At 42.7% G+C, this 72,089-nt stretch overlaps 2 protein-coding genes across 2 annotated transcripts in view; one reads left to right on the top strand and one right to left on the bottom strand.

Moving 5' to 3' along the window:
• Window positions 1-16,377: 16,377 nt before the first annotated feature.
• RAB15 (RAB15, member RAS oncogene family) lies at window positions 16,378-63,652 on the bottom strand. Its single transcript, XM_075282846.1, has 7 exons — window positions 63,264-63,652; window positions 51,585-51,645; window positions 46,407-46,467; window positions 37,885-37,962; window positions 36,467-36,556; window positions 25,329-25,394; window positions 16,378-23,184 (listed from the first exon to the last, which is right to left on the bottom strand). Exons 1-7 carry the CDS (start codon window positions 63,385-63,387, stop codon window positions 23,029-23,031), a joined length of 636 nt encoding a protein of 211 aa, XP_075138947.1. The 5' UTR covers window positions 63,388-63,652; the 3' UTR covers window positions 16,378-23,028.
• A 7,958-nt stretch (window positions 63,653-71,610) lies between these two features.
• FNTB (farnesyltransferase, CAAX box, subunit beta) overlaps window positions 71,611-72,089 on the top strand; it is an 18,136-nt gene continuing 17,657 nt past the window's right edge. The window contains exon 1 of the mRNA XM_075280888.1: window positions 71,611-71,748. Within this exon, the coding sequence (XP_075136989.1) occupies window positions 71,647-71,748 (102 nt within the window). The 5' untranslated portion in view covers window positions 71,611-71,646. The remainder of the gene's footprint in view (window positions 71,749-72,089) is intronic.

Raw genomic sequence — 72,089 nt, 5'->3', positions numbered from 1 at the left:
CCTCTAAAAACCCCAGTTTGGACCAATTCATGGTGGAGGGAGCCTCTAACCAGCCCAGTTTGGACCAATTAATGGTGGAGGGAGCCTCTAAACAGCCAAGTTTTGGGAAATTCATGGTGGAGGGAGCCTCTAACCAGCCCAGTTTGGACCAATTCATGGTGGAGGGAGCCTCTAACCAGCCCAGTTTGGACCAATTCATGGTGGAGGGAGCCTCTAAACAGCCCAGTTTGGGCAAATTCATGGTGGAGGGAGCCTCTAAAAAACCCAGTTTGGACCAATTCATGGTGGAGGGAGCCTCTAATTAGCCCAGTTTGGACCAATTAATGGTGGAGGGAGCCTCTAACCAGCCCAGTTTGGACCAATTAATGGTGGAGGGAGCCTCTAACCACCCCAGTTTGGGCAAATTCATGGTGGAGGGAGCCTCTAACCAGCCCAGTTTGGACCAATTAATGGTGGAGGGAGCCTCTAAACAGCCAAGTTTTGGGAAATTCATGGTGGAGGGAGCCTCTAACCAGCCCAGTTTGGACCAATTCATGGTGGAGGGAGCCTCTAAACAGCCCAGTTTGGGCAAATTCATGGTGGAGGGAGCCTCTAAACAGCCCAGTTTGGGCAAATTCATGGTGGAGGGAGCCTCTAACCAGCCCAGTTTGGACCAATTAATGGTGGAGGGAGCCTCTAAACAGCCAAGTTTTGGGAAATTCAAGGTGGAGGGAGCCTCTAACCAGCCCAGTTTGGACCAATTAATGGTGGAGGGAGCCTCTAACCACCCCAGTTTGGACCAATTCATGGTGGAGGGAGCCTCTAACCACCCCAGTTTGGACCAATTCATGGTGGAGGGAGCCTCTAAACAGCCCAGTTTGGGCAAATTCATGGTGGAGGGAGCCTCTAACCAGCCCAGTTTGGACCAATTAATGGTGGAGGGAGCCTCTAAACAGCCCAGTTTGGGCAAATTCATGGTGGAGGGAGCCTCTAACCAGCCCAGTTTGGACCAATTAATGGTGGAGGGAGCCTCTAAACAGCCAAGTTTTGGGAAATTCATGGTGGAGGGAGCCTCTAACCAGCCCAGTTTGGACCAATTAATGGTGGAGGGAGCCTCTAACCACCCCAGTTTGGGCAAATTCATGGTGGAGGGAGCCTCTAACCAGCCCAGTTTGGACCAATTAATGGTGGAGGGAGCCTCTAAACAGCCCAGTTTGGGCAAATTCATGGTGGAGGGAGCCTCTAAACAGCCAAGTTTTGGGAAATTCATGGTGGAGGGAGCCTCTAACCAGCCCAGTTTGGACCAATTCATGGTGGAGGGAGCCTCTAAACAGCCCAGTTTGGGCAAATTCATGGTGGAGGGAGCCTCTAAAAAACCCAGTTTGGACCAATTCATGGTGGAGGGAGCCTCTAATTAGCCCAGTTTGGACCAATTAATTGTGGAGGGAGCCTCTAACCAGCCCAGTTTGGACCAATTAATGGTGGAGGGAGCCTCTAACCACCCCAGTTTGGGCAAATTCATGGTGGAGGGAGCCTCTAACCAGCCCAGTTTGGACCAATTAATGGTGGAGGGAGCCTCTAACCAGCCCAGTTTGGACCAATTAATGGTGGAGGGAGCCTCTAACCACCCCAGTTTGGACCAATTCATGGTGGAGGGAGCCTCTAACCAGCCCAGTTTGGACCAATTCATGGTGGAGGGAGCCTCTAAACAGCCCAGTTTGGGCAAATTCATGGTGGAGGGAGCCTCTAAAAAACCCAGTTTGGACCAATTCATGGTGGAGGGAGCCTCTAATTAGCCCAGTTTGGACCAATTAATTGTGGAGGGAGCCTCTAACCAGCCCAGTTTGGACCAATTAATGGTGGAGGGAGCCTCTAAAAAACCCAGTTTGGACCAATTCATGGTGGAGGGAGCCTCTAAACAGCCCAGTTTGGGCAAATTCATGGTGGAGGGAGCCTCTAACCAGCCCAGTTTGGACCAATTAATGGTGGAGGGAGCCTCTAAACAGCCAAGTTTTGGGAAATTCATGGTGGAGGGAGCCTCTAACCAGCCCAGTTTGGACCAATTAATGGTGGAGGGAGCCTCTAACCAGCCCAGTTTGGACCAATTAATGGTGGAGGGAGCCTCTAACCAGCCCAGTTTGGACCAATTAATGGTGGAGGGAGCCTCTAAACAGCCAAGTTTTGGGAAATTCATGGTGGAGGGAGCCTCTAACCAGCCCAGTTTGGACCAATTCATGGTGGAGGGAGCCTCTAAACAGCCCAGTTTGGGCAAATTCATGGTGGAGGGAGCCTCTAAAAAACCCAGTTTGGACCAATTCATGGTGGAGGGAGCCTCTAATTAGCCCAGTTTGGACCAATTAATTGTGGAGGGAGCCTCTAACCAGCCCAGTTTGGACCAATTAATGGTGGAGGGAGCCTCTAACCACCCCAGTTTGGGCAAATTCATGGTGGAGGGAGCCTCTAACCAGCCCAGTTTGGACCAATTCATGGTGGAGGGAGCCTCTAACCAGCCCAGTTTGGACCAATTCATGGTGGAGGGAGCCTCTAAACAGCCCAGTTTGGGCAAATTCATGGTGGAGGGAGCCTCTAAAAAACCCAGTTTGGACCAATTCATGGTGGAGGGAGCCTCTAATTAGCCCAGTTTGGACCAATTAATTGTGGAGGGAGCCTCTAACCAGCCCAGTTTGGACCAATTAATGGTGGAGGGAGCCTCTAACCACCCCAGTTTGGGCAAATTCATGGTGGAGGGAGCCTCTAACCAGCCCAGTTTGGACCAATTAATGGTGGAGGGAGCCTCTAACCAGCCCAGTTTGGACCAATTAATGGTGGAGGGAGCCTCTAACCACCCCAGTTTGGACCAATTCATGGTGGAGGGAGCCTCTAACCACCCCAGTTTGGACCAATTCATGGTGGAGGGAGCCTCTAAACAGCCCAGTTTGGGCAAATTCATGGTGGAGGGAGCCTCTAACCAGCCCAGTTTGGACCAATTAATGGTGGAGGGAGCCTCTAAACAGCCCAGTTTGGGCAAATTCATGGTGGAGGGAGCCTCTAACCAGCCCAGTTTGGACCAATTAATGGTGGAGGGAGCCTCTAACCACCCCAGTTTGGACCAATTCATGGTGGAGGGAGCCTCTAACCACCCCAGTTTGGACCAATTCATGGTGGAGGGAGCCTCTAAACAGCCCAGTTTGGGCAAATTCATGGTGGAGGGAGCCTCTAACCAGCCCAGTTTGGACCAATTAATGGTGGAGGGAGCCTCTAAACAGCCCAGTTTGGGCAAATTCATGGTGGAGGGAGCCTCTAACCAGCCCAGTTTGGACCAATTAATGGTGGAGGGAGCCTCTAAACAGCCAAGTTTTGGGAAATTCATGGTGGAGGGAGCCTCTAACCAGCCCAGTTTGGACCAATTAATGGTGGAGGGAGCCTCTAACCACCCCAGTTTGGGCAAATTCATGGTGGAGGGAGCCTCTAACCAGCCCAGTTTGGACCAATTAATGGTGGAGGGAGCCTCTAAACAGCCCAGTTTGGGCAAATTCATGGTGGAGGGAGCCTCTAAACAGCCAAGTTTTGGGAAATTCATGGTGGAGGGAGCCTCTAACCAGCCCAGTTTGGACCAATTCATGGTGGAGGGAGCCTCTAAACAGCCCAGTTTGGGCAAATTCATGGTGGAGGGAGCCTCTAAAAAACCCAGTTTGGACCAATTCATGGTGGAGGGAGCCTCTAAACAGCCCAGTTTGGGCAAATTCATGGTGGAGGGAGCCTCTAACCAGCAGAGTTGGGGGAAATCAGGGTGGAGGGAGCCTAGTATTAGCAGAATTGTGCAACGCTTATGGTGGATGAGTATGAGGATGCGGAGGAATTGGAGAGGTTGAGTACAGACATGGAGTTTCATGTTGGGGTGCTTTACACAGGTGGGCACAAAAATGACGGCTCTACCCAGTGGTGGTTCATTTTTATCAAAGTGAGCCGGTCGGCACTCTCAGCTGACAGACGGGTGCGCTTGTCAGTGATGATGCCACCGGCTGCACTGAACACCCTCTCAGATAGGACGCTGGCGGCAGGACAGGACAGCACCTCCAAGGCATATAGGGCAAGTTCAAGCCACAGGTCCAACTTCGACACCCAATACGTGTAGGGCGCAGAGGGGTCGGAGAGGACAGGGCTGTGGTCGGAAAGGTATTCCCGCAACATGCGCCTATACTTCTCACGCCTGGTGACACTAGGACCCTCCGTGGCGGCACTTTGGCGAGGGGGTGCCATCAAGGTGTCCCAGACCTTAGACAGTGTGCCCCTCGTTTGTGTGGACCGGTGAGAACTTGGTTGCCTACTGGAGGAACTGCCCTCCCTGCCGCCAACGTCACATGCTGGAAACATCTCCATCATATTCTGCACCAATTGCCTGTGGCAAGCATTGATGCGATTGGCCCTCCCCTCTACCGGAATAAAAGACGAGATGTTGTTTTTATACCGGGGGTCAAGGATAGCAAAGATCCAGTACTGGTTGTCCTCCATGATTTTGACAATACGCTTGTCGGTTGTAAAGCACCCCAACATGAACTCAGCCATGTCTGCCACAGTGTTAGTTGGCATGACTCCTCTGGCCCCACCGGAAAGTTCAATCTCCATTTCCTCCTCATCCTCCATGTCTACCCATCCGCGCTGCAACAATGGGACGATTCGAAGTTGCCCGGAAGCCTCCTGTATCACCATCACATCATCGGACAACTCTTCTTCCTCCTCCTCCTCCTCCTCCTCCTCCATTAAACGCAGTGAAGCGGACAGATGTGTGGACCTACTCTCCAGCTGTGACGGATCGGATGCTATCCCTAACTCCTCTGTGTGATCTGAGTTATCCCTGATGTCAATCAGGGATTCTCTCAGAACACACAAGAGCGGGATTGTAAGGCTCACCATCGCATCCTCAGAGCTCACCCTCCTTGTGGACTCCTCAAAGACCCGTAGGATGTCACAAAGGTCTCTCATCCATGGCCACTCATGGATGTGAAACTGAGGCAGCTGACTTTGTGGCACCCTAGGGTTTTGTAGCTGGTATTCCATCAAAGGTCTCTGCTGCTCAACCACTCTATTCAACATCTGAAACGTTGAGTTCCAGCGTGTGGGGACGTCGCACAAAAGCCGGTGTTGTGGCACATGCAGGCGTTGCTGGAGAGATTTTAAGCTAGCAGCGGCTACTGTCGACTTGCGAAAGTGGGCGCACATGCGCCGCACTTTCACCAGTAGCTCTGGAACATTGGGGTAGCTCTTTAGGAAACGTTGCACCACTAGGTTGAAGACGTGGGCCAGGCATGGAACATGTTGGAGTCCGGCAAGCTCCAGAGCTGCTACCAGGTTCCGGCCGTTATCACAAACGACCATGCCTGGGCCCAGGTGCAGCGGCTCAAACCATATTGCCGTCTCATCGAGGAGGGCATCCCTCACCTCGGAGGCAGTGTGCTGTCTGTCCCCCAAGCTGATCAGCTTCAGCACAGCCTGCTGACGTCTACCAACGCCAGTGCTGCAACGTTTCCAACTCGTAGCTGGGGTCAATCTAACAGCGGAGGAGGAGGCGGTGGCGGAGGAGGAGGCGGTGGCGGAGGAGGAGGCGGTAGAGGAGGAGGAGGAGGAGGGGGGTGTTCTTCTCGTGTCCCTGCCAGGAATGTTAGGCGGGGAGACGAGGTACACCGGGCCAGTTTGGGAAGCAGTCCCAGCCTCAACTACATTCACCCAGTGTGCCGTCAGTGAAATGTAGCGTCCCTGTCCGCATGCACTTGTCCACGCGTCGGTGGTCAAGTGGACCTTTGTGCAAAGCGCGGAACTAAGGGCCCGCCTGATGTTGAGTGACACGTGCTGGTGCAAGGCGGGGACGGCACACCGGGAGAAGTAGTGACGGCTAGGGACGGCATAGCGAGGTGCCGCAGTTGCCATCAGGTCCAGGAAGGCGGGAGTTTCAACAAGCCGGAACGCCAACATCTCCTGGGCCAGCAGTTTAGCGATGTTGGCGTTCAAGGCTTGCGCGTGTGGGTGGTTAGCAGTGTATTTCTGCCGCCGCTCCAATGTCTGAGAGATGGTGGGTTGTTGTAAAGAAACGCCTGATGGTGCCTTTGATGGTGCAGGAGAAGGAGATAAGACAGGACCAGGGGAGGATGAGGTAGAAGTCAACAAAGTGGCGGAGGCAGATGAAGTGGTGTCCTGGCTCGTCCTCTGGAGTGCATCGCCAGCACAGTCAGCAGTGGCAGTGGCAGAGGCAGAGGCAGAGGCAGTGGCAGTGGCGTGAACGGCAGTCGGCCTTTGTCCTGCCGTTGCTGCCTGCCACTGATTCCAGTGCTTGGATTCCAAATGACGGCGCATTGAAGTGGTGGACAGGTTGCTCTTCTCAGAGCCCCTAATCAATTTCGAGAGGCAAATTGTGCAGACAACACTATATCTGTCCTCGGCGCATTCCTTGAAAAAACTCCACACCTTCGAGAAACGTGCCCTCGAGGTGGGAGTTTTTCGGGGCTGGGTACGAACTGGAACATCTTGGGAGATTCCGGGTGTGGCCTGGCTTCGCCTAAGCTGCTGACCTCTGCCTCTGCCTCTAGCTACCCTTTTTGGTGCTGCACCTGCCTCAACATCCACACTACTTTCCCCGCTTGACATCCCCCCTGTCCAGGTCGGGTCAGTGTCCTCATCATCCACCACTTCCTCTTCCAACTCCTGTCTCATCTCCTCCTCCCGCACAATGCGCCGGTCAACTGGATGCCCTGACGGCAACTGCGTCACATCATCGTCGATGAGGGTGGGTTGCTGGTCATCCACCACCAAATCGAACGGAGATGGAGGAGACTCTAGTGTTTGAGCATCTGGATACAGATGCTCCTCTGTTAGGTTCGTGGAATCGTGACGTGGAGAGGCAGGTTGAGGGACAATGAAAGGAGCGGAGAACAGCTCTGGGGAGCAGGGACAGTTTGGGTTATTGTTCTGTAAAGCTTCGGAATTTTGGGAGGAAGGAAGACAAGACTGTTGGGTAATAGGAGGAGAGGAGGCAGAGTCTGACTGGCTGCTGGACAATGTGCTGTAAGCGTTCTCTGACAGCCATTGCAAGACCTGTTCCTGGTTCTCGGGCCTACTAAGGTTTGTACCCTGCAGTTTAGTTAATGTGGCAAGCAACCCTGGCACTGTGGAGTGGCGCAATGCTTGCTGCCCCACAGGAGTAGGCACGGGACGCCCTGTGGCTTCACTGCTACCTTGCTCCCCAGAACCATTCCCCCGACCTCGCCCACGGCCTCGTCCACGTCCCTTTCCGGGAGCCTTGCGCATTTTGAATTCCTAGTTAGAAATTGGCACTGTATACCAGTAGTAAAAATTGTGGGTGCACGTAACCCCAATATATTCTTTGAATTCCCAGTCAGACACTGGCACTATATGGCAGTAGCAAGAAATGAGGGTATTTGTATTCCCAATATACTCTTTGAATTCCCAGTCAGACAATGGCACTGTATACCAGTAGTAAAAATTGTGGGTGCACGTAACCCCAATATATTCTTTGAATTCCCAGTCAGAAACTGGCACTATATGGCAGTAGCAAGAAATGAGGGTATTTGTATTCCCAATATACTCTTTGAATTCCCAGTCAGACAATGGCACTGTATACCAGTAGTAAAAATTGTGGGTGCACGTAACCCCAATATATTCTTTGAATTCCCAGTCAGACACTGGCACTATATGGCAGTAGCAAGAAATGAGGGTATTTGTATTCCCAATATACTCTTTGAATTCCCAGTCAGACAATGGCACTGTATACCAGTAGTAAAAATTGTGGGTGCACGTAACCCCAATATATTCTTTGAATTCCCAGTCAGAAACTGGCACTATATGGCAGTAGCAAGAAATGAGGGTATTTGTATTCCCAATATACTCTTTGAATTCCCAGTCAGACAATGGCACTGTATACCAGTAGTAAAAATTGTGGGTGCACGTAACCCCAATATATTCTTTGAATTCCCAGTCAGACACTGGCACTATATGGCAGTAGCAAGAAATGAGGGTATTTGTATTCCCAATATACTCTTTGAATTCCCAGTCAGACAATGGCACTGTATACCAGTAGTAAAAATTGTGGGTGCACGTAACCCCAATATATTCTTTGAATTCCCAGTCAGAAACTGGCACTATATGGCAGTAGCAAGAAATGAGGGTATTTGTATTCCCAATATACTCTTTGAATTCCCAGTCAGACAATGGCACTGTATACCAGTAGTAAAAATTGTGGGTGCACGTAACCCCAATATATTCTTTGAATTACCAGTCAGAAACTGGCACTATATGGCAGTAGCAAGAAATGAGGGTATTTATAACCCCAATATATTCTTTGAATTCCCAGTCAGACAATGGCACTGTATACCAGTAGTAAAAATTGTGGGTGCACGTAACCCCAATATATTCTTTGAATTACCAGTCAGAAACTGGCACTATATGGCAGTAGCAAGAAATGAGGGTATTTATAACCCCAATATATTCTTTGAATTCCCAGTCAGACAATGGCACTGTATACCAGTAGTAAAAATTGTGGGTGCACGTAACCCCAATATATTCTTTGAATTCCCAGTCAGAAACTGGCACTATATGGCAGTAGCAAGAAATGAGGGTATTTATAACCCCAATATATTCTTTGAATTCCCAGTCAGACAATGGCACTGTATACCAGTAGTAAAAATTGTGGGTGCACGTAACCCCAATATATTCTTTGAATTCCCAGTCAGAAACTGGCACTATATGGCAGTAGCAAGAAATGAGGGTATTTGTATTCCCAATATACTCTTTGAATTCCCAGTCAGACAATGGCACTGTATACCAGTAGTAAAAATTGTGGGTGCACGTAACCCCAATATATTCTTTGAATTCCCAGTCAGACACTGGCACTATATGGCAGTAGCAAGAAATGAGGGTATTTGTATTCCCAATATACTCTTTGAATTCCCAGTCAGACAATGGCACTGTATACCAGTAGTAAAAATTGTGGGTGCACGTAACCCCAATATATTCTTTGAATTCCCAGTCAGAAACTGGCACTATATGGCAGTAGCAAGAAATGAGGGTATTTGTATTCCCAATATACTCTTTGAATTCCCAGTCAGACAATGGCACTGTATACCAGTAGTAAAAATTGTGGGTGCACGTAACCCCAATATATTCTTTGAATTCCCAGTCAGACACTGGCACTATATGGCAGTAGCAAGAAATGAGGGTATTTGTATTCCCAATATACTCTTTGAATTCCCAGTCAGACAATGGCACTGTATACCAGTAGTAAAAATTGTGGGTGCACGTAACCCCAATATATTCTTTGAATTACCAGTCAGAAACTGGCACTATATGGCAGTAGCAAGAAATGAGGGTATTTATAACCCCAATATATTCTTTGAATTCCCAGTCAGACAATGGCACTGTATACCAGTAGTAAAAATTGTGGGTGCACGTAACCCCAATATATTCTTTGAATTCCCAGTCAGAAACTGGCACTATATGGCAGTAGCAAGAAATGAGGGTATTTATAACCCAAATATATTCTTTGAATTCCCAGTCAGACAATGGCACTGTATACCAGTAGTAAAAATTGTGGGTGCACGTAACCCCAATATATTCTTTGAATTCCCAGTCAGAAACTGGCACTATATGGCAGTAGCAAGAAATGAGGGTATTTGTATTCCCAATATACTCTTTGAATTCCCAGTCAGACAATGGCACTGTATACCAGTAGTAAAAATTGTGGGTGCACGTAACCCCAATATATTCTTTGAATTCCCAGTCAGACACTGGCACTATATGGCAGTAGCAAGAAATGAGGGTATTTGTATTCCCAATATACTCTTTGAATTCCCAGTCAGACAATGGCACTGTATACCAGTAGTAAAAATTGTGGGTGCACGTAACCCCAATATATTCTTTGAATTCCCAGTCAGAAACTGGCACTATATGGCAGTAGCAAGAAATGAGGGTATTTGTATTCCCAATATACTCTTTGAATTCCCAGTCAGACAATGGCACTGTATACCAGTAGTAAAAATTGTGGGTGCACGTAACCCCAATATATTCTTTGAATTCCCAGTCAGACACTGGCACTATATGGCAGTAGCAAGAAATGAGGGTATTTGTATTCCCAATATATTCTTTGAATTCCCAGTCAGACAATGGCACTGTATACCAGTAGTAAAAATTGTGGGTGCACGTAACCCCAATATATTCTTTGAATTACCAGTCAGAAACTGGCACTATATGGCAGTAGCAAGAAATGAGGGTATTTGTATTCCCAATATATTCTTTGAATTCCCAGTCAGACAATGGCACTGTATACCAGTAGTAAAAATTGTGGGTGTATATAGCCCCAATTCTATTGCTAGGGGACTTGCAGGGTATTTCTGGGGTGAAGGTGGGGGGGCACACCGTTGGAACGGGTATCGGGGTATATATCGGGTATACGGGAATACACTGACAGTGTATTCCATTCAGGATCCTGGGAAAGCTGGGTTGCGGCGATTGAGCCCGTCAGTGCCACGTTACACTGACAAGCTTCTCCCTGGAATTTAGCTCTTACAAGAGCTGTTGGTTGTCTTCTCCTTCCTATCCTAGCCTGTCCCTGCCTACCCAGAATCTAAGCCCTAGCTAGCTGGACGGAAACCTCCGTCCTCGGTGAATTGCAAGCTCAGAATGACGCGAAGCTGGGCGTCGCTGTTCTTTTAAATTAGAGGTCACATGTTTTCGGCAGCCAATGGGTTTTGCCTACTTTTTTCAACGTCACCGGTGTCGTAGTTCCTGTCCCACCTACCCAGCGCTGTTATTGGAGCAAAAAAGGCGCCAGGGAAGGTGGGAGGGGAATCGAGTAATGGCGCACTTTACCACGCGGTGTTCGATTCGATTCGAACATGCCGAACAGCCTAATATCCGATCGAACATGAGTTCGATAGAACACTGTTCGCTCATCTCTATTAGTGAGTAGACTTTACTGGAATTTTCTGTACCACTGTTAGAAAGTTTCTGAGAACTGTAGGCCATGTTGTAGGCCAGGGACCCATGGGACGGAAATGCTACAATTTGCCTGCAACTGAAACACACGGCGTTTTACTGTACAGGCAAACTGAATGGGATTCTAACAAATCCCATGCCCACTTTACGGTTTTGGAAATGGCAGCATTTCATTTATACCTACGGAAATGTTGGCAGTTTCTCCATAGGTATAATTGTAACAGAAAGTCCACAGAGGAAAACTCCGCAAACTTTCTGTTTAAAGTGCTGGCTTCGTCAGTATGGCGAAATGCGCATGGCATGTTTTCATATAGTGAGACTTATGTTATATTTCTAAGGACGGAATGGTGGTGTTTCATTATGATATTGCAACCTTGTATGGTTTATGTATCCACTTGATTGTATTATTATGAGTTCACTCTCTTTTTTGTACACGCTATGTCACTAAGGTTCTTCTAGCTATACTTGTTAGCATATAGATACATTTATACACCACCTGTGTCCTTGTATCATATTAATGTTTCTATTTCTCCATATGTGATGTATTAAGGTAACATTGGCCTCCCCCTTACATTGTTCCTTTTACTATTTGCTATTTTTGTCATGTCATTTTATTGATATCATTAATAAATTTATACCATTTTATAATTGGTGATTCTGTCTTTTGACAATGTGCTTTGTTATTACCTTAACCGTGTGAGATTCCCTATGGTTCATTATACCCACCAGTCCTAAAACATAGATTATACCCACCACTAGGGGGCTCATTACTACACTATACAAGTTTACCCTTCTTTATCCTTCCTATAATAAACCAGTTAGTTTTCCCCTCAACATTTGTGAGTTTAGGTATGGGTTTCACCAAAAGGAAGACCTTCCTACAAAACATTCTGCCTACAGAGCTCAAAGGTGTTGCACATGTCTGGTAGGATTATAGTGTGGACATGTAGGTAGCTACTTTACTTTCTGTGGGGTCATGGATTGATATTGCGGGAGGAGGAAGGTTACTGATGCAGAGAAATGATATGCGGAGAAGGGTAAATATACTTGAGGATAGAGCCAATATATATTATTCCATAGCACTTTACAGACTGTCTCAATGTCCCAAGTAGGGCTCACAATAAATTCCCTATCACTATGTTTTTGTAGAGTGAGAAGAAACCTAAGTAGCCGGAGGAAACCCACACAAACATGGGGGCATATAAATCCCATACACGTCGTCCTTGGCTGGATTCAAACTTACCATTGAGTCACCATGTTGCTATGTAGAGAGAAGGAGCAAATAATGAGAACAACTGTATGTTGGGGGACGGGTAAATAACATTGTGGAGAGAGGTGATACTGGGGAGGGGATATTTGGGACAAGGGGAGAAAGCTAATTCTGAGGCCGGCTTGTATAACACTGGATATACAGGGAGAGCAGGACCCACTCCATATACACCAGGTGCTGACAGCCACAAATGCTGAGTGTGTCAATTGCAATTGTTTAACCTCTTTGATGCCATGGTTAATAGTTGTTACTATACTTTTTTTTTGTAGACTGTGAGCCCCATATAGGGATCACAATGTACATTTTCCTTATCAGTATGTCTTTTTGGAATATGTGAGGAAATCCATGCAAACACGGCAAGAACATACAAACTCCTTGCAGATGTTGTCCTTGGCAGGATTTGAATCCAGGACTCCAGCGGTGCAAGGCTGCAGTGCTAACCACTGAGCCACCATGTTGCCCCAGTTATTACTATATCTGGAGCTGCCATACAAGTCTTCCAGGCTTGTCATTGGCTTGCCACAGGCAGGATGTAGTAGGAGTATAGCAATCTGACAATATACTATAATACAATGTGCACTTCACAATTTCATGCACTAAAAACGTCTAACTCCTTTCATATATTATACTCATATATGTTATCCAAATTATACTATCATATCGTGCCCATGTAAAACTGCCAGGTTTTTTTTTTACACACAATACTATCATTTAATACCCAAATATAACTACCATTTAGTGTCCAAGTAATATAATCATATACTGGCTAAATAGGGAGTAGTTTCATAGTAATGTCCCTGGTGGTTTGAGGCAGTGAAGGATTACATTGTCACCTCTTAAGTTGTTCATGGGGGTTCAGTCATTGGGGGAGGCGGCTGTATATATTACCAGTAGTATGGCTCAGTCTTCATCTGAGTGTTTATTGATCTTTATTCACACATATCTGGTTACATTTCAGGTATTCACGAAAGTCAATGTCTAGTGGATTTGTTGCAGAAATCTTGCACTGAGCTGATTGGGGGGGTTTAGACCTCCAACCAAATGTATGTAACTGAATTTTAGTTGTAAAATATTTGCCAGCAAATTTGTTACCCTGAGGGTCTGACAATGGAATTAACAATATTTCCTACCAACTCAATATAAAGCAGTAGTGCCTTGGAAATAATAGGTCTGGCATATTCCTGCAGTATCTTGCAGTATACTGACACCTGCTGGCATTATGTGGTTACTGTAGTGGCCATAGAGACTTAAGAAATAACATAAAAGTGGCAGCTCATGAGGAATGTTATAAGGAAGAACACAAATGCTCACTTTGATGCTATATGTATGGGATTGTCTTCTGGGGAATGAGTGGCATCTATATCTGGTGGCCACAGGCACATAATGATGGATTGCATCCCAAAACTAAAGGCATCAACATAACTAATGTCCGTGTCCAGGCTCATCTGGAGGTGACCTACCGAATCAGGGTCAGGGATTACATCAGTAAGTCTAAAATTCTGTGTGTGACTGGGATATGTTTAGGGTAAGTGAAATTTCCCCGGTATTATAATTGATGTCCTCAACAAATGTGAGTGTTTCTTGTTCAGTGTCTTCCCCAATAGTGAAGTGGTCATAAGTATGACGGAAAATAAAATGGATCTTAGACCCCTCGTGTGCGGGCAACCGGCCGTGATTGAATGGCATGGCTGTTACATGGGCGGCACCTTGTACCGTTTGTGCCTCCACAGCCCGCAGAAGCATGGTCGCAAAATCCGACAGGAATAGGAGCTATCCTGAGTTTTGTAGCCTGGACTAAAATGAATGGATCAGTGTGCTATCTGGGAAAAATCCGCATAGCACACTGACCTAGAATATGGTTGTGTGCAAGTGGCTTTAGGGTCATAATGAACATTATTTGTGATATGGGTCATGTCGAACCCTTTTTTTGTATAGTGGTTTTTAGACAATTAATAAAATAAAATGATTTGCAGGTTCTTAGGGTCACATTCTGCATTTTGAAGTTGATTTTAAGGCGTTTACCACCTCAAAATTACCCCCAAAAGCCCCAAACTTCCTCCCATTGTTTTCAGGAAAAAACAGTCATACAAGTGTTGCACTGCGCTAAACCAAATATCCTTATGAATGATCATTGGGAACAAAGATATGTTTACGTGGCAGAAATGTAAGAGAAATTTAAGACCAAGGCCCCACGGGATCATCCGCAAAGTGCTGCGGCGATAACCCGTGTCAGGAACGCATCGAGGTTCTTCCTGCAGCGTTTTAAACAGAAAGTTGAGTTTTCCTCTGCGGACTTTTTGTTACCATTATATCTATGAGGAAGCTGCCGATGTTTCTGCAGATATAATTGACATGCTGTGATTTCCAAAACCACGCTGGTTTTGGAAATCGCAGCGTGCCTGTGCTGCGGTTTTTACTGCAAAGTGCGCATGGGATTCACATGAATCCCATCCACTTTGCAAACACTGTAAAACGCTGCAATTTTTTCCCGCGGCGGTCAGCACGCAGGCAAATCACGGAATTTCCGACCCGTGGGGCTCCGGCCTTATGCAGACTTTCATCTCAAATTCCTCTCCCATTTTTGAACTTCTATCTTCCCACAGCATAAAGCTAAAGCAGAGCTTCGGTATTCTGCTATGGATTTCACTTACTGATAAACAGGGCTGATCAGCGCAGTGGCTGGTGCTGTGGGTTCGGTGGTTGAATCAGCCACAGAAGCCACAACAAGATAGAATTGGATACTTTTTTTTTTTTTAGTGACCTGCTTCGCTCTCTGCCTCGCATCCAAAACAAAGGGAAGCAGATTGAGGGTGGAATTCTGACATGTCATCATATCCTAAAACAGATACTCACGCAATATATGCTGTAAACTATTGGTGTTATACAACTTCTGTTTATAAAGCTACAAAATTCAGTCTCCCCTCTCAAAGAAAGGAACAGTCAGGCCAAGGCTGCAGATGGTTGTCTTCTTTCTATATTTTTATTTTTTTCTCATCATAATTGTTGTCTCTTCTATGTGTTTTCAAAAGCATTATATGACTTGTATGCCGTATAACGCGGCGTATACGATCCAGGCTCCCATTGAAATCAATGGGAGCTTTTACGGCGCTCAAAATCTCACATGCCGTATACGTGCCAGGTCACGCGGCACGTTACTCCGTTTGAATGGACCCTAAATCTGTGCCAGGCATAGAAATATTGGGGGGCAGGGGATGCACCCAATTTGCTTTTGCATTTACTTTTTACTATAATAGATGTATGTCCACTTCAGTGGACAGGGGGCAAGACTGAAGGAAATACCAGTCTTGATAAATTCCCCCATAGTATCCTGGTAGTGTGAGGCCTAGAGATTGATAAACTTTAGGTTTTTTTACCCCTATGTCTAATATTACATAAAAACATAATATGGGTGACTACACTCCCCTTTCATTCAAAGGCTCAGATCCAGAAAGGGCAGACTAAAAGTATGTTTTTGTACCATGTTAGCCAGTGGATATGGAATATAAAAAACAAAAAACCTTGTGAGTCTTCAGTAGTTGACACATTTTTAATGGCTAGCTAATAATGATGACAGATTACAAGCTTTCGAGGCTCTAGGCCTCTTCCTCAGGTATAGTTTTACTATACCCAAGGAAGAGGCCGAGAGCCTCGAAAGCTTGTAATCTTTCATCATTATTAGCTAGCCATTAAAAAAGGTATCAACTACTGAAGACTCAAGTTTTTTTTGTTTTTTATATACTGTATACTAAGCATACTATAACTGAAATACACTAATTCTTAATTCATGAGAGGCTAGCCATTTTACTATAGCGACCCACCTAAAAGAGGTCACTGGCAGATGGACTTATACTATTTGATCAAAATGTAAACCAAGAACCTCATTTTCATATATTTTTATATACAATGGGAATTAGCAGGAATGCTCTTGGTGCTAGCATTTGCTATTGTAACTTTTTCTGTTCAAGAAGATGTCAGTCTTGATAGATTTCCCATAAGATTTTGGTAGTGTGAGGCCTAGCGATTGATGATAAACTTTATGCTTTTTTTTCTCTCTAATTTATTCCATTCCATTTTGCTTTGTGGCATTTAAATGACAAATAAAAAGCAAAAGAGTTATTGATGTAAAATAGATATTTATTTTTAAAGAGCAGTTAGCTTTTGGTAATGTTATGTTTGACGTCAGTCTCTGGTGTTTCCGCTTCCAAACACCGTAAACATAAAAACAGTCTGTAAACATGCCGGTACACCAAAACGATTGTCTCTGTTCAAAATGACCTACGTCAACATGGTAGAAAACAATATTTAATTCAGCATCAAAGCACAGCAAGTACAAATGACGTAGTAATAAGACTAATGAAGGGAGAACATTTCTTTACAATACAGATCACAAATACCGTAATGTTTTGTAAAAGCCTTTATCAATACTGGAATTTGGCCGCGTGTGATGGAGATGACTCTTTGCCACCAGATGCTAGACTAACACTTGTAAGTACTGATAAGAGACAGGATATGTGAGAAGATTCTTCTTTTCATTTGGTAAAAAATAATAAATTTGTACCAATTACCATTGGGGAAAATCTCATTGCCATTGAGAGGAGCCAAGAAAAACCACACTGACGTGTTGTCGTAATTCTCCATTTTTATGTTTCATATATTACATGGAAATTTTATTCATCAGGGTTGATACTGGGCAGTCCCCAGTTCCTTAAAGACGTGGTCCGAATTGTAGAATATTTTTGACACGGCTCAGAACGCTTTAAAACTACATATAAAAAATAAAGACTATAAAGACATCTGACTGAGTCACCGCCGTTCCTTTCCCGTTCCATTACTTCTTGGGTCCACTAGCACTTCTTACTCCTTGCGGATCAGACAAGGAGGCCATTCGATTACCCATTAGCCTCAGTGGTGACCCAGTTGGCGATGGATACTCTACAAATAGTAGGGTAACCATTACTTAAATTTTTTTCAATGCATTGAAGCTTTTTAATTGTTATTATTTACTGACTTAGCTCCTTTCATGTAAATCATATGAGAACTTACATTAGAAGAGGTTATTGCTACCATGACTGCAATTATCCAAGTATTAGCCATCGACCTACACATTCAACCATTAAAAGAAACTTGTTGCCATGGTAAAATGTAATAAGTAGAGTGGCATGGATGACCTTTCCCTCGGAGTACAGAGCACTTCTCATAGGAGTATTCTTTATACTTATGGACAGTTCTGCAAACACTTGGCCTTAAATTATGTATTCCAAGATACCGAACAACTGCACTGGGACCTGGCTTGTCAGTGAATGTAGAGACAACAACTTACTGTCTCCAGAGTGTAAATGCACTGCCAAGACGAAGATGTTGTTCCATATAGTACATAAGTCAAGGACCTTTGCGGCTTACTGTGTGAATTTCAGTACTGGTGGTCGAGTTATGCTAGTTAGCATAGTCCATATTGCTGTAGGCTTACACAATACTGTAATTGTGGCCCCAGCAGTTTCCAATCTCTAAACTGCCATGAAAAACTGAAATGTGACAGTATTTTAGGACTAAAAACATTCACAAATTTGGATTCCATTGGGGACACAATGATCCAGATTTATTACTGTAAGGGCAACACATTTTGCTACACTATAGCATCCCATCTGTTGCACTGTCAACCATTTAAACCCTAATATAGTTTAATTTACTGTACACCAGAAAAAGCATTGAAATTCTAGCCAATGTGACCTGCAAAAAAGTGTCAAGAGTTAGAAAAACATGACTGCTGTCAGCACCATACACTGATGTAAATAGAGTTGATCTGCAGTACAACACAAAACCTGTGGACTGGTATAGTATAGAGAAGATGGGTTTGGGCCCCCGATTTATTTTGAGTCAAACAACCTCCCCTTCATTTACATCTTTTGGGTCTCCTCGCAGTGTCTGGTGCTCTGTCTCCACCTCCATGGTGATATCCAGCACTCTCCTGTGAAGTTATGCACCCGGGGTCACCGCTGAGGCCTGTGGTTGGGCCTTTGAGGTGACATGGGCACACTGAGCGTCATAACACTTGGTGAGCCTATATGACCACTGGTGGCCCAATCACAGGCATCAGCAGTTACCCCAGGTGCATGACATCACTGAAGAGTACCGTATATCACCGGGGAGGTAGAGACAGAGCACCGAACACTGTAGTGAGGCCCAAAAGAGGTAAGGATAGCAGAGTATGAATGTTTTTGATGTTTTGATTTTTTTTTTTTTTAATCTATTTTAGTTTGGTCATTTAAGTTCACCCAAACCAAAATTTTCATTCGTTCAGTTTCATGAAAAAAAACAAAATATGGAAAATTTGGGTCAAATCTGAATATAGGGCTATTTTTCAAAGAAAGCAACCATGTGTTTCTCACGCTTTTAATGGCAATGATGCAGGCTTGTGGCAGATAATGTACAGTCATAAATTTGTAGCAACATAAATTAGTCTATTGGTAACTTAGACAATGGCTAAAATGTTTCCACTTATGATACATGAGAGTCTTTTGGTATTCAGAGGTTGAAACCCCACCATGCATGGCTCATTCAGTGTATTAGTGCTCATTTTCTGAGCAGGGTATCATTCTCTAGATGTAAACAATAGGGGATTTACTAAATACAGTGGGGGGAATTTACGAAAATTTGTGTTTCCTATGCCAGTCTTAAAAGACCCCAGTTGACTCCAGGCACACCTGAATTAAGAGGCCTCTTAGTAAATCGGGAGCAGGCTCTTGCACCAGAATAAAATCTAGGAACTTTCTTATATAACTCACACCAGTTTTCTCAAGTCGGATTTAATAAATATGTCTGGCCAAGATGACCCCTCCCCAGTCCATGTTACTTTCTACCCACATTTGCAGAAAGTGCAGGAAACTGGTGTAGGTGAGTTGATAAATTCCCCCCAATGTGTTAGAATTCTGCTACAATTTGTGCCAAAGAACTTGAGTTTTAGATACTTTTGTCGCCTCATCCAACAAGAGGGCATGGCTTATTATTACCGGGGCATGGCTTAAGACTGCAAAAACATGCACCGCATTTCTGCCAAAACTTTGACTCAAAGTAAGTCACCTTACAAACATAGGTCTATAAAACTGTCAGGAATTGAAGCAAGCACTTTCTGTAAGAATAGACTCTGAAATTCCTTGAGAACCAAGCCTATCTTGGCCTTGAGGACCACATAGTTTTATTTAATTTTTTCTTCTTTGGACTGGAAGGGTCATAATATATATATATATATATATATATATATATATATATATATATATATATTTATTTTAAAAAAAAATTGCTCAATGTAGTGATACAATATGCTTGCTTTTTGTAGAAGGTTATGAACTTTATGTGTCGTTTTTGGTACATATACAATATATTAATATTTATTTTACATGTTTTTTATTTTGTCAAAGCTGCAGAAAAATAGTTGATTGGGAATACAGCTTGGCCAGTTATCATTGAAAATACCATTAAAATAAAAAATAAAAAAAGTGATATATATGAGTATTCCTGGAATTTATAATTTGTTTTATAATGTAGGTCCAACTTTGATTTAAAGAATCCACTTGGAAACAAAAAATAATAGATGTGATATGTAAAAGCCTTTCTAATATAAATTAAAAAGGGAATGTGTGAATTGTGATAGCTTGCTATTTCTAAGTCAGCTACTATATAGTGTGCAAAATGTTTCAGACATTATCATTGCCAAATGGATCACGTTATGTAAAGTGTTTCATTGCAACTTGCCCAAGTACAGATAGAAAAAGTGTTTCAAATCTATAAATAATTTTAGCTTAATATATGATTTTATATTGTCTATATATTAAAGGGGTTTTACAGGGAATAATACTTTATTGGCCAGTCCTAAAGATAGGCCATCAATGTGTGATCTGTGAAGATACGGCTCTCAGGAACTTCGCCAATGAGTAAAATGAAAGGGTTGCAGTATGGTTTGAAGCACAAGGTTCCTTTAGGTCGGGGCCCCACGGGCCAGAAATGCCACGATTTGCCTGAGGCGGAAACGCCACAGGAAAAAAATTGCAGCATTTTATAGTATCTGCAAAGTGGATGGGATTCATGTGAATCCCATGCCCACTTTGCGTTTCAAACCACAGAGCTGACACGCTGCGATTTCCAAAACCGGCGTGGTTTTGGATATTGCAGCTTGTCAATTATATGTACAGAAATGCTGGCGGCTTTCCCATAGATATAATGGTAACAGAAAGAACCACAGAGGAAAACTCTGTGAACTTTCTGTTCAAAGCATTGCGTAAACGCTGCGGTTTTTCCTGTAGATCTTTGGCGCTGCGGATCGTCCCGTGGGGCCTTAGCCTACGATGTTTATCTAAGCACAGTCATACATGTAGCTATAGCAGGTAGTAAAGATCAGCTTCATTCACTACAAACACTCCATACTGGAGACTGGTGAAAGTTCCTGGTTCAGACCTCCACTAGTCACATATTGATAGTCTATACTAGAAATTTACCAATAATTTTTTTTTCTAAGGTTATGTTCACAAAGGACTGAAGCGCTGCAGATTTTTCAAGCGGAATTCTTTGATTTTATGACATCTCAACCACACACTGGAAAAAATCTGCAGAGACTACTGTATATGCAGAACTTGTTGAGCTGCAGTGTAGATTTTGTAATGCAAAGTCTGTAGTATTTTTACAAGAAAATCTGCAAAAAATAAAAATAATTTCTAATGTGGATTTCCTGTGTGGACATACCCTTAAAGAGATTCTATCATTCAAAAAACTGTTTTTTAAAACTAAAAGCACATAGGAATAGCCTTTAGAAAGGGGATTCATCTCTAACCTTTATTTTGCATTTAATTGCGCTCAGAAAGAATAGCGTTGTCATCCATTCCAGCACCGCATCTGTCTTCTGTTCCTGACGCGTCTCCTCCTCTTCACTCCTCTTCTTACACCAGGCCACCACAAAATGGGAATGGAACATGTGCATTCGGCTATTATTAGAAGAGGAGGAGACGCGTCAGGAGCAGAAGATAGACGCGGTGCTGGAATGGATGGCAACCCTGTCTTTTCTGGGCACAATTTGAATAATGAAGAAAAATTCAAAAACAGCGGCATGGACCTTCAAAATAAAGGTAAGAGATGAATCATCTTTTTAAAGGCTATTCCTACATGCAATTAGTTTAAAAACTGTTTTTTTATTGATAGAATCCCTTTAAATAGGATTTCCACCAAAAGCATAAAAGCAGAGTAAGAAATAGGCAAAATTTTTGTAAAACTGTTACGTTTACTTACAGATATTTTGGCTTTATGATTTATGGGCACCAGTCATATCGGTTGCCACTTCAGAATGGCATTGACATGCTGATAAAATATGTTGATCGTAGGTGATAACTCCTAGATCCCAAAGTTTCCAAAAATAGTTGCCAACAAAACACAAAAAATCTTTATCTGTAAGTAAAAAAACATATTTTGACTAAAACTAGAATAATTTGACCCCTGCTTCAATGTCAGATTCACTAAGATACGGGTATGTTTATGTTTTTGGTGAAAAGCTATTAGAAATTTCCAGAATAATGTTTTTATTACATACATAGTTGCCAGCCACATCAAGTTTGACAGAGACCACTCCACCTTTTCTTTAAGCCCATCCTATATTAGCATATACGATTACAAGATTATACGCACGTATGCCAGCTGTCCCGACGTAAAAGAGCAAATCCTGCAAATTGGACATGTCCAGGTAAAATGGAACCCATAAAGAAGTGGGGTTTATGTAAGTCCCAATAAAAAGTGGGTGTTCCTGTGTAGTTCACAGGAGGTCTTAGGGCAAGACTTAATGCGCCAATTTGCTAATTGAAATGTTTGTACCTATGCAAATGTCAACAACTATGGAACTTAAACTAAGATAGGGCGGGCTCACACCTGTGCTTGTTGTCCAGTTTGTGTAATCCGGCCGGGTTTCTGTCTCCTGACCAGTTTCGCGGGGCAGAAGACGGAAACCGTCCAGATTACACAAACTGGATGACGAACACGGGTGTGAACCCGCCTATATTAGAGTTTTGTGGTAGGAGTTTTTGGTTCGCTGGACAATTGAAGGGCTTTCCTACTTTTAAGGGAGTTTGTCACCTGAACCCAACCCCACAAATAGGTTAGGGTCACCAGACTGCAAAGGAGTTTTCCCATTATGAATACATTTGTGGGTCACATGTTGCCTTTACAATCAGAGTATAAGGCGAGCCCCTAAAAAGACAGTTTTTTAAATGGCTGTCACATGGCATTTTCTATACAATGCTAATTTATGGGGCTATTTGTTTTTGGGGAGGGGGTTATAGACCATGGGAATGGACCATCAAAATAAATTATGACATATTCTGAATAGACTCAAGTCTATGCGGGGTCCTTGACCACAGATGAAAATCAGCCATTAGAAATTGAGAGTTTTATCGATCATTCACTGACCAGTTCAATGGTGGTCACCTGAATAAAGGCATATAATATATTACTGACGCATTCAGCGAATGTGTAAGACAACTCTCTCATACACCCCTATTAGGGTCTCTGTTAATCTAATGAAGGTGGTGACAACTATGCATTTATTTCCCAAACTGAGTAACATGAGATTTATATTTTCCTCATTACATTTGATTTAAAAAAAATATACCACTAGCCATATCTGGGGCCGCCATCATTAATAGTTTGACGTCTGCCACCACCCACAGCGCTTTCAGAATAGAACATTTCATTGTTCATTTTACTGTTGAGTCTTCCACTTGTATCTCTGGTTCCAGTAGGAAAACCTAGCACCAACAGGCCTTTGAATTTGCCATTCCATCAGCTTTGCGGCCGTCCTCTTCAAGCTCAGCTAGATTCAGTTCATCATTGGACGCAATACGCAAACCATCCAATTCTTTCCTATGAGCCATTAAGACTAACTCTGTCAGTCGAGTGAAGGACTAAAGACATAAAATAAAAAGAAATAAAATATTACATGGCAAAACATTGCAATAAATATAACAGTGGGGTAGATTTACAGTCACTGTGCGTAATATTATGCGTTTGCCTAGTCTCGATTTCCACTCACTAAAAATGACTCAGGATTAGTAAGTCTGTCCCATGATGACAGCCAGACAAAGGTCTTCTTAGGATCATCTATATAGCTGAATGACATATGTGCACATGTACTTTTTGTTGCATCATAAAGTTTTTGTTTTAAAGTTTTTGTTATCATTGCGCATTGACAATTGGGCCCCAGACAAATAAGATGATCTGACTACCATCAGACGCTGCAGTCTGCTCCTATTCAAGTAAAAGGAGCAATTCCCTGGTGCCACTACTATACAGTGCACAGGGCTGCAGCTCTACTTCCATTACTGGACTAGGAACAGACTGCTTCCACTCCCAGTACACAGCTTTAAAGTGATCCTATTATTAAAACACAATTTTTTATGACTAACACTTAGGAATAGCCTTAAGACAGGCTGTTCTTCTCCTACCTTTAGATGTCTTCTCTGCGCCGCCATTCAGTAGAAATCCCAGTTTTCTTTGCTATGCAAATGTGTTCTCTTGCAGCACTGGGGGTGGTCCTCAGCGCTTAAACAGCACTGGGGGCATCACCAATGCTCCAGCGACGCCTCCATCTTCTTCTGGAACAGTCTCTTCACGCAACTTCTTCTGGTGCTGGAGTGAAACTTCTACGCATGCGCAAGTCGGCTCTGCCGTCGGGCCTTGTGCAGAGCCGACTGCGCATGCCCGTCTGGTGTAAGCAGCCATTTTCTTGTGGCTGCTTATACAGTAAGCAGGGTAAGCCTCCCTGCTCTCACCTCCCCCTGTGTACACACACCACTCACTGAACTTCTGGTGCCCATGCTGGTTAATTAGCATATTAATAAAAGTGGGCTAATTCAAAAACTTCTGAGAGAATTAACAAACAAAAGGTAGGTGTGGAATAGCCTTTCTAAAGGCTATGCAAATATATGCTTAGTTAAAAATGATAGAATGATTCCCAATGATAGAATCCCTTTAACTTCCAGCAGCCGAATTAGTTGATCTGTGCGGGGTCCAGATTTTAGACCCCAGATATCTGATACTGATGACTTATCCTATGAATAGCTCTTCAATATGAAAATACATTTAGGGCCAGAAAACCCCCTAAGGGTGAATTCACACTGAGTAAACGCTAGCTTATTCTGAACGTAAAACACGTTCAGAATAAGCGGCGTCTAAAGCAGCTCCATTCATTTCTATGGGAGCGGGGATACGAGCGCTCCCCATAGAAATGAATGGGCTGCTTCTTTCACTCCGTGCAGTCCCATTGAAGTGAATGGGGAGTGCCGGCGTATACGGCAAGCTCTGCTCTTGCCGGAGCGTACACGCCGGCACTCCCCATTCACTTCAATGGGACTGCACGGAGTGAAAGAAGCAGCCCATTCATTTCTATGGGGAGCGCTCGTATCCCCGCTCCCATAGAAATGAATGGAGCTGCTTTAGACGCCGCTTATTCTGAACGTGTTTTACGTTCAGAATAAGCTAGCGTTTACTCAGTGTGAATGCACCCTATGGGTAGGGCCCCACGTGGCATAAATGTCCCGATTTGCGGCAATCTCATGCCCACTTTGTGGTGGAAACTGTGCTGCAGACACACTGCGATTTCCAAAATCAGTGTGATTATGGAAATTATAGCACGTCAATTTTACCTACAGAAACGCTGGCAGTTTCCAGATAGGTAGAAAGTCTGCAAAGGAAATCTCTGTGAACTTTCTGTCTAAAGCGCTGTGAGAAAAACCGCGATGTGTTGCTGCTGTGGTTTTTCCCACAACACATTTTTTGCTACAGGACGCCAACATAGTGTCTTAGTCTAAAGCGAAGGCCTCATGTTGCGGAAAAGCAGCAGAAAAAAAAGCTGCGGAAAAGCTGTATTTTCAAAAATGTGTTTTTGGAAATCCCAGCATGTCAGCTTTGCTGGTACGTGCCTCAGTGCTAGAGATATTGGCGCCATTAGTTTCGGCACTGATATCCCTCCAGTGTCAGCCCTATCGGCCAGCCCTTGTGACAGTCCTCTTTAAATCTAATTATACACCACCCATTCCAGATTTCTTACCTCCTTTATATTATAGTTGGTGCAGGCACTTGTTTCATAGAAGTCCATGCCATATTCTTCTGCAAGCTACAAACAAAAAATAGCTTTGTTAGCTTTCCTTTGTAAATAGGAACGGAAACAGAACACAAGCAATCAAAACATAGATTTCCCAATATTTGGAGATGATACTAAACTGTAATTTTCTACTGTCCTCTGTGTTGTACAGAGTGATTTGGGGAAGCTGGAGGCTTGGGCAGAGAAGTGGCACATGAATTTTAATGTGGATAAATGTAGAGTTATTCACCTGATCTGTGGAAAAAAGCGATACAACTATGTATTATATAATAAAACAATGGGTAAGACTGGAGCTGAAAAAGACATGGGGATATTGGCCGACGGCAAGCAAGAAAAATATCAAAAAGAGATAGATTTTTTTACTTATAATCACAGAATTGTGAACCTAAGGGTAAGTTCACACGTAGTTTTTTGGTCAGGATTTTTAGGCTGTATCCGCCTCTAAATCCTGACCAAAAAGACAGCTCCCATTGAAATCAATGGGAGCCGCTCAGGATTTTTTTCTGGGAGCCGTTTCTTCTGGCTCGTGGAAAAAAGAAGCGAGGTGTTAATTCTTCAGACCGAGTCGCCTCGCGATTCGGCCTGAAGACACACCCTCCTCCGGACTGGGCCCATTCATTGGGCCTAATCCAGAGCGGAGTACGCGGCTGGATGCTGGTGCAGTCTACTGGCTTTCAGTCGCCTCAGGTTCCGGTCCAAAAAACATGTGTGAACTTACCCTAAAACCAACAAATCACCAATAGCAGCTAACTGTTCACAATATTCTGCTCAAGTACCATTAAAAATGAAAAAAACAAAAAAAAAACAAAACTGTCTTTCATCACAGTCGCAAGAAAATAGCTAATTTCCTAATTTTACGGATTGTCCAGGGATGTACGGATGGTTGCAGCCCTGTAATATGGACAGGGGTTGAATTTTTACATGTCAGATTATAAAGGAAATAAAATCCTAGCAGCTGTTTTCTACAAGTTTACATAGCCACTGTACGAGCTGTTACAAGGCCACCGGGCTGTGTACCCAGCTGGAGCGACATATTACATGCTGATAATTCTAATATTTACCCAAGAGTGGCAATGACAAGTTTTCATACAAATACATTCTCATATGGTGTAGTAATCGATTTCTATTATACTTCTATACAGAAACACCTTGTAAAATCAATTACATTTTAGATGTTCTTCTTAAGTTTCAGGGCAAAAATAGATTCCGATCCCCTTCCCCAAAGACGACAGAAGTAATACCAAGTCAGGCAATGCTTGAGCAGCGCTTATATAAGACAAGTGTAAATGTTTGCACAATAAACAATGATTAAATATTAACCGCAAAATGTAATGTAGGGGTGGGAAGTTCCTTATCTGTCAAGGATATTAGGATTATACATAGAAAAAAAGATAAGCTGATCATTTTCATTCTTCATAGGCTTTAATTGTGTTTGTGTCTTTATACAAATCTATTTAATACACAGAAGAACTTGATACTTTAGGTGGCCGTACGGCTTCAATAGCTGACAGTGGAACTTGTTCGGCCGACAGTATCTCCTTCTGATGCCCCGTATGTCTTTGTTCTGAATGGGGAGAGTGGAGTGAGGCCTTATTCAGATGAACATTTTGGTTTTTCACTGGCCAAACGTCTATGAGAAATGGTCAGACCATTTTTCGCCCTTATTCACGTGACATTAAATAACAGCCATATAATAACTGTTTTTTGACCGGCCAACATACGGGCATTTTTTTATTGAATGGTTTTTACATAACATATAGATAGATAGATAGATAGATAGATAGATAGATAGATAGATAGATAGATAGATAGTATATCATAAGTGAATTGAAAACAGACTAAGAGAGAGGCGGAATGGCCAAGTCTCATACAAGAAACAATTCAATAGACATTCGAACAAATAAAACAAAAAAGGAACGGGAAGACGGACATACAGAAACAAGAAGGGAGAAAGGGGCCACACGGTGGCTCAGTGGTTAGCACTGCAGCCTTGCAGCGCTGGAGTCCTGGTGTTCAAATCCCGCCATGGGCAAAAAACCATCTGCAAGGAGTTTGTATGTTCTCCCCGTGTTTGCATGGATTTCCATCCCATATTCCAACAAAAGACATACTGATAGGGAAAAATGTACATTGTGAGCTCTATGTGGGGCTCACAATCTACATTTAAAAAAAAAGAAACAAGAAGGGAGGAAAGGGATGGGAAGGGAAGAGGAGGAAAATCTAGGGTCAGAGGCCACGCAAAGTACAATGCATGTCCCAGGGGAACCTAATGGAATGGAAGGCCTCCAGGGTATTGTTGAGGCTAGCAGTCAGGAATTCGAGGCTCCTCACATCCTTGATGCGGGTCAAGAGCTCAATCAAACCCATGAAAGCCTATTGGTGTATTTATTTTCATATATTTTTTGTAGCCATCAAAATAGAGAACGATAGAGCGGGTCATACTTTTTTTGCTGGACATTGGAATAGACCCATTCATGCTCATTGTTATGGGGGTTGTTTTCACTGTTGTGTGCATAATGATACTTGGTAAACTGCCCATGTGTGCAGCAGGTCCTGAGTACGATGCACTGGCTCCTATGTATACAATCGAGAATAGTCCGGGTCCTGCCGCCCACACGGAGAGGAATCTGTTGTGTGCCAAGGCCTTAAGACATCTCTGGCAATGACTTGTCTCCCCCCTACCCCATACAACACATGAAATATATGACATAGTAGGATTTAATGGACAGTAAATCTGTATTGAAATCCACATGCATAAACACATGTGGGTTTGATATGCGGACATTATACTAAAGACATCTACACTGTAAATATAACAATTAGGCAACATTCACAAAAAATGAATATAAGTTCCTTTTGATTTTCCACCGCAATATTCGATTACGGTTTAACCGCGACGGATTGCAGGACACTAGTATTCCATTGCGACTTTCCACTGCTGATTAAAGGGGTAGTCCCATGTACATAACCATTTTTAAATGTATAGATAATTAAAAGTTCAAGATTTTTGCAAATATAAGTAATTAAAAATTTTGCATATCTTGTGGTCACAGTCTGTTGTCTTGGTTGGTTGCCAGTGGATACGACCATGAATGCAGTAATTTTTAAGATCAGAAAATCAGCCACTAAAGTCGATATGTATTTTTATTACATGAGGCTCCCCTTTATCGTATGAACCCTAGTATATTATATCAATGTTTTTAGTCTAATTTAGCGGTAACTGTAAACTATAAATCTATGGGCGGGTATTAAATACTATAAGTCATGCATAATAAGATACAAAAAACTGACACTACAAAATAATACATACTTATCTGTAGTACATACATTGTCTCCTTAGTTCATGGTCCACTGAAAATGTTGTTCAATGTTTGAACACTGCCTGTAAAATAAAATACAGGGTTAATATATATCTACGCGCACCGGACACTTCTTAGTGTTCAAAATATTGAGTGGATCCTAGCAAGTAGTAGTAGGTTTGAAATGGTTTTTGCTGTCGGCACGTGTGTGGAGACACAACTGCGTCCCCAGTCATTTGTAGTTAATAACAGATTTGCACTTAGGACAATGATAAATTTCGCACCCGGACGTTGTAACAATTTCTTCTTATATTTTTACTTTGTACAGTTACTAAGTTATTTGCGATGATGATGGGGAGAAGCTGCCTTTAGATATGAGGCTCGGTTCACATCTGCGTTTGGGGAGTCCGCTTGAGAATGGAAACCTATATGTATAAAAAAGCGGTTACCTGGGAAACCCGCAGACCCCATAGGCTATAATGGGGTCCCTGTGGTTTCCACTCAGTTTCCGCACAAAACATGCTGCAATCAGCACTTTTCTCTCCGCATGTTTCGTGCAGAAACCGAGCGGAAACCACACAGACCCCATTATAGTCTATGGGGTCCATGGGTTTCCTTAGGTAAACACTTTTTTATGTGTATAGGTTTCAGTTCGGGGGATCCTTAAGCAGACTCCCTGAATGGAGACACAAATGCAGATGTGAACCAGGCCTCATACTTTAACTATATATTCAATTTACCCTGAACGCATAGTTTAATGCTCCCCAATGCAAAGACAAAAACAAAATCGCAGGAGGTGCCATTCCAACTGGTACAAACCCCACTTGATCCCCGACAGCGCCGCACCTCTCATGAGGCAACCTGAAGCGACCGCTTCAGGCGGCGCTATGCTAGGGCCCCAGGGAGCGTCACCGAGCGGTGGATTGGGGAGGCTGCTGGAGCAGCGCTGCTCCAGCGGCCTCCCCTCACGCTCAGGCAGAGAGCAGGTCCTCTCCGTGCCTGCTCTCTGCCTGCTAACGCCGCTCCGCCATGCCCCCTTCACTCCGCCCCGCCCCCCTTCGCTCCACCCCGCCCCCCCACGACGCTCCGCCTCCTCCCCCTGCATGCAGGGTTTTTCTGTCCGCTTGAGAAGTCGGACATCTTCTCTTGCGGACAGGAAAGGACAGGCACGGAGTGCAAAAGAACGCACCCGATGCCCATTAAAGTGAATGACAGGTGTCACGGACACATCTAGGGTCCGCTCCTAGTGTCCGTGACAGATTTTGAGCGGACACTAGGAGCGGACACTACATGTCGGACACCGAGTAGTGTGAACGCCCCCTAAGTTCACACGGAGTTTTTTAGTCAGGATTTTGAGGTCGTATTCACCTCAAAATCCGGATCAAAAAGACGGCTTCCATTGAAATCATTGGGAGCCATTCAGGAGTTTTTTCCAGGAGCTGGCTTGTTCCGGCTCCCGGAAAAAGAAGTGAGATGCTCATTCTTCAGGCCGTTTCGCCTCGCGATTTGGCCTGAAGACATTCCCTCCTCCTGACTAGGCCCATTCATTGGGCCTAATCTGGAGTGGAGTGCACGGCTACTCGTATTTTGGATCGGAACCTGAGGCGGCCTCCGCCTTAGGTTCCAGTCCAAAAAACCCAGTGTGAACTTACCCTCAACCACTGTGATAAATCTGTAATGTTTTCAGACTGCTAGTCTAACCTCCCATTGCCTATTAGTAAATCGTCGCCACAGCCTAGCAATGGTCTCTGCAGTAACAGTTTTTCCTCCCATAGATCAATGTATTACTATAATGTACTTGTACAGAATTGTTTTATAACACACTAATAACACTGAACATGTGTTGTATTACTATATTGCTGTTAGTGAATGCATTGTAATACAGCCTTATCAGCTTATAGACAGAACACCTACAGTCCTCCAGACATCAGTATTAGAAGAATATACAATAACCACATAGTATATGCCTATAATAATTAAAGATAAGCGGCCAACAGCATCTGCTATTCAGTAAGCACAAGCCGTATCTTTTCTGCCAATACCTATAAGACAATCAAACAGAAATGATTCACTCCCACGTCATTTTATTATAGATGTAGATAAGACTCATCTTCACATCCTGAAGGCCTCATGTACACGGCAAAACATGGAGCCTGTACAATGTCACGCGAGATATCCATTAGACTAGAGACAAGCTTATGTCATATTATAGATCTAATAGACCATACACCCGACATCTATATTTATAAGTCTCCACCGGGCCGGTATGCATTGACATATACCTGGTTTTCAACTGTATAGGAACGTGCTGCATGTTACATCTTTCTAAAGAGTGGGTCAAAAAAATTAAAAAATAATAATATAAAAATACAGTACGCATCTATGCAGAAACATTGAGAAAGCCAGGTGTCTGCTTATCGGTGCAAATCTGTTATTAATATCTAGTTTACTCCTTCAATACGCCAAATACTGGATTCTGTAGCGTCTGGAGCAAACAATGCAGGCAATGATCACAAATCCATTTCAAAGCATTGAATCAGGCTTTATATAGCAATTTCATATTTTGAACACCAAGATGCATCTCAAGTAGATCTGTAGATATATATTGCTTTTCCCTATTTTATTTTACAGACTAATATCATTCCATATAATGGTACCATGGAACAAGAGTGCACTTCACATTTTATCTTTTTCAGCACGGAATGTAATGCAGAATGTAGGCAACGCTTACAATGTCGCACAAATTGACCTACAAATGAACGCTACAATTTATGGCATTTTTATTGCTTCTTTGTAACTTACCTTACATTAGCTTCATTTCCATTAAACACTCTTAGCATCAATCCTTACCTGCACAGGGGATGTTTTATGACTCCTATTCGCTGTCCTACTAACATTGCCAATGACAACAAAAGGGCAACATGGCACTCATCTGTAGGCTACTATATTATATTTTGTCAAGTCCTGTTCTTTTAAAGGGATTCTACCATTAAACTACTTTTTTTTCTAATTACTACGTCGGAATAGCCTTAAGAAAGGCTATTCGTCTCCTACCTTTAGACGTGGTCTCCGCCGCGCCGTTCCGTAGAAATACCGGTTTTAACCGCTATGCAAATGAGCTCTCCGCAGCAATGAGAGCGGGCCCCAGCGCTGAAAGGCCGATGAGCGCATCCCCATTGCAGTTCAATACAGGAGCCGGCCAGTAGCCATTTTGGGGTAGCCGCTCTTGCAGTTCAATACAGGAGCCGGCCAGTAGCCATTTTGGGGTAGCCGCTCTTGCAGTTCAATACAGGAGCCAGCCAGTGGCCATTTTTGGGTAGCCGCTCTTGCAGTTCAATACAGGAGCCGGCCGGCAGCCATTTTGGGGTAGGCGCTCTTGCAGTTCAATACAGGAGCCGGCCGGCAGCCATTTTTGGGTAGCCGCTCTTGCAGTTCAATACAGGAGCTGGCTGGCGGCCATTTTGGGGTGGCCTCTCTATGCTGCTGTATAGAACTACAAGAGCAAGAGAAGCCAGAAGAGACGGAGTTGCTGCAGAAGAATGAGGCGGCGCAGGAAAGAGCTCTGGGCAGCAATGGGGATGCGCTCATCGGTGTTTCAGCGCTGGGGCCCGCCCTCATTGCTGCGGAGAGCTCATTTGCATACCGGTTAAAACCGATATTTCTACGGAACGGCGCGGCGGAGACCACATCTAAAGGAAGGAGACGAATAGCCTTTCTTAAGGCTATTCCGACGTGTTCATTAGAAAAAAAGGTAGTTTAATGGTAGAATCCCATTAAGTGGATGTTGGAGGTGATGGACTACCTTTAGCTTTTAACTGCCACCATAGTGTTGTAGATGCCATAACATGAATACAAATCATACCTTTATTATGTTTCACAGCCCCACGGATGTCAAGAACATGAAGTTTTATTCAATATGCAAATTTGGTTTCTTGGGGCACTGGGAACATTACCTTCAATACCCAAGCACCACTATTTTAATTGAAAAACACCCCTGATGCGATAAGAAGACCAGACAATAAGAAGTATGTGGTTGTATGTGGTCTCCCATCACATTCTCGCTGCTCATTGTGGATTGTGACGTCCGGCCTACTCCTGGTAGTTATAAAACATGCCAAAGTTACTACACGTATCAGCCCTCGGGAGACAGGAGGCTGTTGCCACAGTAACAGTATCCACTAATACAAGGATTTCAAGGCCTTCACCACTAGACAGGTTAACCGTTTGGTTACTGGAACATATTTTATTACATACTGCTATTGTAAAGTGAAAGGATTTATAGAGAATGTGTCATGGTTACTGGTGTTTGTGTCAAAAAAGTGATGCATAGCCTTTATAAATAGCTCAGCTTGTACGCCATGTTAATATCTATTCACAAAAAAACTGGCATAAAGACATTGATTAAATCTTATTAACTTTCTGTCAAGTAACCCTTATATGGCTGATATTTACTGTCCTCCAGATGGTCAAGTCACATGACCATAAGAGAGGCAATGCATGAGCGGAGATAAGGTTTGCATAAACTGCAAAAACCAGAATCGGATATTGGAATCTGATGTAATATAGGAATCTGACAGATATCTGCCAGATCATCTCCTAATCTCAATACAAATAATATGTCTATTTGACTTGGCGGGGCTGGCATGTAAGGGTCCATTCACACAGAGTTTTTTGGTGTGTCAGAATCCACATGGAAAAACGCCTCCCCATAGAGTTCTATGGGTTCCACTATCTTTTTTTTTTCCCACTAGCGGATTTTTTACGGTAGCAGAAAAAAAGCTTCCTTCAGGCGGATTCCGCCTGCAAAAACCAACGCAGTCAATGGGAGATGGAAAATCTATGTGGAATTGGAAAAAACAGCGTGGAAAAACAGATAGCGTTTTTTTCAAGGTTCAGACACTGTGCTGGAGGAAAAAACATTTCCTAATTCCTGAAGCAGATTTTTTCTTTGCCAAAATACTTCTTGTGAATGGACCCTTAATGCACGAGTCAGTAACACTAATAAAGGGCATATACAGTCCTATGAAAAAGTTTGGGCACCCCTATTAATCTTAATCATTTTTAGTTCTAAATATTTTGGTATTTGCAACAGCCATTTCAGTTTGATATATCTAATAACTGATGGACACAGTAATATTTCAGGATTGAAATGAGGTTTATTGTACTAACAGAAAATGTGCAATATGCATTAAACCAAAATTTGACCGGTGCAAAAGTATGGGCACCTCAACAGAAAAGTGACATTAATATTTAGTAGATCCTCCTTTTGCAAAGATAACAGCCTCTAGTCGCTTCCTGTAGCTTTTAATCAGTTCCTGGTTCCTGGATAAAGGTATTTTGGACAAACAATTCAAGTTCAGTTAAGTTTGATGGTCGCCGAGCATGGACAGCCCGCTTCAAATCATCCCACAGATGTTCAATGATATTCAGGTCTGGGGACTGGGATGGTCATTCCAGAACATTGTAATTGTTCCTCTGCATGAATGCCTGAGTTGATTTGGAGCGGTGTTTTGGATCATTGTCTTGCTGAAATATCCATCCGCGGCGTAACTTCAACTTCGTCACTGATTGAACATTATTCTCAAGAATCTGCTGATACTGAGTGGAATCCATGCAACCCTCAACTTTAACAAGATTCCCGGTGCCGGCATTGGCTACACAGCCCCAAAGCATGATGGAACCTCCACCAAATTTTACAGTGGGTAGCAAGTGTTTTTCTTGGAATGCTGTTTCTTTTTGGACGCCATGCATAACGCCTTTTTTTATAACCAAACAACTCAATCTTTGTTTCCAAAATGAAGTTGGCTTCTCCAAATGTGCTTTTGCATACCTCAGGCAACTCTATTTGTGGCGTACGTGCAGAAACGGCTTCTTTCTCATCACTTCTCCATACAGCTTCTCCTTGTGCAAAGTGCGCTGTATTGCTGACTGATGCACAGTGACACCATCTGCAGCAAGATGATGCTGCAGCTCTTTGGAGGTGGTCTGTGGATTGTCCTTGACTGTTCTCACCATTCTTCTTCTCTGCCTTTCTGATATTTTTCTTGGCCTGCCACTTCTGGGCTTAACAAGAACTGTCCCTGTGGTCTTCCATTTCCTTACTATGTTCCTCACAGTGGAAACTGACAGGTTAAATCTCTGAGACAACGTTTTGTATCCTTCCTCTGAACAACTATGTTGAACAATCTTTGTTTTCAGATCATTTGAGAGCGGGCTATCCATGTTCGGCGACCATCAAACTTAACTGAACTTGAATTGTTTTGTAGAAAGAAATGGTCCAAAATACCTTCATCCAGGATCCAGGAACTGATTAAAAGCTACAGGAAGCGACTAGAGGCTGTTATCTTTGCAAAAGGAGGATCTACTAAATATTAATGTCACTTTTCTGTTGAGGTGCCCATATTTTTGCACCGGTCAAATTTTGGTTTAATGCATATTGCGCATTTTCTGTTAGTACAATAAACCTCATTTCAATCCTGAAATATTACTGTGTCCATCAGTTATTAGATATATCAAACTGAAATGGCTGTTGCAAACACCAAAATATTTAGAACTAAAAATGATTAAGATTAATAGGGGTGCCCAAACTTTTTCATAGGACTGTACTTCAGAGTTAGGGTAAGTTCACACGGGGCTTTTTGGACCGAAACCTGAGGCGGCCTCCAGTTTCCGTCCAAAACATGGGTAGCCGCGACTGAATACCTGTGCACTGCACCAGCATCCAGTTGCGCACTTCGCTCCGGACTAGGCCCAATGAATGAGCCTAGTCGGGAGGAGGGAGTGTCTTCAGGCCAAATCACGAGGCAAAACGGCCTGAAGAATGAGCATCTCGCTTCTTCTTCCAGGAGTTGGAACAAACCGGATCCCGGAAAAAACACCTGACTGGCTCCCATTGATTTCAATGGGAGCCGTCTTTTTGGTCAGGATTTTGAGGCGAATACGGCCTCAAAATCCTGACCAAAAAAACCCAATGTGAACTTACCCTTACCATATTCCATGGCTCTCTACTACGAGCAAAGAAGAACAGGAATAGTTTGATCATAGACTCCTATGTTTTAAGAGATCATACAGTGTTGTGCAAAAGTTTTAGACAGAGATGAGAAAAATTCTACAAAGTAAGAATTTTTGCAGAGATAGAAGTGTTAATAAATAAATAAAGAAAAAGAGAAATCTAATTCCCATCAATATTTGGTGTGGCAGCCCTTTGGCCTGAGGAGACCTGGAGGTGATGATACGGCCCCAATAGAACCCAGATCTCATCATCATCCAGTCCGTCTGGGATTACATGAAGCCAGAAGGATTGGAGTAAGCCTACATCCACATCTGTGCTTAGTTCTCCAAGAAGTCTGGAACAACCTCCCAGCCGAGTTCCTTCAAAAACTGTCTGCAGGTCTATCTAGAAGAATTGAAAGCAAAGGGCGGTCACACCAAATATTAATATGATCTAGATTTGTCTCTTGTTCATTAACTTAATTTTGTTAATTGTCTAAAGTATTACCCCTTCTATTTCAGAAAGCATTAATACTTTGCAGTAGAGTGAAGAGTTCTTGTTTCTCAGGGTCAGGACATATATATTGGGGGTCGGCGCAGTCCATGTCCTTCTCCAAAACTGTGACCTTATACTATTTCATTTTGAGGTTATTTCCAGGAGCTGGTATTGTACATGGCAATGTGAGGGATGGAATTCTCCATTATATTATTAAATCATTAGTCATTTCACTAGAACAATCCTTTTTTGCATTTCAATGGCTGACACATTTCAGATCTATTTTAAGCAGAGCGTACCTTCATCCCTTGGTGCTTCCCAACCTGCCTTTTTTGTTCTTCATCGGCTTTGTTTCCGATCAGTATCTTCTGGACGCCATCAGGTGCATACTAAAAGAAACCGCCATTTTATTAGCTTCGACCTTAGCCGAATACATGTACACTTATACAATATATGTATTCAGTGCAGAAAACTCAACGTGTGGGGATATTTTATATGGCCCATTCTAATGCTGACCTCAAAATACTAGAAAGGTAATGAGATCTTAGTGTGTAACTGGGCTTGTTCAGCCACAGGAACCAGACACTGAATTGGTGCCAAGTCCTAAGAAATATCATTCATATCTTATTAAACACAGCGCTATCTGTTAAAGCTGATAGCCACCTATCCAGACAAGCCTTTTCATTGAATTTATAATACGACCTGCCATATAATGTATGATATCTATGTGTAGGAGGTGCAAGCTTATCTTCAATGACAACCTGCTGTTCTGCAATGGCTATCTGATGTTCATCCACCTCCACATGGCAATGCATTACCATCTGCTGAGGAAGATTGCTAAAACTCAGCTCCTCTAGAAATACCGTCACATTACAAATGATATATTGGGGCGCATTCATTAACAATAAGACGTCAGTACATTGTCTTGTTAATGAATTGTCGGTACCTTGCACATCCGCAGCTAGAGAACGTCTCGGCAAAGTACATAAGTATAGCTTCATATAAAACAAATTGTTCTAATTATCTACTTTGCTTGTCTTAGTCATGGCCTCTTCCTTTACAGCTTAGCAATATACTGCCTTCCTTTAGCTGCACTACTGACCTAGCCCGGGTAGGGTTTAAAGTTCTATTTTTTCCCCTAAAACTACCATAAACTGTATTCTGTAATGGGATAAATTAACGTAAATGCACAGATTATGGATTTCAGCCGTGTCGGTAGAATACAGCAAGCGACATTAACAGGGATCGCAAAAGGAATCTCGGAGGCTGAAGTTTGTCTTATTTGCAGGCATTGTGTTATTGAGCAGAGTCGAACAGATTCATATATACAGTAATGTTGTAGGAAACGACTGTATAACATGTATATTATTTAAGTTCTTGCTTTCTATGCCTAGGAGTTCAGTGGGTGGTCCCAATCTGTGATTGACAGCCTTCCCTGTATGACCATCCATATAGAGATAGGAGTTCAAAGGGCTTATTGATGGACAGCTATGGAAGGTTGCCGATCACAGATTAGAACCACCCACTGGACTCCTAAACTTGGATCGAAATGAATAAAATACAAGTCAGATGCATCTTTTCTTACAAAACTATATATTTTCCTAGTTCTTCCTGCTCTATCGCTTGCTGCCTGTGTAAGAACATAGAACATAAGAATGGTAGAACATAGTGACAGGTTCCCTTTATTCAGACTAATTTAGCAATGAAATAGACGTACCTCATCTACATCACTGGCCCACTTCATTATATGCTGGTAGGAACGCTCGCTTGTTATGTCATATACTAGAAATATACCCTAAAGAGATAGAAAAGATATCGTTATGCAAAAAGTTATAAACTATGTTTCAACAAAATACAAACTCAGAACACCAAGTCTCCTTTAAGTCAAATAAATAGTGGCCAAGAAACAAAGATCTGCTGTCCTGCAGAAATGTAGCCAAAATGGACAGAAGAGTTGTGATCCTGTTACCTATAGCGCAGAATCGCTGGAGCAAGTCACTGACCTGTCTATTGTGGTTGTACTAGCCAAAACCAAGAGTGGCTTCAAAAGGAATAGGAAATAGAAGGGGAGCTTTTATATTGTTCCCTTCTGTTAAATCCATTCCTGGGTTTGGTTATACAGAAAAATCAACAACAAAAAAGAATACGCAGCTATTGCTCAATGTATGACCTTACCCTTACATGCCTTGTCCCACAATATTCACACAACCAGTACCCTCTGTGGATGGGAACCTCGTCCTTCTAGAGGAGTTATTCTGGCTTGGCTATTATCCTCAGATTATGCCCTTAGGATTCTTTGAAAACCAGGTATTTATCTATAGGGAGCTAACTCCCAATAGGTGGCGCAATGAGCAAGTTCTTCTTTTTCACCAATGAGGTCTTTGCATTTTCCTTACCCAGAATTCCTTGGATTGTAATAAGTCTCCCCTTAATGAGAGACATTGTCCTTTCTGACTCAAGTGTTCTAGACAATATTTTATGACTTGTACAGGGGCATAACTACTGGGGTAGCAGCAGTAGCCACTGCCACAGGACCAGGGGCATTAGGGGGTTCCAACGGGCGGGCCCCTGATTTTTTTATTTTTTAAATAGACCATTACCAGCTGGAGTAACCCCAGCAGGTAATGGGTCCTATCTACTTACCGTTCCCCACTATTGCTCATGGCCGCCTGCTCTTCTCCTTCTGTAGATGCTGCTGTAAGCAGGACCGGGGGGTTGGGGGGCCCCATGTCAAATGTTTGCCTTGGGGCCCTGCCATTCTTAGTTACACGAAAAAAAGAGGAGTATGGCTTCACATATTTTAGTGACACATGGGCTTGTCTAAATTGTAACACCAGGGGCCAATGCACCAAAATGGTTGCACTTTATTTTCTGGCGTACACTAAGCCAAATATTAGGAGGCTTACAGTCTAATACTATGATGGATTCATCACCCAGCATCAGACACCGTGATAAATCTGGCGTAGATAAGGCTGTCTAGTCTAACTTTGCACTGTCTAGCGTTTAGACCTTATTAGTAAATCAGTCCAATTGTGTTTTATTGGCCATAACAAATGGTAATGTTTATGGACGGCATGTCCCACTCGATTACTGGTGACAAATGAAGCATAGGGACAGCCATGGTCAAATTAATCATTGCAAAGGATACCAATTGTAATTGTGGAGACAGGACCCATGAATAAGCAATTTCAGAATACCAAGCAAGTGAATAAAATGAGATTTATACTTCAATGTGCAGCACACACCAATAACTAAATCCTCATGATTTATGGCTTACAGATTCCTTTTTGAGTATAGCTCTAAACTAAAAACTTTTATGTTAACAGTCTGCAAATGTGCAATATAAAAAGGAGTCAAAGTCAGTATAAAGTGCCAGTTAGTTTCATAGACACAATAAGACCATGTACAGCCAAAACCATTAAAAGTTGAAGTGCAGATTTTTATTACTATTATTAATAATAATACATTAAGTTATTATTACAAGTAAAGATCAGTGGGGATCTGACACCAGGGACCCTCACTGATCAGCTGTTTAGAGACTGTAGCGTTTTAGAGAGTACCGCATCATTTTGACCAAATACCAAGCACAGCGTCATACATTGTGTGGAGGTTGTGTTTGGTATTGCAGCTCAGCCTCATTCACTTGAATGGGGCTGAGCTACAAATAGGTCATGTGACAAATGAAATTGAATAGATGATCTGTGTGGGTCCGGGATGTATGGTCAGATATTTATTTCCTATCCTAAGGTCCTTTTTTGGTATTGTCAACATAGTGGACATTTGATCAGCGTCACAGTTACAATGAATGGTATAGGCTTGTAGTGTATGGCTAATGGATGAAACAGGGCTTTTTCACGGCATGATAAAATAATGATGTGTAGCCTTGTTTCAATGTGTTACAGCTGATTTCCTAATACATTCTCAGATCATTCAAGTCTACCCCTTTCAGCATACACAGGTACGTCAAGCAGTTTGGTTCGCACCGACTGTCTCGGCCTATTATTCCTGCATCATTTGTGTCCTGTAAGTACATTCACTTATCCTTAATAAGGGAAGAACATGCCTGTTTGTATTACGGTATTGTACATTACATTTACATCATTTTCAGCTGTGTAAGTCATCACTTAAATTTGGTTATTTTGTATGTTAGGTGATGGAATGTTCTCATTCTAAATAGGGTTGAGTGATCGGGATCGGAAAAGATCTCGAAAAAATTTTTGGTGGGATTGAGGTCTCACGTTAGTTCCCACAATGCTTGGCTACTGGCCAATCATTGTCGGAAAAGCAAACAATGCTTTTCCAACAATGATTGGCCAGTAGCCATGCATTGTGGGAACGAACGTGAGACCTCGATCCCGCCAAAAAAGATAGGGATCGGAATCCGATCTTTTCCGACCCCAATCGCTCAACCCTTATTCTAATTACACATACTGGTAAAATTGGAACAAGTAATATAACAACTGAATGATAAACCGAAAAATTTGATTCTTGATCTGTTTCTTGATCGTAAAATTTCCTTAAAAGACATTAAAAGAATTAAAAATCCAATCTATTTAGAGAAGTTTAGATAGCTGCTTCTTAAATGTCCATCCACAGAATAGATGATAACTTTTTGACCAGGGGTCCCACCAATAGGGCGCCCATCACATATAGGTTTTTGTAACACCATAAAATTCACCCAAGAAGTGCATATACTTGACAGCAAGGCAGGAGAAAGTGGGGGCTCTGAGCCCCCATTATACCGATTGGGGGTGTTCCACTGGGATTATCCCACAAAACAAATACATATTTTTAACCAACTGTGTGCATAGACAATAAATATGTTTCATGGGAACCCCCCACCACCATTTAAAAAGGAGAGGTATTAAATGGGTACTTAGCAATGAGGTGGAACCATATGTTGCACAAAAAAAGGAAAAGTGCAGCCTTTTGTTATTTTCCTCTATTCAGACCACTTTTCAGAAAGTGTACGGGGATTAGCAAGATGGCTGGGCCAGTCTCTCAGATTAACAGTACTATTATAGCACAAATCTAAGCCACCTGATAGCTAGGGTAGAGTGGACTTTCTGGCCACAGGATGTGCCACATTTATTAATAGGAGTGCCCCTTGTAAAAGTTTGGCTCATTTTATGCCAACGACTTGACTAAGACTGATTAAGTCTAAAGTACCTCTGTGGGGTCTATATAAGAAGGGACTATATTGTGGGGCTTATAAAGGAGGCATTTACTGTATGTAGACTTGTGACATGGGCACTTACTGTAAGAGGGCCTGTAATGGGGACAGTATACTGTATAGAGGGGCAATGTATCATGTGGGGAATGGTAAACGGGACATTATACAATGTGGGGGCCCCCCAGTCATAAGCTAGCTATGGGACCCAGTCATGTCGAGTTACAACCTTGCTTTCTTCTGTAGTGCCACGATATTCTGCAGGTTTACAGACGTTATGATCACTCACTGTCCCTAGTAGAGCCCATAAGGTCACTGGAGTGGGGGAGCAAATCCTCGCAAACATGGGGAGAACATACAAACTCTGTGCAGATATTATACTTGGTTGGATTCAAACTAAGGACCCCAATGCTGAAACGCAACAGTGCTAACCACTGCGCCATGTCGTATACTGTTATGTCTTAGCAGAAGGAAATTTGGTGTCATAGCACTCATTATGTGTCCTACTAGCAGTATGGTATCCTGCGTAACGTATGTCCCAGGACACCATATTGCTGATACCCTGAATGCCTCCATGCCCAACTGTAACTCCTTTTGTATACAGGCATTTAGCCTGGAATATATTTGTATTAGCTGCTCTACATTGTCTGTTGTGAAATGACCGAGTATGTCAGAACAATTGTATAAACATATACTAGGGCATCTCAATAAATTAGAATATCATCAAGAATCTCTGGACTGTTGCTCTGTGGTCAAAGGTGGTTTCAGATGAAAATAAATTTTGCATTTCATTTGGAAGGTCCCAGAGTCTGGAGGAAGAGAGGAGAAGCCGCACACAATCCAAGCTTCTTGAGGTCTAGTGTGAAGTTTCCACAATCAGTGATGGTTTGGGGAGCCATGTCATCTGCTGGTGTAGGTCCACTGGGTTTTATCAAGACCAAAGTCAGTGCAGCCGTCCACCAGGAAATTCTAGAGCACTTCATACTTCCCTCTGCCCACAAGCTTTTTGGAGATGGAAATTTCATTTTCCAACAGGACTCGGCCCCTGTCCACACTGCCAAAGGTACCAATACCTGGTTTAATAATCACAGTATCGCTGTGCTTGATGGGCCAACAAATTCGCCTGAACTTAACCCCATAGAGAATCTAAGGGGTATTGTCAAGAGGAAGATGAGAGACCCCAGACCCAACAATGCAGACGAGCTGAAGGCTGCTATCCTACAACCTGGGCTTCTATAACACCTCTGCAGTGCCACAGGCTGATCCCTCCATGTCACATTGCCACATTGCTGCCGTCATTCATGCAGAAGGAGCCCTGACCAAGTATTGTGGGCATTTACTGCACAGACTTTTCATTTAACCAACATTTCTGTGTTAAATAATCTTTTTACAGTTGGTCTTATATAATATTCTAATTTTTTAGATAATGATTTTTGGGTTTTCCTTGTATTCTGCCACAGATGCATGTTAGAGAAATCTCTGAAGATGTGAGATTGTAATTCCTGTATGTAAGCTAATGGCAGATAGCAGAACGCGCTGACATTTCATTCCCTGCGTTCCCAGGTTGCATGTGGAGAGATGCAATGGAGTTGCTTCAGGTAGTTTATTTGTCTTTACCTTGAGAGATGATATGCCATACGGTCAAAACACAATTCCTTTCTGAGCTATACAAGATGGTTGCTCAGTGGTACAGACTGAATAACACATATCCAGGAAGAAGATGCAACAAGAAGGGAGGAGTAACAGAAACAGAGAATTATGGGAGAAAACTACTTAAAGAGCCCTGCACACAATATCAATGTCTATGCACCAGCATTGCACAAGATATGAAACACACTGTATGAAAGTCAAACAATCAAGCATGAATGATACAATATGAACAAGAATCATTACTTCAGCAATACCCCTGCTGTAACAGCATACCTTGGCTGTAAGCCATAATCATCAACATTAACAGAAAGAAACACTTGGAAAAGTTCTCTCTGATTGTAGTGACTCAATAATATATGGGGGTTCACTTTTTCAATTGAATTATGGTACGAGGAAAATAAAAACCTTTTAATGATATTCTAATTTATTGAGATGCACTAGTATAGTATCAGCATTCACAACATCATAAATATTCAATGGTGGAAACTGAGCTATTGTACTGCTTATTAGTTTCCACAGTAATAAAATACACTCGAGTATCCAGGGCTGTGTATGTATAAATTTTATACAGCCCTAACAGTATTGCTCAAGGTTCAAAATTCACAGTGTAACGTATTTATAAGGAACATAACACCAAGGTATAAGATCTTACTAGTCATGACAAGGCACACTGAGAAGACTTATTAAATTACAGTTTGATTTATTGGCATACAGTGGTGAAACACTGGAGATAATCTGCTGAAACGATAGTTCTGCTTTATTATATTATTACATAGGCCTTAACACGATCAACTGTGCGCTAATAAAATAGCTTAGCATACTATCCCTAAAGGAGTGATGAGCTACTGGTGGAAATGACTAAGAGGTCTGTTGTGCAGAGACATTAGAGAGAAGCCAATATGCTTTTGACTGTCACCAGGAGAGATTTCGGAAACCTGATGACAGTCAAGCAAAAGTAATTCAGAAAATAGAACTAAATTATACTGGAAGAACACAATGTACTGGTATATAAAGGATGCACCATGCACTTTCCAGACTAATATTTGGAATGAGCAGTGTTGTTCAACAGTGCAGAATAATGTAAAATTCAGCGGATCATATGGCAGCTAGCAAGCAAAAATTTTACAAGCACATGGTAGCTCAATGTGTGAGTGTGGTTGTTATGCTGTTACACATTTATGTGACATCTGGACCTTGTGTTCTCTTATGCCTCCATTTTCATGCCAAGTTTACACATGGTGTTTTTATATCTGGCTTACAATGCAAAAAAAAACGATGGGCTACTGTGGCTGCTAAGGTGGGGGGAGGGGGAGCCTTGCTGTGACCCAGGTGAAAATGGGATAAATGAAGAGGAGTCCTGCTCTGACTCCTAAGGAAAGGGAGCACTGCTCAGGGGGGTGAATACTGCGGTATATGCACTATAGGGACGACTCAGTTTGGAGGGGTACTGCTTCTGTAAGAACAGTGACCACTGGAAGGAAAGTAAGAGAGTGAACATTACAATGTACAGGGGTTTAGTCAAGAAGTCAGTTCTATTTGCTCTGAAAAGTAAGGAATATATATGGTAGAATTAAATGTAGAACCTTGCAATTAACCATATATAGAGATAGATTTGCCCTGTATATCAGATCCCTCCAGGCACCCTTTGGCAAAACCCTAGCGAGGCCAATTATATATCCAGCACTGGTACACATCTCCGCTAGAGTTCACATTATTAAGAATATTGTTCCAAACACATGTGCCTGTGGCAGTTTTCAGCTGCAGCTACATGAAGCTATATGGTACCCTTCAGTTTAGTTTATTTCCATAATTCAATAAAATAATTCATACATGTGTCTTTCTCTACCCACAACCATGAGTACAGTAGCCTAACTAGGAATGGCGGGGCCCCGTGGCGAACTTTTCACATGGTTCCCCCCTGACCGATGCCGAAGACCTCGACCAACCTCCTCCTATGCATTCCTGCGTGCTCTATTATCCCCCATAGTGGTCCCTGCACACAGTATTATACCTCATATTGGCCCCTGCACACAGTATTATGTCCCTTAGTGGCCCCTGCACACAGTATTATGCCCCATAGTGGCCCACCCACATAGTATTATCCCCCATAGTGGCCCCTGCACACAGTATTGTACCCCATAGTGGCCCCTGCACACAGTATTATGTCCCTTAGTGGCCCCTGAACACAGTATTATGCCCAATAGTGGCCCCTGCACACAGTATTATGTCCCTTAGTGGCCCCTGCACACAGTATTATCCCCCATGGTGGCCCCTGCACACAGTATTATCCCCCATAGTGGCCCCTGCACACAGTATTATGCCCCATAGTGGCCCACCCACACAGTATTATCTCCCATAGTGGCCCCTGCACACAGTATTGTACCCCATGGTGGCCCCTGCACACACTATTATGCCCCATAGTGGCCCCTCCACACAGTATTATCCCCCATAGTGGCCCCTGCACACAGTATTATGCCCCATAGTGGCCCACCCACACAGTATTATTTCCCATAGTGGCCCCTGCACACAGTATTGTACCCCATAGTGGCCCCTGCACACAGTATTATGTCCCACTGTGGACACCCATAAACAATTATTATACTCTGGGGCCGTTGTGGCTCTGCAAATCGCAGCATGTCAATTATATCTACGGAAACGCCGGCAGCTTTCCCGTAGATATAATGTTAATAGAAAGTCCGCAGAGGAAAACTCTGTGAACTTTCTCTTAAAAGCGCTGCAGAAAGAACCGCAATGCGATCACGCAGCAGTTCTTCCCGCATCACTTTATCACTTCGTTTACGGCTCGTGGGGCCTTAGCCTTAAAGTGTTCATGCATATTAGAAAAAGGTCACTACTAGAGATGAGCGAGTACTATTCGAAACTCCCCGTTTCGAATAGCACGCAGCCACAGGAATGAATGGACACAGCTGGCACTCAGGAGGTTAAGTCTGCGTGCCGGCCGCTTCCATTCATTCCTATGGATGCGTGCTATTCGATACGGCCGTTTTGAATAGTACTCACTCATCTCTAGTCACTACCTAAGTACAAGAACAAGTAACAATGGTTGTGTATAGCTGCCATCAGATTTCCCAGTGAACTGCTCTTGGATTGAAAACTCTAATTCATCCATTTTTTTTTGCCATACCAGCTGGATAAATGGTTCTCTCCATGGAGCATAAATATGGCGGAATTAGCCAGATCTGATGTCCATGGTATCTGAAGTCTAAAGATAATCAAGTGGTAATAAAATGGACATAGTAGCCATGTTTAAGCCAAATCCATCCATAATACGCCAAAATGTAAAAATGTCCATTAACTGCTAGGCAATCCATCCTTATCAGTGGAGAGGCCAAGCAGTAGTAACATAACAAATACCTTGAAAAAGTCTCAAGAACATCAGATGTGCCGGAAGCCATTACCTGTGCTCTTCTGTAGTACTGTTTCGTTATAGTCTGGTATCTCTCTTGACCGGCAGTGTCCCTATGAAAACAAAATGTTCCTTGGTCAATAGATCGAATATCACAAGTATCAAATCATTTCTACTGAAGCGTTTGGCATGGTCATAATTATGTCCGTTCTGCTAAGTCCTGCCAAGACGCTTGATCACATTCTGATGATTCAGACACTTTGACACAAAGCCATGGGGCTTTATTTGCAGGACGTCTTGGCTCATTGTATGGATAAGCATGAAGATTGATTTTCTTTTTCCAGCCCAATTCTCTGTCTAGACAAACACTTCAGCACAAATAAGAATTTGCTTTCCTTTATTTCTATTTACCACACAGCGGGTACACATCAGGCTTCCTAGAAACTGGTTTTTGTTCCATCAGCAAACTCATTAATAATCATAGGGCAGCAATGGCCTCTGAAAGTACAGCTGACCAAGCAGCAGGCTAACAGGTGTCCAAATAGAAGTTACTTCAGAGCTCCGGAAATCGAGGCCCAGGAGATAAAGCATAGATCCACGCTTAAAGAGTCCACCGCTAATAGTTAAAGTAAGCTATAAAAAGGGGATTCAAGTGGACTGTCAGCTACTATGTAAAGACAGTGTATTAGTTACTGTTTCAATGCTAGAGTTCTAAGCTGCATTTACGATTCAGTAGGCTTCAGAGCTGAAATCATCCACAATTCCTCATGGACTCACTTGCTGTGGTTATCTAAAAATTTATACTGGACTAGGCAATAATTTGATTTTGGAGTCACTTGAGCAATAGTCTCTTTCACCAGGCTGCCAGTAATACCAGTATTCACCATGTGGATATTAAATAGGAGGGTTTTACTTTATTCATTTTTTTTCATTAGGTCTCTACAGGGATTTGAACCCTAGAAACAAAGCATGGCTTTTGCTACTGACTGAGCCGCAAGCTCTATTAGTTTTAGTATGAGTTTATTTTCTTATACCAAGTTGCATTAGTATTGTACGGTCTCTACATATTGTATTGGTATAGAAAGATATCGCTATATGGCAGTACATTGTATGTTTAATAATATATTTTCTAACCATACAGTTTACTGGTGTATAGATATACTGTATATACTCGAGTATAAGCCGACCCCCTAAATTTTACCACATAAAACTGGGAAAACTTATTGACTTGAGTATAAGCCTAGGGGGGAAATGCAGCAGCTACTGAAAAATTTCAAAAATTAAAATGGCCGGAGTTTTTGGGTGCAGTAGATGCTGAGAAAGGCAATAGTTGTTTTGGGTAGGGTGTTTTGGCTGTCTGTCTGCCCCTTCCCTGAGCTTGAGGACTTGTTTTTTTTTCCCCCACTTGGAATTCAGCCTGGCTGAATATAGCGTATCTGCACTGCTCCTATTAACCCCTTCCCGACGGAATATGAGCAGTGCAGATACCCTATACTTAGCCTGGATGTAGTCAGGCTGAATTCCAAGTGGGGGGGGGGGGGGGGGGGACTCAGTGTCGGGGAAGGGGCAGTTAGACAACTTTTTTTCCCCCGCTATGACATTTACCGTACAGGAAAAATATATTTATAGGTATGTAGAGCGGGCGTTTTTGGACACAGGGATAACTAACGAGTATGTGTTTCACAGTATTAGTTTTATATGTGTTCTAGGGAAAGGGGGAGGATTTGAATTTTTAATACTTTTTATTTACTAATACTAATACTTTATTTTTATTTGTTTTTACTTTAAAAAAAAAAGTTTTTTGCATTTTTTAGACCCCCCCTAGGGGTCTTGAACCCAACGGGGTCTGATCACTAATGCAATGCATTGCAATGCTAATGCATTGCAATACATTGCAAAAATTGTCATTTCTTTTGCAGGCTGCATAGAGCATGAGACTGCATGAGGCTGCATGAGGGGTATCCCTGGCAGAAGCTCTTCTGCCGCCGGCCAGCCGGCTGCAGTTCCTATCCAAAGCATCGCACTTGAGAGAGCGGTCGCGCCAGCTCCCTCCTCCTTCCACCAGCATGGCGGCACCTGCCTGGACCCCTCGTACCGGGACATTGTAGAGCATCTCCGCTGTAACACTTACAGCGGAGATGTCCTAGCTCCCCATGCCTGCAATCTCTAAAAGTTACGGTGGAGGTGTCGGTTGGTATGGTGACCACTCTGAAGCAGAGCGGCGCCATTATAGTTACATACCCGGCATTCGGACCCGGCATACAAACACCGGGGCGGGTGCCGGGCCGCAGCATCACAGGAGCGTAGCGATGCTGTTAATTTCAAACTACAGAGGTACTTACGGTACTTCTGCTAGCGGGCCCGGAGCACAGATACACGTCGGGTGCAGGCCTGAGCTTACGTAGCCACGTCACCCAGTGTGTGATGGAGTGGGAGGGGGGGGGGACTGTATTCCGGGCCTGCTAGCAGAAGTACAGGAAGCCCCCAGACAGCGGACCCACAGGGGTAGCTAAAAGGGGCGCATGACTGTAAAGAGGTTTAGAGCTAGTAAGGTCAGGTTAAGGTAAAAGGGTTAGTTTGAGGGCAGAGGGTTGGGCTAAGTCACTGTTTATGTAAATAATAATACACAACTGGGGGATCATTCTGGAGCTAGAGATAGAAGAGTAAAGTTGTCCCGCCCGCCCTCCCTTTGATTTTGTTGTCACGGTGGCGTTGAAAGGAGGGGTCTCTGGAGGTCTTATGGGTAGTTAAATCAGTAGTGGGGGTGGACGGCCAAGGGGGGTCATCCACACCCAATTAGTAATTTGGGAAATGAGATGCTGGTTGGTGAACCAGAATAGTGGGTATGTCCTGCGGTCAGGGTACTCAGGATGGAGGTACTCTCCGATTCTGGTGCCCCTGGGCCAGGTGCTAAACGGCTAGGGGTAAATATCAGAGGGGAGGAACGTGACATGGTATTGGTCCCTTCAGGGACCCCTCCTTCTAGTTAATTAGCAGTTTCAGAAAGGGACATTGTTTTATGAATGGGGAGGATGGTATATTGTTTTGGTTACATGGTTGAATATGTTTGATCAAAATGTAAAATTAATAAATGCTGCTGTGGCCTTTTCTTCCAGCCTGGTGTCCGTGCATTATTGAAGTATCCTGAATAGGTAACAATAGGGGGTGGGGGGAGGTTGGGGGTTAGGTACACAGCTCTTATAGCCTGTTTTACTAGTCATGTAAGTACTTCTGCAGTTTGAAATGAGCAGCATCACTACACTCCTGCTATGAGCGTGCCGATGCTGCGGCCCGACACCCGTCCCGTTGTCTGTATGCCAGGTCCGGATGCTGGGTTTGTAACTATGATATTGCTGAATTACCGTAATGACCCGAGTATAAGCCGAGGCGGACTTTTTCAGCACAAAAACTGTGCTGAAAATCTCGGCTTATACTTGAGTATATACGGTAACTCTCAGACATATGCAGGGAAAGAGAACGTATGAGAAAAACATATCTGATGAAAAAATGTATAAAGTAAGTCTTTAGCAATTTTATATTAATACAGGATTACCATGTCCTATGAGGAGCGGCTAAAAGAACTGGGATTGTTTAGTTTGCAGAAGAGAAGGCTGAGGGGAGATTTAATAGCAGTCTACAAATATCTGAAAGGTAGTCACAGTGCAGAGGGATCTACCCTATTCTCATTAGCACAAGGAAGTACAAGAAGCAATGGGATGAAACTAAAGGGAAAGAGATACAGATTAGACATTAGGAAAAACTTTCTGACAGTGAGGGTAGTGAGAGTGGAATAGGCTGCCACGGGAGGTGGTGGGCGCTCCATCAATGGAAATCTTCAAGCGGAATCTGGATAAACATATAGCTGGGATGATTTAGGAAGACCTGCACTCGCAGGGGGTTGGACCCGATGGCCCTTGAGGTCCCTTCCAACTCTACCAAAAAAGTAAAAAAAAAGTAAAAAAAAAGTAAAATAAATGGGTGTATATAAATTCAGTATCGCCAAAAAATATTTCAAGTGAACACTGCACTGAACTGCATGAATAAAAATGGCGCAATTGTTTAATTTAATTAACTAGTAACAATCAGGGGTCTAATATTATTATATGGGGTCTGGATATGTGTAACTGTGCCCTTTTATAATTTCCTGGCCCCTTAAAAAGGCCACTTCCACTTTTGCCATCTCCATGTTAAGAGCTCCAGACATGCCTGGACTGGATATGGCATCTTCCATACACCGGTCTACCATTCTGTTGCTTACAAAGTTGTCTGAAGAAGGCACACACGCACTCAACTTCTTTGGTGAACTACTGCAAGTAACAGCAGGTACTCGGACACAAGTAGGAATTAACATTTGTTTGAGTATAGGCAAAAGTTTAGCAGGGTGCAGTTCTATTTTTCTTCATTGGAAACAGTTGACAGTGTTGGAGTCTTATGGGAAAAAAAAAAAAAAAAAGCTTAGCAGAGCTCATTGAGATATCCCCCCCCCCATTTATCAGATAATACAATGGTTAAATGGAGCACCCTAGTGATATTTTTTTGTTCTATCATTATATAGCTATTCCCCCAGCATAGTGTCTGATCAGCAGCTGAAGAGAAGCAGGAGTGTGACAGACTGGCGACGAAGGGTAATGAGTACAGGGTTAAGAGATTTGTTTTTGTTGTAGTGTAGACTGCACTTCAAGGGGTCTATTCACACAGCCATATTTCTGGTACATGTGCTGTCCATTTGTACAACAGACTATAGCAGATCCACAGTAGTGCATGCTATAAGTTATCTGTATCGGTATCTGACCCATGAGCAGTATGCTTAATTTTCCAGCAAACTACACCAAAATGGCGCTCAGGCATGCGCAGTACTGACCTGAATAGAGCGGCACTGCGCATGCCTGAGATTTGAACTACAAGAGCGTGATCTGGGCAGCAGAATATCCGGGGAGGAGGAGGGCAGTGGAGGGGTGTGAGGAAAGTTATGACTTGGGGGAAGGGTGCTTGGAGGCCCTGGGGAACTCCCAGGGTGCTCAGTGGGGTTCATTAGTGCAAATGATTATAGCAATTTATAATGAAACAGCGAGGTCTCTTGAAAATGTAAAGACAGCTTTTTAAAGGCTATACAGGCATGTGTTTAGTTAAAAATCTGTTTTCCCCATAAGAGACTCCCTTTAATGTTACAACAGATCATCCAATCAACTCCAAGTTGATGACATGGCAATCCAATTATGATGTAGCTTACCAGATCTGTATCCGCACTTTGATGCCATCAACATCTATGGTCTTCATCTTAAAATCAACTCCTGAAATAAATAAAACCAGCCGGGTTACAGGTGTCAGCCAACCCATCATCAGAAATGAAGCCATTAATGCAAACTACATAGCAATATCTGAACGTTGCACATTATATAGTACGCACGTTACAAGAGGAAAACATGGTAATATAACATAGAGGATGACAGTAAGTATTGTATAGTAATAGTCAAAAGGGATTAAGAACACAGCGCAGCCGCTTGTATAAGTGTTATAATGTGCAATCTTCAGCGCGCCTTCCCACTCACCAATAAACACAACAGGAAAATATTATTTCATAGGCCATTAAGTATGATCTGTCTCAGAGGAACAGCTAGATTTAAGAATGATGTATGTTTCATTCTTATTCTGGTCTTACAACTCTATCAGTCAGTACGGGTTCTTTTACTGAACTGTCCGCAGTGTTGAACTAAAAGGTAGCCCAGGGTCCATGGGGCGCACGTCTGTGATCTATAGGTAGATCCAGGCTGTCTGTGACTCACCAGTGAGATGAAGCATCAGTCATCTATACAGAGAGCTACCTGCAGATATAGGGGCCAAGCTATAACACAGCTACTATTTGGTGGTCTAAAGCCGGGTTCACACAGGGGTTTTATGGACCGGATTGTGATGCGGAGGCCGCCTCAGAATCCATTCCAAAAAAATGGCTAGCCACGAATGAATGCCGATGTAGTGCATATAGTGCCCCGGCATCCAGTCGCGGCATTCTGCTCCGGATTAGGCCTAAATGAATGCGCCTAGTTAGGAGGGAGATGTCGCACTGTGGACGTCCATGGCTGATTCACTTGTGGAATCCACCTTAAGAAAGGACATATTGCGTCTTTTTTCCACGAGCGGGAACAAACCATTTGCGCCATACATATTAGATCTTCGTGGCAGCCAAGGAAAGACTTTAGCCTGCCAAAAGATTGGACGCGTTAGATTTTTTGTCTGGCTAAAAATATCAGTTTTGGTCCAAATCAGCTGCTTTTGACTTAGCCATCTTTTATAATTATTCTATTATCCACAGCAGCTAAACCTTCCTTGCTTAGCGAATGGTCCATATGAACAATCCCATTACCACGCGGCCACGATCTAATATGTATGGCCAGTGTACAAGAGTGAACCTGTACCTGGACCCCAGTGGCTGTTATCCAAGAGACCATACTAGCATGAGAATGCCCAGGAGAATGTGCAAGGGCAAAAGGAAGTCACCTTGGTTGAGCAAGTTATTCCGAGGGAGGGATAACATTACAAAAATGGGATTCATTTTTACGCTGTTGCCATTTTTTGTCCTTTGGATTACGGGTTAGTGGAAGAAGACAGTAGAGGCTAATGGGTACTCCCATGAAGTTCTTTTTGACACCCAACTCAGTCTTATCTGTTTCCTCATGATGTTACAAATACTAGCACCACAGAATGCACATGCCAAAGCAAATCCAAAAGCACAAGTTCCAGGGTTTGTTATTTTTTCCTATACATTACAAATATTTTACAAAGTGGAACCCTATGTGTGTACCTGCAGTATGCGGAGTGCCATGCGTCCTCATTTTTGTGGCACCAAGCATGGCCCTATAACATTGATGATGTAAAGTATTTATAATGAAACAAAAGACGCCTTCCACTGTATAATGGATGGAGTCCTTAGTCATACCCCAAAAGAGTGCACAGTACGAAACCTGAAATCTAAGGTATTACTATACAAATATGTGTTATGCCCCAAGACATTTCTCTAACAAGGTGAGCTATTTGCTTCCATTAATATCAGTGATATAGAGGAATCCTGACAAAGGAGCATCAAGACCTTTCAGCATTAATAAGAATATACAATTATCGACGTCAGAAGGCTCCCGGCTGTCCTTGAAGTGCTTCCAGCAGGATCTAGCCAGCACAATAGGGATTTGGCTTAGCTGCTTCAAACAGAAATACACTGGAGTATAGAAAAAGCTCACATAACATTACAAAGACGCTAGAGTCTATAGAAATGAACCAAAGAACATTTATAGAAAATTATATGAAAGTCACGAGAAATATTATACTAAAGTCTGTTGTATGAGCAGTTACATCTCACTTGTGCCCACCTTTATTCATAGGTTGTCCTCATCGTTATACAAGTCCATTTATTAATGTATTTTTGTAATTGGTTTATTTATATTGAGTAATAAAAAGTAATTTATGTAGGGATTTTTATATTGTTACTAATTTTACCAATGTTTAGAATGTATTTGCTTTTTGCCTACACAGTCTACCCCCTACCAGTCCACAATCCCATCCATCTGTTGTATATGTGACACAACTCATTACATGTTGCTTTATTAATGAATATAAGGTTAAAAGGTAACTGGTACAAATATCGTGTAACCCATTCACACAGCCATTTTATATTCTTACATTATCTCGCCTTCCAAAAGCCATAACCAATTATTTTTTCTGTTCAAAGGGCCAAATGGGGGGTTGTTTTTTTGCAGGACAAATTGTAGTTCATAATGGTGCTGTTTAATATACTGTAAAGTACACTGGGAAGCTGGAAGCACAAATTAGAATAGGGTGGAATTAGAAAAAAAAAATGGAACAGAGTAAGGCCTTGTTCACATCTGCGTTTTGGTAATCCGTTCAGGGGAGTCCGCATGGGGACCCCGCCGAATGAACTACCAAACACATTTGCAAGTGGTGTGAAGTGAAAGCACACAAATCCCTATAGACTATAATGGGGCCTGTGTGCTTCCCACAGAGAACATGTGGACAGGAAAGTATTTCACAATCTACTTTCTTGTCCACATGATTCATGCGGACAATGTGCGGCAATCACATGGACCCTATATTAGTCTATGGGGATCTGTGTGCTTTCACTTCACACCGCTTGTGAATGCATTCGGTAGTCCATTCGGGGGGGGGGGGGGGGGTGTTTAGTCCCATGCGGACTCCCTGAACGGATTGCCAAACGCAAGGGTAATTTTCTTATGGGTTTTGTTCAATGTGTGATAAAAATAACACATTCATAGCAATACCAAATTTATATTGTTTTTGTTATGTTTTAATACCTTAACAAAAATCAAAATATTTGAAAAAAAAAAGAGAAAAATTTAAGTTAGTACATTCTGACACCTGTAACTTTTTTATATTTACACATGTATGTTTTTGCGAGGCAGGATATACCGTATATACTTGAGTATAAGCCGAATTTTTCAGCACAGTTTTTGTGCTGAAAAAGCCCGCCTCGGCTTATACTCGAGTCAAGCAAAATCTGCAGTGCTCCTGTTCCGTCGGGAAGGGGTTAATAGGAGCACTGCAGATACCCTATATTCAGCCAGACTGAATTCCAAGTGGGGGGGAAAAAACTCAGTCCTCAAGCTCAGGGAAGGGGCAGACAGACAACCAAAACACCCCCTCCCCTTCCCCAGCACCCAGCAACTATTCCACCCAAAAACTCCGACCATTTTCATTTTTGATATTTTCCAGTAGCTGCTGCATTTCCCCCCTAGGCTTATACTCGAGTCAATAAGTTTTCCCAGTTTTTTGTGGTAAAATTAGGGGCCTCGGCTTATATTCGGACCGGCTTATACACGAGTATATACGGTACTTTTTACTTATACTGTACTGGGTATTGGTTGATGTTTTGATCACACATTAATTTTTTGCCCATCTGTATTTAAAGAATTGGGGCTAGCAGATGCATCCAATGACTTATTTTTGTTAGTGTTTCTTTATTGAGTATCTGCTGACATATTTCCCCATTATCTCATTTTTTTTTTTATTACATACACAAATACTTTTTATAAAGACATCTTAAAAAAAACTAATGAAAATTTTTCACATTAAAAAATACAGCGTAGGGTTTAGCTAAAATACACCAAACACACAAACACTTCCAGCAGGACTGAACCTACTTTGTCACATCAGTTTTCACAATAAAATGCACTGACATCAATATAAAAATAATCGCATTGTATACTTCACACATTTATTTTACACGTATTAAAATGCACTTTGGGAAATCAAAGACATTTGCTTGTACACGATCACACAAAAAGTGTGAATTTCAATGACATCGTTCCGAGATTGTAAAGTACAAACTGGAGTATAACCATGCTCTTAAAGTGGTAACGCATCAATCTGCGGCATACTTAGGCACATTGTACAGTTTTACAGTTTCCTGGAGTGTCTCAATTGCAGGTAGAGGTTACTTGTAGTCCCCTGTGTAAAATGGGGTGTTGTGCACCTATGGGTGTATCGGCTGGTTTTGCCAAAGGTGTTGCCACCAATGTTCCATACCAATAACAGTGTCATGTAATAGGAGCAGAAACATACCTTTATGTCCACAAACCGATGAAGTAATGCAGAGATAATCCTCTTTTTATGGATATACAAATCGGCCTACAAGTGCACTTGCAGTGGGCCTGACTTGCCAGATTACCTACACGCAGCTGCAAGTACTTTACCTCTCCTCTTGAATCGTAGCCCAATGATACTCCTGTCAATGACATTTTCAGCCTCTGTCTGCACCACAGTGGTCTTTTAGCAAAAATCCCAAATCAGACCCCGCTCCTGTTGTACATTCAGGATTATTTGATATCTATAAAAAGAGGATGATCTCTGCAGTGCGCCATTTGTTTGTGGCCACAAAGGTATGTTTCTGCTCCTATTAAAGGCCCCTACCAGTGGTGTAATGATCGTGGTCACAGGGAATGCGACTGCGACCAACCGGAGGGGTTCAGGGCCCATGGCGAGCTGGAAATGGCTGGACCACCATGACAGTATTGTTAATGGAATGGGGCCTGACTGAATTCTTCGCCTAACACTTACAGATTCCTAGAACGCCCTTCTTCAAGCCAGAGCACAGCCATAAGACAATAGAGAGGGCATCATGGTGGCTCAGAGACTGGCACTGTTCCTTCACGAAGCAAGGGTCCTGGTTTGAATCTAACTAAGGACGATATCTACATGGAGATGTGTGTTTTCCTTGGGTTTGCTGGGTTTTCCTCTAGGTTCTTCAGTTTCCTTCCCCTCCCCAAAAACATATTGATGATTTATTTTAGTTATTAGAATATCGGTACCAATAGTGACAGGTGTCGTGGGCAATTGGATGTGGACCCACTGTGCTAAGTCACCAGTTTTACTTTGGGACACTCTTAAGGGCATTATCTAAGGAACCTTTCCATATGGAGATCTTGACTTTGCTATGGGAAGACTTCTAGGTGACCACCCTTCCGGGTGTTATTATTGATGGCTGGTGGGGACCAGAGAGGCATTAGCAGGGGCGTAACTAGCAGGGACAGTAGGGGGCCCAGCAGCAGTGATACCACTGCCGATTTTTTTTTTTAATAGGCCATTATCTGATGGAATAACTCCAGCAGGTAATGGGCCTATTTACGGTACTTACCGATCCTGGTTCCTGCTCACGGCCGCCTGCCCTTTCACTTCCATGGAAGCGACTGTGAGCAGGAGCCAGAATCGGTAAGGCCACAGACCTGCGAACCCCTCAAACACCGCCATCATAAGGAAGCAAGCAGTATTATTTAGATATTATAACGTAGCTGTCATTTGGTTACTGTATGTTGGTATGCTTTGAACACTGTATGGCAGTATTTACTTAAGAAGTAGTGCAGTACTTATTTACAGTATAAAACTCAGAGGACATGAAGGGTCCTCTTTAAAGGGAAGCTGACAAGTCGATTTGGGACACTAAACCATCCATAGGCCCTTATAAACTCTGCTGCTGTACTCCTCTCGCTAGCGCAGTTCTTCAATTAAGTCAAAAGTGTACCTTGGCTTCAGTGGCCATGCCCCATACTTCCTGCACTTGCACAGTGAAGTCGGGGTGTGCATCTCCAGCTGCAATGAAGAACAGTGCAGGTGTCCCAGAGAACAGTTCGGACCCTTCGCTAAACAAGTGTAAAGGTTTTATTTTATTTTTAATGCAACCGCATATTGCATTAAAACACCGCGATTTGGGATACTAAACCAAAGGTCTATAAGGAACTGTGCCTGGTTTAGTGTCCCAAATTGACCCAACAGATTCCCTTTAAGCTAGGTTTTTCCATGCTGTGTGCTAAGAATTTTCCTAATACATTCCATTGTAAATCAATATATTAGTTTTGTTCCTGCATTAGGCAATGAACCTGACTAGCACCTTGTATATAAGAATATAGGCAGTCCGTCAGGTACACAGCATAGCCCCAATCGCCTTTAACTTACTGCTATTCTTAGATTTGCTGCTAAAGACATTTTCTGCTGTGATGTACAATTCAAGATGGAAACAATAAAGTGATCTTAACACTTATAGCTCTATATTCTTATTGAACATCTTTATGTACGAGCAGAGCATTAAGTTCTACTTAGTAAATGTCACCGTGATTTGCTGTTGAGAATGCAATGCCTGTAATGAAGAGTTATTAGAGAAAGTCTTTGTCATGCTTCCTATGATTCATGTTACGAAGCACAAGATAATACTTATATTTTATGGTAATAACACCCGGCAACGAGAGCTTGTCATGTCATAGCTTGACATCCGAGACTCCATTTACAAAATCTGTAATGGTTACATTTGGCATTTTCTTTCTGCAAACCTAATTCACAAGCATCATTATTGATTATGGGGTTTAGTGTCCTCTCTAGGTGTGTGAATATGCTGACGGAAAGAGCATTTATGTTGTATTTTATGAGTTTTTATTTGGTAGGTTAAGCAATAGCTATGGTGCTATAAAACATGCAAGCTTAAACGGTATCTAACTTTTCAGACAACTCAGTCTCATTTCATAAATTTCATGCGAGTCTGGATCAAAATATAATGTACTTTAATTATAAAGGTGCTTAAAATACCTCTCTAAAGTTCCTGCCACTAGGTGTCTCCCTTTAAATTTACAGTTTCTTTTTTTGTTACTAAGGAAGTCTGTCCGTAAATACATTCCATTTTGTCTTGCTTATCCCAGTGACTGGCATGGCCACTACACAGTGTACAGAGCTGTCTGCTTCTGGATCCATATACAGTGCATTTCTCACTGCAGCAACTGCTGATATCAGCCCATAGGTGGGCGGGCTGGTGTTAGAGCCCCACCGATCTGAAATCAATGATCTAGCCTAAGGATGGCCATGTAGGTCTTAATCTCAACAAACCTTTAGCGTCTAGGATTCATTTTACAGATTATAAACTTGTATATTTTCTTAGACACCTCCTATGAGCCAAAGGTTATTTGTATATTACTTGTGCTCAGACATCATGATGCGGTAGGAGAGTATTGTACATTTGTAATGGCAGGGAGGAGGAGTGGGTTACCATTGGCATTACCATTCCAATAGGATAATACCATTCCCATAGGATAATACCATTGGCAGTCTTAACCCACACCAAATAGCATGCACCTCCTGTGCTTATATAAATTGTGAGAATCTGGTTCAGCTCTAGAGATATTGTATGATATAAGACTTGCTGTTACAGTCATAGCTGCGATGAACTGAATTGCTCCCATGCAGCCATCAATGATAATATAACTATGTTTCTGTGGTGATCAATAAGTCATCTTGAACAAAAGGAATTATTTCCTACTATGAAGCAAATAATAGCAAGTAATAGCCTCCTAGGGTATGTTGTACCTTCCTCTGCATCACTATAGAACTTGATGGATTTGAGCCTCTCTTTAGAATAACAAGACAGTGTCATAGTATTAAAGGGGTTGTACAGGATTTAGGATTTTAATAACTGATTGGAGGCTACCAGCACCCATACTCTACACAATACAGGTTTGGAAGCAGTTGACTCGTTTCTCTGTATAGTGGCCAGATGCTAGTACTGCAGCTCGGCTGCCTTTGACTTCAATGGAATGTGTATAGTATGGGTGTCCATAGTGTCTCCTTACAACCCATAGGTACAGTACGGGGATAAGCTGTAGACCCCACCCACATATCAGTTCAGGATAGGCCATTAAAAAACTAAGCCCTTGTTAACCCCTTTAAGCCACATACTAGATAATACACTTATAAACTGGCCAAACATTATATTAAAACATCATATATGCTGCAGATCCCCCAGAAGATCATCTAACCCTGCAAAAGCTGAAGCCAAAGCACAATACAGAAGCTATGAAATTCAGAAGTTATGCTGACATCATCTGCCGGACATATTCACATTGGCAGCGGATGGAAACAATAGATCCACCCTGCCAGCTCATATAATCACCTGTTGTGGTGACCTCATCCCTGCTCACCAGAGCTCTCAAACCAATGCATTCAGTGCTTTATATTAGTCTAGAGCCCATTCAGAGACTATAGTGTGCTTATAGATCATAAGCTACCCAGGCAACCAAGGCCGTGTTAGGCCTAGTTTGTTGCACACGTCAGCTGCATTGATGTAAATGGTTTTGTTTTGGTGGCATACATCATATAGATTTCTACAAGCTCCATTCAGACGATTTGGGCAGTCATCTAAATTTCTGGAACAAAGTTGTCCCTATGTCCCTTTTACAAACCTTACTCAGATCAGAAAATTTGCAGACGTTTTTACAAAAAGCTTAACATATATATGTTAAGCTTTTTGTAAAAACGTCTGCAAATTTTCTGATCTGAGTAAGGTTTGTAAAAGACCATGCACAGTCAATGTCGGAAGATATAGGAAAGGGAAAATTTGGGATAAAACCTCAAAGTTGTATGAAGTTAATTGGTGCCCACTGGCTTTATATGGAGACTTCCAAGATGTTGTTGGTCAGATTCTAGAGAACAACATCCATGTAAGATTCTCTTTCACGCAGAAATACTTCGGTAATGAACTTTTGTTCCTTTTCCTTTGAAGATATCAATCAAGTCAAGAATGAGGAACAACTATCCTTTAAAAAAAAAATTCCTAAAGTGTCATTACTTCAATGTCATGGAATCAGGAAGGGGTGAATATTGTCAACCCATGGGGGGGAGGGGAAGGGATTTATTATTATTATTTATTATGCTTACTTATATAGCGCCATCATATTCCACAGCGCTTTACAGATATTGTCAGTCACTGTCCCCTATCAGTATGTCTTTGGTGTGTGGGAGGAAATCCACGCAAACACAGGGAGAACATACAAACTCCTTGCAGATGTTGCCCTTGGCAGGATTTGAACCTAGGACTCCAGCGCTGCAAGGCTCCAGTGCTAACCACTGAGCCACCGTGCTGCCCTATGGATTCATATAGTGACATACAATTGGCAAAAGTCACTTTCTTGTACCAAATGTTCTCCACAAGCCCTGATCCACACCCAGCTCGCCACATTGTAGGACTGCGATCGAGGCAGGGCTGGAAAGATTTGGCCCAACCCATTCACTATAACTCATGCCAATTTTGTTCCTAAGTGGTGTAGATATAAGAAGAGGCCGTACGCTCTTCATAAATCTCAGTCCCTGCACCCGTCAGGCCCTTTAGTAAGACCAGCAAACAATATACCAGTCTTAACAATTCTGGCTCATGGAGTTATATAGTGTTCTTATGTATGGTATAGTATGTATGGGCTAGAAACCATAGTAGTCAAGAGGAGATGTTGTATGTGACGGACATGTAGTCTGATATGTGCCCATGCACACAGTTGCTATTTCATCCCTTTTAGTGTGAATACATCTTTACCAACCACACTAATTGATGACTTGCTGTAACATGGCTTACTAATCCCATACCGTCTTGCTATAGCACACACAGTAATGAAGACCTCTCATGCTCAGACACATCATGACAGCATTTGGCTAAGTAATGACTCTTGTAAAAGATCATCGAGTTCTCCGAGACGTAACTCACATTTCCACCACTACTTTAAGTCATCAGGTTTTTTAGCAGACAAAAAGACATGTTTTGCTATAAAACCCAGTTGAGGAGAAGACAGAGTGTTCCTATAGAAAAATAGTGAAGAGATATTTACTTGTCAACTGCTACTTCTTCCTATGTACAGGGGACTTGGTCTGGAAGGCCTGGATCAGAGTCTAAAGAACTCCCCAATAAGTGACTGTAATGGGATTTTTTTTATGAATATTCAATTTACTATTAGTGAATTAATATAATAGTAAATATCACAATTTTGTTTTCCTTTTTTCTTAATGTTTTTTTATATTCAGTGATGGAAACGCTTACTATTTTCAGTGAGCAGCATTAATCTGTGGGGTGTATGGCAAGTATTCAATTCTTCTACACTGCCTCCACTGGGAAAGTGAAGCATTACATCTTACCCATTGAAAATAACAAACGCGTATAAGACATAGACATGCTGCATCCTCTAGAGTAAGAGATACTCTTTGTAGCCATCTGCTTTGGCTAATAGAAGAAGGTCGTGGATGGTGAGCTGGGCATTGGAAAACAGGTTTCCTATCCTAACCACGGCTTACTTGTCAATGTAACACACCTCTACATAGTGGTTCTATTGGACTGCAGACAGTTTACCATAGAAAGAGAATTTGTAATATATATATATATATATATATATATGTATGTATAAAACAGATGGGTCCTGCTGTTAATGAGAGAGATTCCTACGGTAACATACAGGAATTGTCCGGGGAGTTTAGATTCACTTGCCTGATCTGGAGGACTCAATGAAGGGACAAATCCCCGAGTCCATCCACAAAAGTCTGGCAGTTCAGGTAAGTAAATGGAAACTCCCCAGACAACCACTTTAAACCATAAATAATCTGGGCTCTTAAAGGGGTTGTTTAGCCCTGTGATTTTTTTTTTTTTTTTTTACCAAAAAGCTTCCAATGGTGTAAAATAAACTGTTTGAGTAATACTCACCTTACCAATCCCTTCCTGCCCCTGTGCCACCTCTGGACCCCTCACCCATGATATTTCAACATGGACATATAATGGCTATAACAGTGACCTCAGTGGTGTCCGTTGTAGTGGTCACATGTCTTTGTCCATGTCCAGACCAGTGGACCAGACCCCGGAAGAAGCAGTAAGGAATCAGTAAGGTAAGCATTACTCAATTTATTTTACACCATTGTAATATATTGGTAAATCTTCAAGGGTCTGGACAAGCCCTTTAAGGGCACAGTGTATGATGTCATGGAGAAGGAATTCCAGGCACAGACAGTAGTAGATCAATAACAAGGTCTCAGCTTCTTACATAAACAATTAGGTGAATTACAATGCAATTGTTGATCAGTCTGGAACCAAACACACCTTTCCATTAGGTTTACATATCGAGATTATTTTCTCCCAATAAAACTAAAGTTAATCATTTATTTTAGGGGTGGTCCATATATAAAATACTAATATGATAATGATTATTACACCAAAGATCATGCTCATTGTAGCAAATATAACATGCTATTTTCCCCAATGGAGACTACAGTAACACTTACTGTAAAATTTTAAACATCACCTTTAGCAAACGGTAACCTTACAATATACAGGCGCGCAGGCAGTATATATAGAATTCATAATTCATTATTATTTTGCAATAATCAATAAACTCATTACAGAAAGTCGTCATGACATACATGGGCATGCATATACATATAGATACAGTGTATATAAGATCACACAACAATGAGGAGTCTAGTGTGTAATAACTAGAAGGGTATATTTACTAGATATTACAATGAATACACATATAACATGAATATTATCTTCTCTACCGTTAACATCTGGTGCATCCATAAAGACAAAATAACATCTTACCTATAGTTGAGATATGGGAAGGATGAAATTCATTGTCTGTGAATCTGCAGAGCAAACATGTTTTTCCAACCCCAGAGTCTCCAATGAGAAGTAATCTGAATAGAACATCATATTGTTTGGCCATTGTGTGTCTGCTAGCAGCCTGTGCACATAGACAGTGAGTAGCAGGGAAGGGAGGAGGCTGGAGTCAATCAGGAGGCTCCCTGCTCTCCATCCATAGCTGCTGTTGCTGCTGATGCTTCTTCTTAAAGGGATTATCCTTGGAGCCTCTCCTTAAATCTTAATGAGAAGCAGGATGTGGATGATTTGATTCCTGCTTCTCCGAGCCTTTAAAAATAATACACAGAGCCTGGTGTGAAATCCACAGATGGTAGATCTCTTATCAAAATGGTCTTGGAGGAGGAGGAGGAGGAGGCAGCAGGCAGGCTCCACCTAATGCAGTAGACTGGATTAGGAGAGGCTGATGTGTACACCTCCAGTCATACACACAAAAAGCTGGGTGTGTGGAGGAATGGCCAGACAGGTGGAATGATGATGTCGCTCAGTATTCGCCTGCCAGCAGGTGGTACCGAGTTATTTCCTGCTCACACATTCCTGCTTTTTTACATCGAAGCTTTCAGTGACTGACACAAGCCGAGAACCTGTCAGGCAGGTTGGACAGGGCTGGAAATTTGGTAAAATGATATAGTTTAGTCAATCAGATAAAAAATAGGGGGTTTTCTTTATTAAACATTACGGTGGGTCAGCTTACCAGAGGAAAGAGGAATGGAATACAGTGAAACCTTTCCGAAAGACCAACTCTTTGAGAAGACCATCCTCGATTTCCACTTCCATCATATAGTATTCATACTGGCTATATTCCTTCAAAAGACCGTGCCCAGGAGACCACTTTTCAACTCAATTTTTAGTGGTTGTCTCGAAGAGGTTTCGCTGTAGTTTATTTATGCGGTCTTCCATAATTTATGTAAAACAATGCAAATTAAAATATATGGTAAAATCCACATTAAATAAATGATGTAACATATGGTAAGTAGACCGTCATAGGCTGGGTTCACATCTGCGCTTGCAACCCATTCGGGGATTTTATACCACATTCTGAAAAACAAGAAGAGAAAAAGTCCTCCTAAAAACCAGGTAGACCCGAAGAATGATAACCCAAGCACAGGTGTGAACCTAGTATTACTGGCGGCTGGAAGGGAAGACTGAAAATTCAATGTCCTGAAGACCTTGGAGATTCTTCTCTAGAAGAGATTTTCAGATATCTCAGGATGTGGTAAAAACTGGTTTGTGTACTTAAGAATGAGATAATGATTTTACCCTCTGACCCCACAACTCTGTGGAATGACTGGTTATGGATGAAACAAATACCTACCTACCTCCTCCTACCACCTTCTTCCTGTATACTTAAAGGGAAAGTTTACCTTAAAGCCAAAATGGCTGATTACAGGCAATGATGGACCATGAAAATACCATGAAAATTCATTCATGATGGTCATTGTAGGACTTTGGCTGTGTTAGATATTTTTATTCAGCAGAAAATTTCAGTGTTTGGTATGTTTAGCCATAAGCAAATGATCACCAGCCAAATTGTCTACCAACGGAAGAGCTACCAGAGGAAAAGATGTTAGTGCCTTCAAGAAGGGGCAAGTCATTGGATTGCATCAGGCCAACAAATCGACCAAGGAGATAACCGAAGTAACTGGTATGGGACAGAGAACTGTTCAGCGTATCATACGAACATGGCGAGATGGTGGAGAACCCCCCTCCAACCGTGGAAAGTGTGGGCGTAAGACTATACTCGAAACTTGAGGTCATAGGTCCCTAAAGCAACTGGTGAAGAATAACCACCTTTGAGCTCACACAGATGTTGAACTCAACAGAGCGACACATTTCGGAGCGAACAATGTGACGAGAACTCAAAGGAATGGGTCTCAACAGTTGTGTCGCCACATGAAAGCCATTGGTGACAGAGACCAGCAGACGTCGGCGCCTGTCATTTGCAAGAGACCACAAGGATTGGACCCTAGAGCAGTGGAGAAAGGTCATGTGGTCAGATGAATCACGTTTCACATTGTTCTAGAGTGATGGTCGTGTCCGGGTGTGACGAGAAGCACCCGAAACACTGGAATGTGCTGGAAAGGAACCTGGGCTGTCACTCACCACCTCCAACGAATCTGCGTAACCTGGGCTCCCTCATACTCGAGAATTGGATAAAAATCCCTGAGTCTACACTACAGAACATTATAGACTCCATGCCAAGACGGATGCGTGCTGTTATTCGTGCTCATGGTGGCCCAACTAAAAATTAAGACTCGCGACTTTTGTTTTGGCCAGGCAGTGTATTTATTGTCCTTCTCACGGTGTCCTAAGTGTTATTTAGGGTATAGGTTGGACTGCGTGAGTGACCTGGAAGGAGATGTCATGTGAATAAACCCTGACCAGTCTGTAGAATACGGCACCATTGTGTTCATTGCATTGCACGGCCCTGTCCTTTATAACCAGAAGATATCTGAAAGCAATCAGGGGGAAGAATGTAGCCATTAATATTAAACGCACCGCCATATTGTCACGTGGTTTGCTAGTGCACTTTACTTACGTTTAATGGTGGATTTCTGAATTATTCACATATACCTTAGATGCTCGGGTGCTTGTTTTTCATCAGTTCCATAACTGAATAGGAAAAACTGCAAAAATAACTTCAAGCCTGTGCCAGCGATAATGTAAATGTGTCCTGCAAAGATAGAGGTGACAAACCATTTTATACAGGTCCTTCCTTCAATGTAATGAAGCTTGGTACAGATAGAGAAACGGAGAAAGAGAAAAGCAAATGGAGAGGCAACTGTGCAAAGTTATTACATGAAATAAATGATATTAGCCCAAACTTTAATAAAAGACGCAGATATAATACATAAAAATAGACTGACCTTTATACTAGTATTAGTCACTTATCTCCCAGGCAACAATTGCAACAGGTTTCTATAGTTTACATGAAACCTTTGAAAAGATCACAGATCCAAGTAAAAAGTGAACTAATTCTAACTTAAAAGGGTCTTAAAGGGAACTTGTCAGGTCCATAAACCACACTTATGGATCCAGAATAACACAATTTGTAGTTACTTAAAAATAAAAAATCATTAAGGCCCCACGTTGCAGAAATGCTGTTTTTTTTTGTTGCAGATTTTGTTGTGTTTTTTTGAGCCAAAGCCAATCTTCAACAAAAAAAAGCGCTGCTTTTCCGTAACATGGGGCCTTGGCCTAATACTTATCTAGGGATAAGTCTGATGAGTCTTATCCCACTTCTGGTGCTCTTGGCGCCTGCACTGTTCCTCAGTGAAACCAGAGATGTCTGGCACATATGCTCACTGAAGTCAAGGAGTACGCCATTTATAATGGTCATCAAAGAAATTGACACTATCTTTTTCCATTTTCACAGCCAAGCAAACCCAATAAAAACAATTAATTTTTTATTGATATTTTTTTGGCCGTGGGCCGGAAATGTAGCATTTTACAGTTACTGCAAAGTGGATTGGATTCTTGCAATTCCCATGCACATTTTGCAATAAAAACCACAGTGCGGACACACTGTGATTTCCAAAACCAGCATGGTTTTGGAAATTGCAGCATGTCGATTATATCTACGGAAACATGGGCGGCTTCCCCGTAGATATAATTGTAACAGAAACTCTGCGGAGGAAAACTCTGCAAACTTTCTGTTTAAAGGGATCCTATCATTGAATACCCATTTTTTCTCCCTAACAGATAGCCTTAAGAAAGGCTATTCTTCTCCTACCTTGAGATGTCTTCTCCACTACGCCGTTCGGTAGAAATCTAGATTTTCTTCGGTATGCAAATGAGTTCTCTCGCAGCACTGGGGGCGGTCCCCAGTACTCAAACAGCACTGGGGGGCATCCTCAATGCTGCGAGAGAAATCTCCAGCGACGCCTCCATCTTCTTCTGCACACCTATACAGCAATCTGCTCAGCTCCTCCTGCTCTATAGCATGCTGCCTGCAGGTTAGACGGCATTTTCAAGTGACAGCTTCCCTTTAAAGTGACAATACATTTCCTAATGCCTAATCCTAACTAGCCAGAGATTACATCACTTGCAGCATGCTTAGCATCATGTTAATATCATGATGAAACATGGCGTAACAAAATTACATACAGTAGATGACATGCAAGACACAATAAATTAGGGGCGGATTTATCATGGCTTGTGTACCAAAAAACTGGTGTACAAGCCAGGAAAAAAGTTGCATTTTTTCTGGCAAGTCATATCCTTTATTTGGGGAAAGGTGCTTACCCATGGTTACTTAGACACACATGGCGGTTAAACTGCAAAAGGCAATGGTTTTGTAGAAAAATTATTCTGTTTTGATGACATATAAGTGCCACAAGCTTTTCGTTATTTGGGAGACAAATTTGTAGCTGTGAGCAAAATTGAAAAGTGAGGAAGAAATAAAAAGCCACCCAAATGTATCCCTTTATGGGAGCAGAATGCCATTGGTATTGGAAGAAACACTGGTGAGGTTGCTGCTAACAGAAGTGGCAAGTGGTGCTGGCAACTACAGAATTTGAAGAGGAAATTGTGACACAACATCTTGTTGCCTGCTGATTAAAAAGTAATAGAGAATTGAGTTAAAAAAAACCCACCAAAAATAACCCTTTTATGCATATGCAGCACCCACCAAATAGGGACAAATTACAGAATTTTAAGAAAAATTTGTGGCATATCATCAGTGTGGCCGCCAGTTCAAAAGTAATAAAGAATTACTTGCAAATGACCTCTTTATTGGTGCCACTGCCTATTCTAGTTTACCAATTGAGCTTGGGTAGTTGCGAGGTAAAGTTGCCAACCAGCCAAATGACTGTTTACTGGATACATATTCCTTCATGGGTGTGGAAGAAATCCCTTTAATCATGCAGAATTGCAGAGTTGCAGAATTAATAAGTAAGAATTAATATTGTGATTAAAATTTCTAAGAGCGCAATAACTAGTCTGAAGGTGGAGATTAAAGAGGAGCATGACTTTGCATAAACCACTACGAGATGGTGATGGACGCTTGCCAATATGGAGTTCGAAGCTTTATGTTAGAATAAGATAACATGACTGACATTGGCATGAAGGAAGAAGAAGAGAAGCAGACGGAGATGATAATGATAACAACGATGACCATGTGCTAGGTGTGGATGTGGTTGCCTACAAAGAAGATAATGGTGAGAAGGAATAAAACAGTCTTGATCACTTGGTAAAGCTGCTAATTCTAATTTGCCAAATGAGCTGGTGATGCCATTTTATGTGAGTATGGAGAGACCTAGTTCCTAAACTTGTGCCTGCACACCCATGGCTATTTTTCTGTTTGTAGAGCTTGCCATTGATATGTCATTTGGTAATGTCCAAAACAATTCCCATATGGGAGATACCAGCTGCAACGGGACACGTGTCTACCAGTGCCAACACCACCCGAGCTTGCCTTAGACATATCCTAGACAGGTCTTTTGGATGACTGCACATCGGATAGAATTCTTACACTGCCACCATGTTCTTCCTTTGATGTCACCCTGACCCAGTTGCCTGATCTTATCTGCAACAGAAGCATCATCAGATTCAGTTATTTCATTATCTCCTCCAGTTTTTTCTGATACACAAATCCTAATCCTAGTGCTCCTAATAGTATGACTACCAATAGCAGACCCCCTGTCACTACTACCTCTTCCACCTCCACATCCAAAAAACTCTGTCTGTTCCCATTCAACTCCTCAAGAAGAGGATGAAGAGGAAGTCTTGGGATATGAGGAATATCTCTCAGGACATGCCACATGACTACTAGAGAATGAGATCTGTGTCAGTGGAGATAAAGAAGACATGGTTGACAGTACAGAAAGATAGTATGATAGAATATGTGTTACAACAGAAGAGGAGGAAAACAAAGAAGGCTGACTCAACATTAGTACTTCACTGCTTTCAAAAATGTCTGTGTTCCAAAGAAGTACTACACTGTTGCTATTGCAGGGCTGTTAATACCAGATGTAATGTTGTTGTTGTCACACATTCTTATTGTTTGTACTTGCACAAGAGTATCCTCCTCCCCCTGCTCTGTTTTTTTTTCAGTTATTTCACTGCACACTCCTTAATTAAAACAGTGAATGCTAGGGTTGAGTGATCAGGATCGGAAAAGATCGGATCCCGATCGGCGATCGAACAATTTCAGGATCGGGAGGAAAATGATCAAAAATCGGATTTTAAAAACAATCCTGAAATCTCAAGATCGGCTCAACCCTAGTGAATGCCAAAAAATATTTCAAGAAAAATTAACTGGTGCTGAGTCTGTATATATTGGGTAACAAAAAAACCCCCAAAAACAAGCAAACAGATTTTTCAGATTAGCAGGATGCGTCTATTTTTTCAGAGTAGCATAGGCTGTGTCACAATGTTTATTGGGTGAGCATAAAAAAAGCTCTTAAGAAATGAACTTAGTCAGTAAAAACAAAGTAACGCTAGCTTCACACTAGTGAAAATGGAAACCCTAACCACTTAATGGGGTCCGCCAAGCTTCCAGTCTGAAAATGACGGAGAGATCCATAACTTTTCTCTCCCCATATTTTAAGAGGAATTGGGGGATGGAATCCTTGAATGCTAGTGTGAACCTAGCATAAGACACTCTGCACAGTCACAGATCAACCTACTCCACTGCAAAACACCATTTAAACACAATTAGATTATTGGCAATGAAAAGGTTAACATGGTAGACCTATTTCCAACCCTTTTTATAGGCTGCTCTCAGTGATTTGGCAGCAATTTAATCCACTCTCTCCATTTAAATAGTAATGCTGAGCATGCCTGTTGGTGGCTGACCGAGACCCCCTAAGGTTGCGGGACCCATAGCAGCTGCTACGGAGGTAGTTTTGTCACTGCAGATAGCAGGGGCGTAACTATTGGGACAGCAGCAGTAGTGGCTGCCACAGGGCCCGAGACATTTGGAGGCCCGGAGACAGCCGCTACTGCTGCGTTTTGTTTTTAATAGTCCTTTGCCGGCTGGAGTAACTCCAGACGGTAACGGGCCCTATTTACTTACCTCTCCTGGCTCCAGGCAGACTTCAGGCCTTCTTGTGTAACATCTTTGACGTCACATGACCGGGGCCTGCGTCCTTATGCGTCGTGATGCAGGCCTGGGTCAAGTGACGTCACGTATGTCATTGCAGATGGCCGACATCAGCAGGCACCACACCGGAGCTAGGGATAGGTAAGTAACAGTGTCTCTGATTATTATACTCAGGGGTCTGAAAAGAGTATAATAATTGTTCATGGGTGTCCACTATGGGGCATAATACTGTGTGCAGGGGCCACTATGGAACATAATACGGTGTGCAGGGGCCACTATGGGGGATAATACTGCGTGCAGGGGCCACTAGAGGGCATAATGCTGTGTGCAGGGGCCACTAGAGGGCATAATAGTGTGTGCAGGGGCCACTATGGGGGATAATACTGCGTGCAGGGGCCACTAGAGGGCATAATACTGTGTGCAGGGGCCACTAGAGGGCATAATACTGTGTGCAGGGGCCACTAGAGGGCATAATACTGTGTGCAGGGGCCACTAGAGGGCATAATAGTGTGTGCAGGGGCCACTACAGGGCATAATAGTGTGTGCAGGGGCCACTAGGGGGCGTAATACTGCTCTCAGGGGCCACTAGGGGGCATAATACTGTGTGCAAGGGCCACTAGGGGGCATAATACTGTGTGTAGGGGCCACTAGGGGGCATAATACTGTGTGCAGGGGCCACTAGGGGGCATAATACTGTGTGCAGGGGCCACTAGGGCGCATAATACTGTGTGTAGGGGCCACTAGGGGGCATAATACTGTGTGCAGGAATGTAGGAGGATGTTGGTCAGTCAGAATCTTAGGTGTTAGTGGGGGTGGGGTGGGGGGCATGCCAAAAGCTTCCCATAGGGCCCCGCCATTCCTAGTTACGCCACTGGCAGACAAAGATCAATGGAGGAAAAAGTCGCCCTGTATCTCTAGTCCATCCTGTAAATACACTTCTGGCTTTGGCTCAAAAAAACAAAGCCCCACCTCTTACTATGAATCAATCCGGTGTTGAGCAGAAATCCTATATAACTGATCCATGAATATATCGGTCCCAGTCACTTATATTTATCTACTTTTTTCTTGCTGCTAAGAAATCCATATCTAACATTCCAAGAAGGCAGCGACGCGACACTCTCACAGCTCGCCCCTAGGTGGCGCTCGGAGCTAAAGCTGCATGACTTTCCCCAGTCCCGCTGACAGATGGGCGTGGTTTTATTCGCCGTTTGACCTGTTCATACCCTGCAGAGCCACCGTAGCTGACAGTGCTGCCTGTAGTAGGCGTGTAGTCTGCCAGTCATGGCGGAGTCCAGGGTTACGGCGCTGCGGTGTACACGGGAGGAGCACGCCGCCGAGCGGCTGAAGGAGGACTGCACGCCTACGGAGACCTCTGTGGAGCAGGTAGAGGAGCCGGCCTGGGGCAGTCAGCCTTGTCTGCAGTGTTAGGGGGTGGTGGATAACTTTATAGCCCCCTCGTGTGTCCATAGACGTCCCTCATGTGTCAGCTTGTTGTGTATGTGACAGCTGTTTATATAGGGGCAGTCACGTGTGTGTGGACAGGGCTGGTCACGTGGTTGTCTCTTCCCCCACTTGCTGCAGGTCATGTAGTTCTGGGGTGTTATACTGTGTGCGAGCTGTGTGTGGCGCTGCAGGGGGGGGGGGGGGTCCTGTGGTTTCCATAATAATTGCAAAAAAATATAATTAGGATTTCTATATAATGACACGATTGTGACCTCACGACA

This window comes from Leptodactylus fuscus, chromosome 7 (genome assembly GCF_031893055.1).
Source record: "Leptodactylus fuscus isolate aLepFus1 chromosome 7, aLepFus1.hap2, whole genome shotgun sequence".
NCBI lineage: Eukaryota > Metazoa > Chordata > Amphibia > Anura > Leptodactylidae > Leptodactylus > Leptodactylus fuscus.
Note: the sequence above shows the minus strand (reverse complement) of the source record. Positions and strands in the feature narration are given on the sequence as shown.

What these genes read in the sequence shown, in the direction of transcription:
- RAB15 (XM_075282846.1), bottom strand. Translation starts at nt 63,387, where the DNA reads ATGGCCAAACAATATGATGTTCTATTCAGATTACTTCTCATTGGAGAC. An exon ending in AAAGTGCGGATACAGATCTG is followed by an intron (nt 46,468 to 51,584) that starts GTAAGCTACATC and finishes TTGTTTTCATAG; the next exon opens with GGACACTGCCGGTCAAGAGA. An exon ending in CCAACTATAATATAAAGGAG is followed by an intron (nt 23,185 to 25,328) that starts GTAAGAAATCTG and finishes TTATGTCTTTAG; the next exon opens with TCCTTCACTCGACTGACAGA.